The sequence below is a fragment of the Podarcis muralis genome, chromosome 1 (genome assembly GCF_964188315.1).
Source record: "Podarcis muralis chromosome 1, rPodMur119.hap1.1, whole genome shotgun sequence".
Taxonomy (NCBI): Eukaryota; Metazoa; Chordata; class Lepidosauria; order Squamata; family Lacertidae; genus Podarcis; species Podarcis muralis.
Genome location: NC_135655.1, coordinates 42,774,216 through 42,846,304, shown reverse-complemented (window position 1 = coordinate 42,846,304; position 72,089 = coordinate 42,774,216). Strand labels below are relative to the sequence as shown.

The following is a 72,089-nucleotide window of genomic DNA, read 5'->3' as shown; positions in this document are numbered from 1 at the left end:
GGCTGTAAAACAGTTTCACCTTTTATTTTATTTCTTTCGTTATTTATAAAATATTTACATACAGCTTGGAATATGCAGAAACGGTGAAACTTACCAGAAGAATAAGAAATCAAGATTAAAAAAAAATAAAATAAAATAATGGAAATGGTTTATTGAATATTTACAGATAAATTATAAACAGATAAAAACTTTGGCAGGATTATTGTAACAACCTGCAGTTTTATAAGAGTATATATTTAAAGATGAATAAATGAGTAAATTAAGTTAATTTGGATATGCAGAAGATACTTTTTTTTTAAAAAAAAAAAGGGACCACAGAAAGAGGGGGAGGTAAGTCAAGTTTTGAAATGTCAAAATGAATGTAAAATTAATGAAATGTATACACTTGTAAAGTATAAATAAATAAAATGTGGGGGGGGGGGATTACATCCAGCTAGTCATAAAAAAAATAATCAGACGGTTTACAACAATTATACATGAAACCATACTATAGAAGCCATATAAAATATGTATTCTGAATTGCCTGCATAAGCCTCACGGAACAGAAAAGTTTTCAGCAGGCATTCAAAGTTGAACCTTCCCCCTGCTCTGCACATAGACTCCCGTCAAAAAATGAGTAGTCTAGTGCAAATAGGCTGAGAATGTCTGGAGGCAATATCTCTGTTCTTTTAATTGGGAGCATGTGTAATGTTTAGATGGCAGGCAGACTGTGACTCAGAGACCAATTTCATATGTCAGCGGTCATTCCGCTGGTGGTCATTTAGTAGAATCATTCATCTATTTTCAGGTTTCACCTGTTGCTTTTATTGTTGTGTTTTACTGAATTGATCTGTTATTTTCTGCACTATCCTGAAATCTTAATATGGTTGAGGGGAGTATATAAATGTTCAGGGGCAAACCTAGTGGTTGGTTAGGTTGCCACCGCTGCCGCCCCCCTGGGGTACTGGTCGGGGCAGGGTGGATGGCAGCGCAGAAATCTCGCCTCACGCCTCTCCACTTTTTCAGTTTCTGGTCCATGTTCTCACCTGGCTTCAGAGGCGCCACTACAATTCCTGGCCAAGGGTGCAAAGGAGCCTCAGTTCTTCTGTTGAGAAGCAGTTTCCTTTCACTGGCAACTGGGGGGGGGGGGGGCTGGGTATTTAATATTGTGAAGGCTGTGGCGGCTTTGCTCCACACCCAATTCAACGACAACAGCTGACGACTAACCTTTGGGAGACCAGGCAAGGCCTCATCCTGATTAGGGGCTATTGTATATGGCTATCTTCCTGATCTTCAAATTTATTTGCAAGATATGGCAACAGCAGCTTACGGTAATTGCTCTTTCTGCCCTGTGCCTCCTTGTTCCCGGTGCTCACAGAACAGGCTTTACGATCTTCTTTTTGAAATGTGTTTGTTTGTTTTTGACACTCCTCCAAGGACTCAAGGCAGGATACAATGCACCCTTATCTCGTTTTCTTCTTCACACAATAGCAGCCCGAGAGATAGTGACTTATCTAAAGATAGCCAATGAGTTTTCATAGGTAAGCACTTACTTGATCCCTGGTTCCCATGCCCACGCTATGTCCACACTATGCTAAGGTGGCCATCTGCCCTGCTTTACAGAGGAATGGTCCTCTGCTGAAAGGTGCCCTTCGTTTCAAGGGCTGCCCAGTCCAAATCTGGTTTAAAGACTAAAAAAGCCCATCAGAAAGTACAACTGGGGTCTTGGAGCTGCCTTTCAACACTGAAAGCAGCTGGGCAGCAGACATGCAGGTCCTGGTCTTCCCCACTATGGCAAGATGTGTAGAATTTATATTTAAATAATACTAATTAATTTTAAATCTGTAGTATATGCACAGGTTATGTGAATCGTTTTTGTTGTATTTCCTCTTTTTGGTGAGGCATAAGTGGCCACCACCACAAGTGACTATTCACTGCACCTTCGAGGGGCTGCCACAAATTAGGGTGTGCATCAAATTAGAGTCCATAGGGACATTGTCATGAGTTCTGCCTTCCAGGCCCAAGCTGCAATACATGGTTAAACTTAAATTATCTTATTTATGAGCAAGAAAAGGTCTAAGCCACATGGTCAAATCTGATCAGCTATACACCTGAATAAGTTGTCTAAAAAAACCAACAACCCCAAACTAAGGTCTGCTGAATAACAACCTCACTGGAGTTTCCCTCCACAAGCTTCTCAATAGATTTGTCCTTTTTTAAAATGCACTGTCCACTGCCCTTCTGTCAGGGTTAGGCTTCTTCTCTTATGGAAATAATCACGTTTTCCCAGAACCCAAATTATAATGTTTGGAGGCTGTCTGCAGGCAGCACATCTTTGTTGTGTGAACCACACACACAAACACACACATGTAGGCTTGCAACAACAAGGCTAACACTTGTAGGAAATGGCTGCCTTTAGAATACAGTGGTACCTCTGGTTACGAACGCTTCGGGTTACAAACTCCGCTAACCCGGAAGTAGCTGCTCCTGGTTGCAAACTTTGCCCCAGGATGCGAGCAGAAGTTGCGCGCCGGCAGCAGCAGGAGACCCCATTAACGAAAACTCGTCTCAGGATAAGAACGGTTTCAGCTTAATAACAGACCTCCAGAACGAATTAAGTTTGTAACCAGAGGTACCACTGTAACAGATCGTGAGTGGTAAGTGCCATTACCTTCTCCCTGGTAAGTGACCAGAGAGAAGATAATGGCATTCGACAAAGCAAATTTATGTATATATTGTTACTATTCTCAGCACCTCCAACTAATAAGGATTCAGTTTCAATTTGTTGGCCCTCGTCCAGCCCATCACTGACTCTACACACTGGCCTGGCTTCCCTGATTCAGATGCAAGTGAAATACAGAGTGGGTGTCATCTGCATATTGATGAAGCCACACTCCAAACCCCCAGCACCACCCAGCAGTTTCATAGAAGCATTTAATAATACAAGATAGGGACGTGGGTGGCACTGAGGTCTAAACCGCTGAGCCTAATGGGCTTGCCAATCAGAAGGTCAGCGGCTTGAATCCTTGCGATGGGGTGTGCTCCCATTGCTCTGTCCCAGCTCCTGCCAGCCTAGTAGTTTGAAAGCACACCAGTGCAAGTAGATAAATAGGTACCACTGTGATGGGAAGGTAAATGGCATTTCTGTGAGCTCTGACTTCTATCAAAGTGTTCTGTAGTGCCAGAAGCAGTTTAGTCATGCTGGCCACATGACCCAGAAAGCTGTCTGTGGACAAACACCAGCTCACTCGGCCTGACAACGGAGATGAGCACAGCACTCCATAGTCGAATTTGACTGGACTTAACCATCCAGGAGTCCTTTACCAGTGTGGTGTAGTGGTTAAGAGCGGTAGACTCATAATCTGGTGAACTGGGTTCACGTCCCCGCTCCTCCACATGCAGCTGCTGGGTGACCTTGGGCTAGTCACACTTCTCTGAAGTCTCTCAGCCCCACTCACCTCACAGAGAGTTTGTTGTGGGGGAGGAAGGGAAAGGAGATTGTTAGCCGCTTTGAGACTCCTTAGGGTAGTGATAAAGCGGAATATCAAATCCAAACTCCTCCTCCTCCTCCTCCTCCTCCTCCTCCTCTTCTTCTTCTTCTTCTTCTTCTTCTTCTTCTTCTTCAATACAAGATGAAGCCCCACAGTGCACCACAGCATAAATGCTATGAGGCTAAGCAGAAAATCTCCAATGCTATTCTCTGGTAATGGTCCTATTGATAGAAACAGAGCCACCGTAACACAGTGCCCCCAATTCCTACGCCAGGAGGATATTATGGTCAGTGGTATGAAACATAGCCAAGAGGTCCAACAGACTCAAGTGGGTACCATTCTGTCTGTCACTCTCCCAAATATAATCAACCAGGGTGACCAAGGCTGTTTCAATGCTATATTCAAATCTGAAGCCAAGCTGAAATGGGTGCAGATAATCTGCTATATCCAGGGATAGCAGCCACCATACAATCACCCTGCCCAGTAAGTGATTATTGCAACTGGGTGGTAGTTATCTAAAACCTCAGGTTCTGGGGAGACCATCTTCAGGAGGGGATGCACCACTGCGTCCTTTAATGCCGTGGGCATCTTCTCCTCCATAAGTGAGGCATTAAGTGCTCCCTATCCATCTCTGCTTAAACAGCAAAGAGAGAGTGCAATGGGCCTGATCCCTTCCAGGGTCCTGTCCCTCCTCAGGCAGCAACAACTGATCTCACAAACTTCAAGCAGACAGTGCTCTAAGCACCTTCACAGGACTTGCATTAACTGTGACAGCAAGTAAAATGTGGATACGAGCAATTTTGCTGATTGCCGTTAAAGGCTGCTTTACTATGGTTATCTGCTTTCTCTTCAGGGCTGGATTTCAACAGCCCATTCACCACTTGGAAAAGCAACATGGGGCATACAGTGTACAAAAACAGCCCCATGGTTATCATGTCCTGAGGCAGAGCAGAAAATTGGCCCTGACACAGATCTTGGTCCATGTCACAAACAACCTAGAGAGAACCTCTGCTACTTCAGACGCAGGGAGGCTGCGTCAAGAAGTGGGGTGGGTGCTACATCACCAACACCCCAGGCTGCTCTGTAGCTCAGCCCCTCTGGTGCAGATTCTCATATCCAGTTCCCAGACAGGCTTCCTGGTGAGAAATTAGTTTCCCATGCATACAGGTTTAGATCTGAGCTACCGATAACCTGTCATTTCAAGTTAGTTCGTCACTCGGGGTCAGAAATATGCATAAATATTGACCTTCAACCACCAAACTATCCTGTTTAGCCTGCTTCTCCGTTATGCCGAAATTCTTCCATTGCGTATAGGAGGGGCCAATGCAAGGTTTAAACTTAGAGAGACCTACAAAATTGTAGTGATGGGGGAGAAAAGAAGCAAACTTCCTCATACCGAGGTGCTGTGCATTATACGCTTGGCCAAATGCATTTGGATGCGCTGAAATGGGGGGTCACAGTTCTGCACCTTTTCACACTGCCACCACGTACCCTTCTCTCTGTTGCCATAATTTACGAATGAACCCGTGTTCCTCCCAACTTCTTTCTCTTTCCTCTTTCCTGATTCTTTTCCAGTTGGGCTTCACCCAGATAAGGGGACAGAGATAAGCACAGGCAGTTACTTCAGCAGAATGGAGGGCAGTAATAGTTGAGGGACTGTCCTGAAACCACCTAGTCCAGGGTTTATCCCTAACTGATGCCATTCTGGCTGGGGCTGGTAGGAGTTGGATCCCAATAACATCTGGGAGGCCACAGATTCCCCCAAACCTGATGAACAGGGTAGGCTGCAAAGTGATAGAAGCAATAATGCCCCAGTGAGCTTACAGTCTGTATACTATTGGTTCACAGTTCTCACATGAATTTCTGATAAAGTATTTGGGGCAGTATACAACTACCACATCCTGTTGGTGCCTTTATTTCCGCTTGCTCAACAGGACACCCCCCCCCCTACACACGTCCTGCATCCTCCCTCAAACACTGCGCATGCCAGTTATTTATTTCCCAGTTAACCCCCACCCATGGGATTGGCAAATATTTAGAAATGAGACACCAAGAGGGAAATGCTCAGCATCTTGAAGATCAAAGTAGAATCTTTTGATCAGGAACAGGTTTCTCTTCTTTCTCTGTAGTTACGAGCTAACGGGGCTCAGCCATAAGGAAGTGATGTATTTCACACCAGCTCTTCTGATGGCTGAAGAGGCACTCTAGGACCTTGAGCTATCCCTGCCTCTCTCCTTTTTACCTGTTTTTGTGCTCATGTATATTCCATCTGGCACATGGCCCCTTAGAAAGAAACAGGAGGCCAACTCCTGAAGGTGAGACCTAGCTGGAAGGGTTTGTTGCAGAATCCTAGGCCTCATTCTTTTGTAATTCATATATCTATACACACACACAATATATATTAAAGCTTAATTTACCATTAACTCTGTCAGTAATGTGTTCATACATAAACAGCAAAGGGCAAGACATCCACCAGCGTAGTCCTGAGTGGGGAATCTGATGCCCTCCTAACATTGTTGGGCTTCAACTCCCAATACCCCTGACCATTCCAGTGACCCTGCTTTTGTATCTGTTTTGCCACATTGAGCCAACCAAAGTGTTTTGGCTTTCCCTGTGTCTCACTTGCTACCTTTAACACCTTGGCTGCACTTCAAGGAATATCCAAGCCCAGCCCAGTTGACAGCTTGGAGGCCTTCAGTCCCTAGGAGCCTGCCTGGCCGCTGAGGCAGCATGTAATGAAATTACTGCAGTGAAAACTGATGGCTCCTTTCTAATTGTCCCATGCCTAGGAGGAGTTTGTACTCCATTTTTCTTTAATCAAAATCCCCTAACCTACTTATTTAATATTTAAACTACTGTGGGATCTTCAACAGTAACTTTGAATGTATCTTACTGCCTTTCCGTGGTGTAGAATTTTCCACAAATACAGCGGTACCTTGGGTTAAGAACTTAATTCATTCAGGAGGTCCATTCTCAACCTGAAACTGTTCTTAACCTGAGGTACCACTTTAGCTAATGGGGCCTCCTGCTGCCGCGCGATTTCTGTTCTCTTCCTGAAGCAAAATTCTTAACCTGAGGTACTGTTTCTGGGTTAGCGGAGTCTGTAACCTGAAGCGTCTGTAACCTGAGGTACCAGTGTAATGCATTGTGACTGTGGTGTTTTGTTCTCTTTTCTCCGTTTCAGTACGTTTCTGTTTTTCTGCAGTCCCAAAATGCTCCTTGATTCCATAGTCCCAAAACACCTGTTAGTTTATCCTGTAATGCATTTGCAGATCTCTCCTCAAACCTGTGCTTCTGAGAATGGAGATCTCACATTTTCTAAGTGCTCCATGTGCAATATTTTGTAGCTGGAAAAATTAGTGGTCCCCCCCCTCCTCCATTCATGGGAACGGCTATTGCAGAGGTAGCCAAAGTGTCAGTGGGGGTGGTGTCCTCTGTGTACAACCTCCCTCCCCCTCAACACATAAAGTTTTATTTATTTTTAAATTGGACATTTCACCACACTCCCTCTTTCCTGTGTGGGAGTGCACATCTCACCATGGAAAAAAGGGAAAAGAAAGGGCTGAACAAAGGCACCATCTAGTTACTCCATTGTCATTGAGATTTGAGGTGGGGAAGGAGCTGAGACACAGGCGAAAATGTGATCAGGGCACCCTTTGCCCCACTGCACTGAAAGGCCCCAAGGAAGGGAGAGTTATTTTGCTCAGTAGATCAATGTAAATTCTGAAGCGGGGTTGTTTGTGGTCACCTGCTAATGGCATAAAGCCTGAGAAAAGTTTGACCCCGTTTCTCTACAAAATAAAGAACCCATACACACCCCAGCTGAGGAAAGGACACAGTGGCAATATCACTAGTTGGTGCTAAGTATGGGCTATTGTTGCCTTTAGCACAGGATGTCTGCTTCTCTTGATTACACACTCCTGCTAATTATGCATTTTGTCTTGGGTTGTTGTTTTTCTTTATTACCCTGTCTCTACATTCTCTGTAAGCTACCCCCAATATCTATTAATGTTCCAGAGCTCCTGTTGCTCACAGCTTCACTCTGTAACAGTTAAATGCAGCTCAAGGTAGCTGATAAGACTTTAAAAAAAACATTCCTCCATGGTATATTTCCCTTCATCAGTCATTTATTTGCATATTGTCACACACACTCTCTTACATGGTCTCATCTGTGGTGTTATTTGTCTCGTGAAGAGAAGATACAAAACTGTGGCATACTTCCAGTGGGGGCTGGCTCCCATTGGGACTGGTAGGGTGGAAGGCAGAGAGGACAACGGTCCTGGAAGCATAAAATTGCAGAGTTGGAAGGGCTCCTGAGGGGTCATCTAGTCCAACTCCCTGCAATGGAACCTGTACCAGGGTGGGCAGAGAGTTCTCCTTCACGGAAAGTCTTCAAACAGAGGCTAGACCGAGATGCTCTCTAGCTCTGCATTTCTGCACTAACCAGAAAATTGGACAATATTATATACAAGGGCCCCTTCTGCATTATTCTGCAGTGTTTCCATTTGAAAATAGATGTGGGCGGTCCTGGCTATGGAGGGTGTATCTGCATCTGTGCAATGACGTAGTTATACCAAGATAACAATCACCACTTCCTCCTTTCTTTATCTGGGGCATGTGCAGGGAGGGAAAAGGCATGGACAATCAAATCAAGGGCAAGGTTTTCAAATGTGCATCAAGTAACTACATCCACCCATCCTTGTGGATGATCTAGTACTGTATAAACCTAGGTTGAAAACATCATGTTGAGTTTGGACATGAATGATTCCAAACTGAGAAAACTTTGTGTTTGTGCTTCAAATGGGATAGTGTATACGCAGCCTAAGTCACTGGGATTTGTGCACTAGTGGAAGAAAACTGGCCTGCTGCAAAGGGATTGCACGAAACCTGCAAGGGAGAGGCCTTTGTATTGAAATCCAAACTTGCTAGGTTGGTTTGTTGTTTTTTAAAACCATACTGCAATTAGGGAACAGTGTTGTTGCAAACATTGCACAAATAATTCACCGCCAGTACAGTTTCGCTGTTGACAATAAACTACGCTGGCTATTCATGGCTGGTTCCATCCCTTCATTAGTGTAGCAGCAAAAGAAGGGAGTAGCTGGACATATAGAGGAACGCTTGCTTTTCAAATGGCTGCTTTTTGACACTGTGCAGCTCCTCACATTCAAAGAGCTCCTAGGTATATAAACAGGGGATATGTTAGTAGATAGGTATGAAAAATTTCCAGCACTTACCCATTCCCAACCTTCTCTCTCTTTCTGTTTGCAGTGCAGGTCCTGGTAGATGGGGCACCACTTCGTATCCAGCTGTGGGACACTGCAGGACAGGTGAGACTCATAAATTAAAGGAGAATACGGGTTTGAGTTCTGATGGGGTGCCAATAATGTCAGGAAGAAGGTGGTGAAAATCTGGGTCAAATTGAAATTATGAGTGGCATTAATAATTGCTCTTGTACAGCACATTTCAAGTTCTAAAGATGTTTCAGATACATCACCCCTGTAATCCTTACTACAGACTTACTAGGCCAATCTTACCAAATTAAGAAAAAGCCCTGCTGGATCTGGCCAAAGATCCATTTAGTCCAGCATCCTGTTCTCACAGTGGCCAACCAGAGGTCTGTCAGAAGCCTACAAGCAGGACCTAAACGCAACCAAACTCTCCTTACTTGTGATTCGCCGGAACTGGTATTCAGAGACATACTGCCTCAGACAGTGAAACACAGCCTGTACCGCAGCTGAGGGTATGCAGTATTGTCACCTGATGAGTTTGTGTTTGAGGTAACATTAGAACTGAGAGCTCCAGGAATTGAAATCTACTGAAGCCTCCACAGCCAGGGTACTGAAAAATGTGGGGCACCTCTGTATAGAAGTGCAGCCCTTGCTAGAGAAGCTTCCCAAGCGTTAATTGGAACAACTGGCTTTTTTTGCTTGGCCAAGATCCCTCTTTGTAGTGGACCTTAAAGTCTCTCTCTTTTACATGGGCCAAGCTGAGCTCCCTCTTGTTATGAGAGTGGCTGAGCTACCAAGTTGTCTTTGTTTCCCTTTGGTTACACTTGGAAAGCTCAAACTGTATTGTTTTGAGAAGGTTTGCTGGGACAAAGGATGAAAACGTATGCTTTAGAGCAGGGGCCAGCAAGGTTTAGCTTGCCTGGGCTGGATCGGTCCCGCGGAGATCCCTCTGTGGGCTGGATTGCGTGCGCCCGCGATTTTTGACATCTGTGCGTGTGCAGATGTGATTTCTGGCACCACAGAAGCAAGTTCCTGTGCTGGTTTAGCGCAGTGCGTGAGCAGGTAACTCAGTTCGGGGGCAGCTCGGGGGCCAGTCAAATGACCTCCGCAGGCCACTTCCGGCCCATGGGCCTTAGGTTGCTGACCCCTGCTTTAGAGCTTTGTGGAAAAGACAGCATTACTACATTTTATGAGAACCCTCTAGCTTATCAGCCACAGCTAGTTTCTGCCGGTGTGCATCGCAAACCAAATTCAACATCTCCTATTTTTCCTCTGCAGGAAGACTTTGATTGCCTCCGTTCACTCTGTTACGCTGACACAGATGTCTTCCTGGTCTGCTTCAGTGTTGTAAATCCCACATCCTTCCAGAACATTATGGAGAAATGGATCCCTGAAATACGGACACACAATCCCCAGACTCCCGTGGTGCTGGTGGGAACACAGTCAGATCTGCGGGACGACGTCAATGTGTTGATCAATCTGGACCACTATCATGCCGGGCCTGTGCCGAGAACTCAGGCCGAAGGCCTGGCTGAAAAAATCCGAGCTCAGACTTACATCGAGTGCTCTGCTCTGACTCAAAAGAACCTGAAGGAGGTTTTTGACACAGCCATCATCAGCGCAGTTGAGCACAAGGCCCAACAGGAAAAGAAAATGACAGCCAAGGGAATAAAAACTCTCTCCAAGTGCCGGTGGAAGAAGTTCTTCTGTTTTGTCTGAAGCTGGTTTGGGAATGAAGAGGCCTAGAAGTCGGGATTGGACTTTGCACTTTCTGCCACAGAGGGCAAAGTGGCTAACTGAATGAAAAAGTGGCTCCAACAAGGAGCCAAGGAGTCGTGAGCCAAGGGGACCTGGAGCCCCAGGATTTGCTGGGTTGGGATAGAACTTTCCTGGAAGACAGGAAGTGGACTTGTGTAGTAGTGCCAGGATACCAAATGGCTCATGCAATCTCAATAGAACCGGGGTGGTTTGAAGCTTCTTGTACTGAGTTCAGTATTAAAGAAGAGCCAAGCCTGTCATTTTAGATACCCAGACAGCATGAGCAGTTTCCAGAACCTCCTCACAGCATCTTATTTAAACCCAGGAGAAGCCGATGCAGTGGGGTGGTGCCAGGCCGCTGCTCCCCCCCCCCCCACAATGGCATTTCTGCTTATTGGGGCAAGGGCAGGGCTGGAGGGCCAGACTGACAGGAGCACCGGGTGCTGGTGTGCCCTCACAGCCTTGTCCTTCCCACAGCCCTGCCCCATAATTTGAAGTGGTCCCTTTTTCAGCCAAGCAGCAGCCCTCCACCTCACGGGATTAAACCTGAGATATATTCTTGAGGCTGATATCTCCTTTTCAAGGCACAGGCAAGGATAGAGGGATTTCTCCTGGGAGACAACAATGTCAAATAACATGGCCTGCTCAAGGAAAAAGTATTTTTTATACTTTGCTTTCAGTCCTGCTTCAGGAAGCGGAATAAGTTCTCCAGACAGCAGGGGGTTTGTATGAAGGAGTATCAGTTGTGTGGCACATCCTTAAAAGGACAAAGCATTTTTTGCGAAATGACACGGAATGATCCCTATGCTTCCACAAAGCTATTCCAATACAGTACATCATTTTGGACCTCATTGGACTTTTTTTTTTTAAAAAAAAAGGTCCACCAAAAATGTATTTAAGGTTTTTGGTAGGGTAGGGAACCTTCCAGCATCTAAATGTGAATATTTCCCTCTTAAGAAGGACCGGGTGCATTTGAAAGAAAATTTCACTGTTGTGTGAAACAAATATTGTAAAAGTGAGAAGATAAAATAGGAGGGAAATGACAAGAAAGGAGAAGCATGTGACAAGAAGGGCAGAGAGGTGGTAGGGATGAAGGAGAAGAAGAGAGAGAGAGACAGAGGCAGACAGAGATACAGAGGGAGTTTAAGGAAGGTGAAAGGGAGGCGTAAAGGAGCATTTCCCAGTGTAGTGCCCTCCAGATGTTTGAACTTCCAGGTCCCATCAGCACAGCTGGCTGAGGCTGGTGGAAGTTGTACCAGGCTGGCATAGAGAAACCAAGAGACAGGAGAGTATGTCGCCATGGGATTTAGATAATGTTGGCAGAGGGTTGTGTTTTTTTGCACTAAGAAACCCTTCAGTGACCTCACCTCTTGATGGTTAGTCATACCTCAGATTCAAATGAAGGAAGATGCAATAGGGGAATTGTCATGGAAATAAGATCTTTGATGTGCTGTACTAAAAGCAAGGAGAGAGAGTGCCGTTCTTCCTGTATCAGGAAAAAACTGGCTTTGCGACCTATGGGTGGAGCGTGAGAGCCAGAAATTCTGGCAGCCCTGGAGTAGGAGAGATCCCACCTCTGGATAAGGATCCAAATGCAAGCCTGGACCTTTGTATAAGAGGTGAGAGTGCCTGCAAATTGTTCAGCACAGAAAAAGAAGTGGCACTGTGTCACTAAATACACAAGTGTTTTGGAATTCACCAGTTTCTTAAATGCCAGGCTTCGGAAAATGTGAATGAGAAGCAGGAACCTGAGTGGCTTTGCTTATTCAATTGATGTCTCCACAGGCAGAAAACAGCGTCCAGATCAGGGATTGATCATCACATGCGGTAATCATGCGCATTTCCTTTTTGCTACGCGTGGATACACTGGGAAGCTCAGCCATGACTTTCCAGCATTTGTACGCCTTGTGTGATGATCAGCGCACAGTTTGCATGTTGGAAATGTGCTGTGTTTGAAGCAGGTCTTGATCATCGCTATTCTCGAGTTGCACGGCACACTTTTGCTGCACAAGTGGAAAACGTTGCATGTTGGGTCTTTATGCATTTCCATTGTACACGGGGGGAGGTCCTGGAATGAGGTTGGACATCATGGCAGCCCTGTATTGAGGACTGAATCTTAAAGGCAGTGCCAACACCAGGAGTTCAAAGGAAATAGGCATGCTTCCCTTTTCCTGCAGTACTAGGGAAGGATGCATGGGTGTTGTCAGTTCATGTTTGTAGCATTGGAGGGATTCCAAGGAGTTCTTCCTGGGAAAGAAAGGATCCTCAATCCTGTTCCCATTGCCCTAGGGACTGTGTATCATACACCTTTTGTTTTGTTTCCAAATAAAGATGTTTTGTTTAAGTATGAATGCGGTTCTGTGAATTATTTGCATTGGTGGGAAATACCTTCACAGATTAAATGGAAACGAATTCAAGGTAGCGAAAGCCTGGTACAATGAATAAGAGTCACAGAACATTTTCTTCCCACAGAAGTAGCAAGACACAAGTTGCAAAATGTCAGGTGAATTTTGGCAATCCAAATTAAACTGGGCAAATCGGACTCCTCAGCCTTAATCACACGTGTGTGGTTGAATTACTGAAGACCTCATTCTATATAGGTTGCTAAATAAATAAGCCACAAAATATCCCTCAAAAAGGAACATAAACTGTTGGGAGCAGTACAGACACAATTAATAAATACAGATAATACAGGTGCCATCATACACAAAGTAGGCCATTGGGTGGAATTCAGTGTCGTGTTATTATAATAGTTCCATTTGTGCAACCAGTTCGGTTTTCTGCATTATTTCTTTTGGCAATAGGAAAGAGTATCTGTGCTGTAAGGCCATTGCTTTGATAAAATCATTATTTCACAGCAAGCTACTTGGACGCCAGCAAAATAGACATAGACTAAGCACTTTGATCCTGCTGTAACCAACCGTCACTTGACCTGGCCAAGTTGCAGCATGCCTTGCTGCTTGGGCGGCAGCCAGGGGGGAGAGTTTCTGTTTTTGGTGTATTTAATTCTAAAGGAAATCCACAGTGACACAGATTTTAGAGTTGCTGTGTCAGCTGCTACTGCTGCTTTCCAGACTAGCTGATGAGAAGCAATTTGATGGAAACCTATCTGACTGGGAGTGATAGCAAACTGTCAAAGAACCTTTAGAGTAATTCACTGCAAAAAAACCAGACATTATCTTTTGGGAGTACAGCAAGCCTAAGAAAACACTTGAGGTAGGAGATCTAGTTGGTAAGAAGCATTTTTATGGTGTTCCATATAAGAGTAAACTGATACCTTCCTCAGTTCCCCTGTGCTGAACCAAACTTGCTGGTAGACCCAATTATAAAAGCCTTTAGGCCACAGAAAGCTTCTATATTTTTAACAATAATGGTAATTCATGTGGCATTCTTATGTACAAAATCTCTTAAATCTTTATTGCATTCATCTCGCAGAGTTAATATTACTAATTCAAAAAACTCTCTTAAAGTGCCAAATCTCTTACTATCTTTATTACAGACATAAAAGCTGAGAGTTTGTAATAACACAGTGCATTTACAAAGCACACTTCAAAGCGTTTCACATTTGTTTATCTCTATAATCCTTAACAAACTAGGTCAGAATAATTAATTGTCTCCATATTGCAGATGGGAGTGTGGAAACTGAGCAAATAATAATGGCTTGTTAAAAAGGACTTGAATCTATAGATTTCTCAGGTTCATCCCCGTCATGGCAGCCACTCGTCAGCAATACCTCCAGAGAGATCCAGTTTCATGTGTGCGTTTTAAGCTGATTTTCTGCCTGCAGCATAAAGCCACCCATCCATTGACTCTTCTTCAAATCATGCTAAGCCATGCGATGCAGCTGAATCATGGTGCAGAAGGCACAGAGTGAGGGCTACCTAAGGGCCAGTTTCAGTCTGGGCACACTCTTTCCAGATTATACCCGATACTGGCTGCATTCTTTCCACAGCTTTATAGTTAGCAGACCACAGCAGAAACTATGCACCTTAGCTCACTTGAAACCCCTTCTCTTGGCTCCATAAAAAGAGCGGTCTTTATCTATGCTATGAATTTTTTGCTGAAAATCTCCCACAAGTGTGAGACTCATGTGAATGGCAGAATCCTGCAGCTGGCTAAGTAATATTCCTCATAAATCCCAGCTAATTTATTCAGGGATGGCAATCTGCAGGGCTATTCACAGGAGGGTATGGGTTTTACCAACTCTAGCATTTGCAGTGTGGGAAAAACACAGCAAATGCCTTGCTTACCTTAGGCAGTCGCCCATTTGTTTCACTACAAAAGAATGCATCCCTTAAAAGGCTTGGCTTCACCTCATCAGCTTCCTGCTGGGGCAGCTACCCTATTCCCCCTCCTGATCCCAGGCTGCAAATTAAGCCCTGGGACACCAAGTATTGTTCAGTTCAGTGGGGTTCCTCTTCCTAAAGTGGGGTGTGGCCAGGCTTTGAGAACTTCCAAAAGATTCACCCTTCCTGCTGTTTTTCTTCCAAGCCTTATTTACAATGCATGGCGAAATGCAGACGTTGGTTGGTGGTGATGAAGTGAGTCCTTTAGCCAGCCTCTGTCAGTTAAAAATGCTGATGAGACCACAGGCAACTTAACTTAACCGTGCTAATTATGGGGGGCCTTTTAAGATAACATGCAACTGGGATGGTCCTTCACTTCTCCCAGAAGCCTGGGGGGCATTCCCCCCCTTATAAACAAAATTCAAGGAACAGGTAATTATACTATGATGCATTCAAATAATAAAAGATTAGTCTGCTCGTTATCTTACCATTTTTATTTCATGTACCTACACAAAACACTAAGGAACTAACTTGGGTGTTTTCATTTCATCCCAACATCCTTTAATCCCTGGCTCTTTCTTCATTGTTCAATTTGCTTGCTTAACTTCCCGCCTGATGAAAAGTTTTGATGGATTCGGAAGCTTCTTGCTGCTTTGTGATTTTTTAGTGGATTGTGCTTTTGTTACTGTCCATAAGTAACGGCATTACCTGTCTTGTGCTTTTATCTGTGCTTTGTGGCTGGTGTGTGTGTGTGTGTGTGTGTGTGCGCGCGCACGCGCTTTCATAAGCCACCCTGGTAAGATATAAACTATAGAAGCAAGCAAGCCAACAAACTCTTTATTTTTCATAGGTATATGACATGTCATCTATGGGGAAACAGAATGAAGATGATTTCTGGATCTCATTTTTCTTTATTTGTTCATTCAGTTTGCAAGCACATGTACATTCACATTCCCTTTCCACTCAGTCACAAAGTTGCACCTTAAGATTTTCACTAAAGGTGAGTGCCTTGAGTCTCACTTCACACACAACAGCAGAAAAGAAGGGAATTACACAGAGTGAGTCAAGGAACACACGAACCAACTCTTAAGTTAGGCACAGTGACTTGCTTGAGGGAGGGCAGCCACCAAGTCTACCCATTTCACAGGTGGGGACACCTGGGACCTGGTGTTTCAGTACCCCCTCCCTATCAGCTTCATCTGCTTCTTAATTGTCAACGAATATGGCACATTTCAAGTGGTGTGGTGGATCAAGGAGACAGTAGAATCAGGTCTGGGGCAGAATTGATAGCATTTTTAAGATCAGGTGACTGGGCCAGAGGTGGTAACACTGTGATCAGAAGGGGAATGGAGGCAGCCAGTCAGTGTGACTCAGCTTGGTTTAAGACAGGTATCGAAAGCCTGTATGTGGTGTGGGGATGGATGTGGCTCAAATAGGAGGAGGAGGAAGAGTCCAAAGTTCAGTTTATAGCAGGAGAAGGAAGGTGGGTGTTGGTGAAAATCTTTGGCTGAATTGGACTTGAGCTCAGCATTCAATAATCACCCCAGTGGACAGCACTGATTCAGGCCACGGAGTACAGACCGCCTCCTCAAATGTTGCGAGAGGCCCACAGGCAACAAGCTCCTCCTTCTGTACAATTTGTAGCGTGGCTTTGATTCCAGTAAGGATAAGGCCGGAGGCGAGGATGTCGGAAAGCCATCTCATCCTGCTCCCGGGGCCTCCTAAATGAAACCTGCTGAATCATGTAAACTGCAGTCCCTCCTGTGCTAGACAAAAAGTTCCCAGCACAATGATAAGTGCAGTATTGTTTTGCCCTTGTGAAGGTCCATTGTGCAAGCGGGTGAAGAAAGGGGTGGGGGGAGGAGGGAAATGATTCAAGCTCAACCCTGAGACAAGTCTCATCCTTTGCATCATGTGATGCTGGTTCCCAGGCTGACACTGTGCCCTTTGCGCTGTGTGTGAGAGCGCTTGCAATGCTCTAAACTGGTCTAACCAGTCTTGGAAGGGAAAGATCAGCTGCAGGGCCCTGTCTCTTCTTCCACTGACACCACCACCCCACGTGAGGCTGTGTTGTGAACCTGAAGTGCTGCATGAGAGGGTTTTTTTCCCTTTGTCCCTCTGACTGAGGATCATCGGGTGTGTGAAATCTGGCTCCCAAACAAGTTTCGCCACATGTCACCAAGCCAGGCTTTTCTTTCCCATGAGATAATCCTGGGCGGGGCAGGCAATCTATTAAAATCGAAACACAATGAAAATGAAGGGCTTCCCAGGAGTTACTGTAAATCTCCCTTGCTGGGTTTTCTCAAGAAGAACTGGGAATATGAAGGCGATACTGGGGTTTTTGGCAAAGAGGATAAACCTATTAAATGCCTATATCCAATCACATGTTGGGGCATGGTGAAGAACTCCCAAAGTAAGAGCAGTCAGCAGCCCCCTGGTGGGCAGAGCAATCCTAATTCCCCTTATGCTCAGCTAGGGGGAGTTGGATTGAGTAGACGTTTCTCACTGCTCAGCCATCCTCCCATTGGCTGCCAGTTATCTGGGCTTGTGTGCATGCACACTTCTTCAGATACGTGCATGCACATGAAAGCTTATACCAAGAACAAACTTAGTTGGTCTCTAAGGTGCTACTGGACAAGTTTTTTATTTTTTGTATATTTTGACTGCGTCAGACCAACATGGCTACCTACCTGAATCTGTATACGGCAGTTTCCTATATTCCGGTGTTCCTACAGCTATTTCACACATTGCATGGTAGTCAGTTTTGCCACCTGTACACAGGTGTTTAGCCTTAGGTGGTTGTCAATGGGTGCTGTTTGCTAGGTGAAACAATCTGAAGAAGTGTGCATGCACACGAAAGCTCATACCAGTAACAAACTTAGTTGGTCTCTAAGGTGCTACTGGAAGGAATTTTTTTGTTTGTTTGTTTCAACTACGTCAGACCAACACGGCTACCTACCTGTAATCAGCAGCCACTATGTGGTGCACAAGGGAAACAGAATTCCCATCTTTACCTTTTGGGAAAGGAGATATGGAATGCCTCAGTCAGGACCAGGTGGTTTCTGAATGAATAGTTGCCCCCTGGTGTAGGTTGCTAAAGTCTTCAGGGACAATGATGCAAGTTGACAACCATGGTCCTAGAAGAGGAACTGTGAGGCCCTGTCTTCGTTTTTATCCACCAATGTTCCCATCACCTAGTGGTGAATGAAAGGGATCACCACCTTCATCAGATACCACTGGTTTTAACACCCATCCTTATAAAACATGAATGGAGAAACCCATCTGTAAATGCACATTGGACAGACACAAGGTCAGTGAGAAGTTCTCAAGGGTTTAGAGAAGCATACCCTCTCTTCATTTTGTGTGTGCATAGGTGACAATGCAGGTGTTTATGGGCAGCAAATGCAACTACCACACAGAGTGTCGATTGTTCCTCAAACAAAGAATCAAGCAAAACAGGAAGATCTTAAATTTGGGCAGAACATTATAAACTAGAAAGGTGAAGTGACTTCTATGAACATCATTCACCACCAATTGCAAATATATTTAAGATGCCTAACTTCCTTTAAACTCTAGGTAACTTAATCAAAGTTCATATCAGACAGCACCCACAGGAATGCTTCCCTGAGAACACAGAGCAGAAAGCGGTGAGGAAAAAATGAACAAAACAGATATATTTCTATACTTCCTAACCTAATTTAAATAATCATAGCAGTGGCATAGGACATATTTTGGACGGGGTACGAGATACACTGGCTATTCAGTTATCATGGAGTTTCACTTTATTGAAATGGAGAACTTACCATGAGAAATTGTGGAAGAAATATAGCAGGTGAGGCAATACCTAGGGGCATTGCTGGGTTAGTTTGTGGGACAAGTTTAAACTAAAAGTTTCTCCTCCTATGCTCACTGAAAGTCACATCTGGCTGGAGAGGAGTGTGTGTCTGACTGTGTCCCACACTTGAGGAAGAGGCAGGAGCATTTTGCAATCAGAGATTGGAGAACTACAAGCCTAAGTATGGTCAGGAGGACTGTCTGAACTGTGCTTTCACCTTACCACCCGCCACCTCCATGAGTCGACAGGTGCCTCAGGCAGTACAATGACGCACCACACACCTGAGATCATCATTTTCATGGGAATAGACTCCTGAGAGAAGAGAAAGAGTTGGTGAGACTCTCCCAGGGCTTCAGTCACAGTCAGCACTCACAGTGCAGATTTCACATGATACTTCAAAAGCCTTTAATAACCGCAAGGGATCTATGTTTAAAAACCTTCCAGAACTGTGCCAGGAGGAAATGCAGTCAATTAGGGGACAAATGTTTCACACCTCTTAAAATGAATTAACTGCATTCAGAGAGAGAGAGAGAGAGAGAGAGAGAGAGAGGAAATGTTTCTGTAAGACATAAACCAAATAATTCCAGACACTTATTGAAATTCAATACAATTGGATTAGGTACTTAATGCTGTACAGTTGAGGAGGCTATTGTGTTCCATAGGTCTTGGTTAATCATTATGCAAGGTGTATTAGGGTTTCTCAATTTAGGAAGCATTTTGAAGGGAATAAACATGCATACGACCACCTCAATCCTGATGCTCCCAGGCCAATGTACCTGCCAATCAACAACTCCACCCAGCAACTAGATCTGTGCATGGCAAGAATTTCACATGGAGCCTGCAAGAAAAGGTACTTGTTTTTGCATAAGAACCCTTTTGCCTAGTCCACACATGTGTGGCGCACTGAAAATGCAGAACTGTCTCAACAAGGTGCACTTGATGCCAGCATAGTTAACAAACATGGTCAAAAAAACCTATTAGAGGCAAGAATACCTCCTTCAAAGAATGGAAGTCTTGTTCAAATGAAGAGAACTAAAAGGAACACAAGCCTTGGCCGAAAAAGGAAGTGCAGGCAGACAGTAAGGGATGCTTAAAAAAAGAACATGAGAGGCACCATGGGCATAGCCAAGGGGGGCAAGAAGGGGCAGCTGCCCCCCTAAATCAGTAATAACAACAACAACAACAACAACAACAACAACAACAACAACAACAACCCCCCCCTAACAAAAATCCTGGCTACGCCCATGTGAGGCACATGCAATAAACCTCAGGAGGCGAGAGAAGTACTGTGCTCAGGCCTTGCTTGCAAGTTTCCCACAAGCATCTAGTAGACACCATAGGAGCCAACTCCTAGTGACTGAGGTCCCTTCAGCACCCCCAAATAAAATAATTGAGGGGGCTGGGATCCCCAAAGTTGATGGGCATTGCCATTCAAATGGTGTTCATGTGCCGTGTCATGTGATTATGTGGGGCGGGGTTCACCGGCGTCCCCCCAGTATTTTATTCAAGTTGGCACCCCTGTTGACCACTGTGAGAACAGGATGCTGGACTTGATGTGCCCTCATCCAGCAGGCTCTTCTTCTGTGCTTAAATTCTCAGTCTTGATGAATTGACCTCAAAATCACCATGCAGCTGCCTCAGCAGCAAGAAGAGAGTTTAGTCCTGCTGGCCACATGACCTGGAAAGCTGTCTGTGGACAAACGCCGGCTCCCTCGGCCTGAAAGCGAGATGAGTGCCACAACTCCATAGTCACCTTTGACTGGACTTAACCGTCCAGGGGTCCTTTACCTTTTTGCCTTTACTTAAGAATAGTTTTATGAGACTGAGTCATCTTTCATGACTGAAGATTCAGCACTGGGAAGAAGGTTTGACTCAATGTCCCGCACAACATCCCTTCAGACTATGTAAATCTGTGAGTTCATATCTACCTCATTGCTTTACATACTGTATGTATGGTTTCAACAAATGGTTGGCGTATTAGATTTTAACTTGGCAATCACTATGATCTCCATAGTGGACATGTCCAAAAGCACTTTCAGAAATAAGATTTTTGTAATACTTGCTAGCGTGTTGAATTAGCAAGTGGAAGCAAGCTCTCTGCTGATAGCTTTGGTCCCCTCCAATATCTAGCAGGGATTGATACACATGAACAATGTTCAGCATTGGGAGGTGTGTACCAGAGGTGGCAAATGTGTCATCCTTCCTAGTGCCATGAACTACAACTTCCATCATTGCGGTCAATTGGTCATGCCAAGCCAAAAGGAGGGGATTTTTTTGTTCACAATATCATTCTGGAGGGTACCATGTTGGTTGTCCTTGGTGCAAACCACTATGCTGGTAGGAACCCCTACTTGATCACTCCCACTTCTGGTTCTGCAGTAAGATTGCCACTCTAGTTGCTGGGGGAATACAGATGGCAGAGATGGTAGCTTGGACACTTCCAGTTGGGACATCTAGAACCAGCCAAGCCTTAACTTCCACTATCAGCCAGCTACTTCACAGATATACTGTGAGACCGAGTAAGATCATGAGCATTTTACTCTGAGAATCCAGTGATATTAATGAACATGACTAAGATCATTGGACAGTGTTCTCGAAGCTACTAACATGCATGTGACCAAACTGCGGGAGGCAGTGGAAGACAGGAGGGCCTGGCGTGCTCTGGTCCATGGGGTCACGAAGAGTCAGACATGACTAAATGACTAAACAACAACGACAACAACAAGATCATTAATTTCAGTGGGTCCCTTCTGAGTAAAACTTAGTTGAACACCATCCAATTTTTTAAATATGAACTCTGATCAGATTCAAGACAGGTAACAACTTTAGCGAAAAGAGACATGGTGGAATCTTGTATTCTACTGTTTCAAGTGAAAAGGCTCCATGGCTTCAACTACTTGCTTCTCTCTGCTCACAGCAACCCTGAGGCTGCCGCTGCATGAGTCATCAATAGCTGGAAGCTGCTATTGTTACTGTATTTATCCTTAATGGAGCCAAACCAAAAGCAGGCACATTCTATGCACCATTTCCCCCAGGGAGAATGAAAAAAAAAAAGCATTTGAGGAGAAAATTTCCTCTCACAAAGAAGAATGCAGCTCATCTGGTGGGCTTTGGCACATCTCCACTGAAAACAGCAGCATGACGATATTTCTTTTTGACAGAGGTGTATAACAGGAATTCAACACGTGCATCAGCACCTCCAAAAATAACTACACTTGTTGAACGTAATACTTAAATTTAATACTTACATTTATTTGTGTTCTTAGTTGTATTTGTCTTAATTTTATGCTGTGAGCCACCTTGGATCCCATACTGGGAGAAAGGTGCAACATAAATAAAATAAATAAATGCATTATTCATATTTATTAAACTTATTAGTCACTTTTTAAAAGCAAAAGTAACTCACAGCAACTTACAATAATAAATAAATAACACATAGATTAAAACCAGCATAAAAAAACAGAGAAAAATCTAAACCTCAGTTTTTAAAAGGTGGAACTAAAACATCCTACCCACTGAAGAAGGCCACAGATAATTAAAATCCAAAGAAGTGAAAAAAATGCTTTTGCTTGACAGCTCAGGATGAGTAATGATAGCGCTAAGTGAGCCTTCCTGGGGAGAACAAACCACAACCAAGGAGCCACCACTTAAAAGGCCTGTTCTTGTGATGCCACCCTCTGGACCGCCAGGGCAGGGGATACAGAGGAGGACCTCCAGTGACGATGGCCAATCAGCAATCACTTACTAGGGTTTTGTTGCACTGGGTCAGAGCATTACTCAGAAATGAGTAGAGCGAGCTATCAAAGCCATACCTAAGCAGGTAGATGAGATTTAGCCATGTTGTCGTCAGAGCAAGGCAGGGCTTTGAGATGTCAGCTCTCTCCCCTTTTCAGAGGGCTGCTTTGCGGACGGGAATATGGGGCCTCCCTGAAACTTGGCTGTGGGCGGAGGCACACTGCCCACGTCAGTAGCATCCCCGACCGCGTCACGCCCCCGGCCAGCCAATCAGGCTGCTTGGGGGCGTGGCTACCCACAGTTTAAATTGTGGCACAGCTGGGGAGGTGGCCTCCTTTGCTTCCAACTCAGGATCTCCCAGCAAACGCCCTCTTTTCTTGCTTGGTTTGACTATGGCGTTGCTATGACTTATGTCAGTTGCCTGGTTGTCGGGACCGGGTAGGAATTTTTCCACTTGGCATAATTGGCACTAGCCATTTGGTTTCCGCCTACCTAGTAGCAATCATCACAACTTTGTAAGGTTAGGCATTGGGTAAGCCTTATTATGGGAGGGGAGGTTGTTGCCTCTGCCTGCCCCTCCTCGTTAAGGGTATCCCGTTAAAGGGATCCAGAGGTGTGGTTCCTGTCCGAAGCCTGGGCGTGGGCCAGGGCCATGCCACGACCCCAACGGTGACCCGTGGCAGGGGGGGCAGGCTCAATTGATGTACATCATAAGGCTCCCCTCTTCCAGTGGTTGACCCTTAAAGAGACTTCCTGCGGTCTGGCAGGAGTCAAGTTATAGTCTTGCTTCACCCAATTGCCTAAGCCAAACAGCTCACATCTGGAACCAATAAAGTTGTGGCCTTATTTATCCCATTAACCCAATATTATTGTGTTTGTGTATTTATTTCGGGAAGCTGGGGGGGTGCATCCCTGGGGCCTCGCCACACAAAGGCATTCAAGGCTCCACTCAAAGGAATGAACAGGAAGGCCTCCAAACACATCAGGGTGGGCTTACTGCATTTTGAAATGAGTAAAGCAAAGATGGGTCAGGCCAATGACCCATCTAGTGCAGCACCCTGTTCTCAAAGATCTTATTAATATTGTTGTTTGGTACTAAACTTAGCAGGAAGGCAAAAATTTCCTTAGAAGCAGAACCATTTCCAGATTGGATGCCACAATGGGAAACCCAAAAGCAAGACTTGAACTCAACCCACTTGTGATTCGCAGCAACTGGTGTCCAGAATTCCACGGCAGGAGGTAGAACATAACCATCATGGCCAGCAGCCTTATCCTCCACGAATGAGTGTAATCCTCTTTTAAAGCCACCCAGTGCACATCGCCATCTAGAGAGGGGAGCCCCAATACCATTAAGTCCATAATCTAAAATTTCCTAATTGCACCATTCTTTCTACTGCCCTTGAAAACATACATTATTCCAAACGGTTGCATGATATTAGTCAAGTTCTTTCCTTGCTGGCAAAAGTAGGTGGAAAGGGAGACTGAGGTATTAAATGGCAGAGAATGAATGAATGAATGAATGAATGAATGAATAAAATAATTAATCATTTTTTTAAAAAAAAAAAATTATATCCCGCCCTCCCCAGCCAAAGCTGGGCTCAGAGCGGCTAACAACAATAAAAGTAACACAGCATTCTAAAATCAATTCATTTTAAAATAAGTTCAAAATCAAATTAATGGCAACCATTGGGCTAGAGTTCTGTGAGGATTACCAAAGGAGGGGGTCAGACTGTGCCTTGGCCAAAGGCCTGGTGGAACAGCTCTGTCTTGCAGGCCCTGCGGAAAGATGTCAAGTCCCGCAGGACCCTAGTCTCTTGTGTTCCACCAGATCAGGGCCACAGCTGAAAAAGCCCTGGCTCTGGTTGAGGCCAGCCTAACCTCCCTGTGGCCCGAGACCTCCAAAATGTTTTTGTTTGAAGACCGTAAGGTCCTCCGTGGGGCATACCAGGAGAGACAGTCCCATAGTTACAAGGTTCCTAGGCCATATAGGGCTTTAAAGGTTAAAACCAGCACCTTAAACCTGATCCTGTACTCCCCCGGGAGCCAGTGCAGCTGGTATAGCACCGGGTGAATGTGATCCCGCGGTGAGGACCCCGTAAGGAGTCTCACTGTGGCATTCTGCACCTCCTGGAGTTTCTGGGTCAGTCTCAAGGGCAGCCCCACGTAGAGCGAGTTACAATAATCAAGCCTGCAGGTGACCGTTGCGTGGATCGCTGTGGCTAGGTCAGGGCGGGAGAGGTAAGGAGCCAACTGCTTAGCTTGACAGAGATGAAAAAACGCCACCTTTGTTATAGCTGCAATCTGCGCCTCCATGGAAAGGGAGGTGTTGAAGATTACACCCAAACTCTTAACGGATGGTGCTGGCACTAATTGCACCCTCGCAAGAGATGGGAGTTGCCCCCCCCCCAATCCCATGTCATCCTGACCCAGCCAAAGGACCTCTGTCTTCAAAGGATTTAACTTCAGCCGGCTCCCACGTAACCATCCAGCCACAGCTTCCAAACATCTGATCAGTGTGTCTGGGGCCGAGTCAGGATGGCCGTCCATCAACAGATAGATGGGGGAGGGGGGCACAAACAAACGACAGGAAGCGTTTTACTTTGACCAAGTCCAGGCATGTCTTTGGCCCTAGGTGTGGCCATCTTTAAGTCTATACAGACAGTGCAATAAGAACTGGAGTGGCCCAGGATTAGGTTAATGTGCTGAGCTGTGACACTGTCAAGCTGAGCTGGCTAACACAACAGTTGTGATGATGAGCCCATTAATCACCTTGCAGCCCAGGGGACTTGTAGCTGAGGAGTCTGCCCTGGCAACAAACCCAATTAAGAAAAGAACTGTTTGCTCTTCACATCTATGTCACAGCACAGGAGAACTTGAAAAGCCTGGTCATGGGAAGCTGAGAAAGAAAAATGATATTGCTGCATGCAGTTTATGAACACAGGAAGCTGCCTTGTACTAAGGCTGTCTCCAGACTGTCGGTGTTTTGTGGGATTCAATTCAATCACATATTTGAGCTTTAGGCTTGCGCATTGAAAGTGCCCGGTCATTGTAGCAGAGCAAATTTGCTTTAAAGAAGCAACAATACACTTTGCAGGTTGGAAAGTGTCGGGGAAAAGCATTGAAAACCGTGGCATGAACGAATAACTAACAGGAACGACTTGCAAACACTCTTCAAGCAAATCAGGATGAATGTTCCTTGTTGGATAACCTCCTTGCCAACAAATCAGAACAGATGCTCAATAAAATCTGGATGAAATCTAACCTTCGTGCAATATCTGTGTAAGCAAATCAAGATAAATGCTCAATAAATAGGTTATCTGGAGCGGCTCTAAGTCAGAGCATTGGCCATCTAGCTCAGTACTGTCTGACTGGAAGTGGCTCTTTGGGGTTTGGGGCAGAGTTCTAGCTCAGGCATAGGCAAACTTGGCCCTCCAGACGTTTTGGGACTACAATTCCCACCATCCCTGACCACTGGTCCTGTTAGCTGGGGATCATGGGAGTTGTAGTCCCAAAACAGCTGGAGGGCCGAGTTTGCCTATGCCTGTTCTAGTTCAACCTTACTTGAAGATTCCCAGGATTGAACTTGGAACCTCCTCCATGCAAAGCAGATAACTTATCACTGAGCCTGTCTATTCCAAGCAAAGCCCCAAAACAACAACAGTGGAACTGGGAGCTAATTCAGGAAGTGGGTTACAAATACTGTGTTTTTTCTCTCTGTTAGGAACTAAAGTGGTCAGATCAAAATATTATTATAGCAACCTTAACTGAGATTCAGAGTATAAAACTATGTCCCCTTATGAACTGAAGGCTGGAATTAAGGAGGAAAGCCCTTAAAGTAGACAAAAGCCTTAAATCATGCCCCCATTATTTTAAAGCAGAAACTGGATGTTCACCAATCAAGAATGTTGTGGCTTTGACAGGGGGCTGGGCTAGACGGCCTTTGGAATCCCTTCCAACTCTATGATGCTGTGGAAACCTTTCATTGTACAATAGGCTTATACTAAGTCACTTTCAAATTATTTGTGTGCAAACTTGGGATTCATTGATTTCCATGTTACCTTATCTAGCCACTAAGGTTCGGCCCATTTTATCATCCCAAGAAACCCTGTGAGATACTTTAGGCCAGGGATGAGGAACCTCAGGCCTGGGGATTGAATGCAGACCACCAGGTCTCCTTGTCTGGCCCTGTCTCTCTCGAGTCGTTCCCCCCCCCCCTTGCTGCTCCTGCTCCAAACCCTTTTCCTGGCTGGAATGTCCCCTTGACAACAGCGCATCTGCACTATTTGGAGCACTATTTAAAGCACTATTACACCAGTTTGTGGAGAATGTTTGTTAAGGGAAGTGACCCCTTACAGAGCTATAATTCGCAGCATGCTTGATGAATTACAGTTCTTAGAATTCTCCTAGCATGTGACGGGTGGCATTGGGGCTGCTGAAGTGTCTCAACATGGACTCAGCAAAGGGAGCTATCCAGGCCACCCAGTTAACTAGGATGTTCGGACTGGCAGGATTTTGGTCTATGTGGAAGCCATTAAAATGACATGGGAGCGGGGTGGGGGCGGGGAAACAGCCCTGATTACACACACACGGCCATTTAATTGAACACACATATATGCAGTGCTTTTTTTCTTTTGTGAATCTAAGTTTGGCCTCATTGAGGGGCAGTACTTCAATATGAGTAGGAAAATGAGAGTACCCCTAAAAAATTTTTTAGAAAAAACCCCAAACTGTATATATGCCATGCTTTTTATCTTAAAAAAAACAAACTGTCTACCTCTGAAGCATGTAGGAGATGCATAGATCTGCACTGGAATCCCTGATTCAAGCAGAGAGAAAACTTGGAAGAGAAAATAACAGAGCAACTGCTGTTGTCTAATTTAAGCTAATAACTTCCAGAGGGTTCATTGCATTTGTTGAAGAACAGACAAAGAATCACCCAATGATGATGCAGCATATTATGCAATGGATTCTGGTCCATGTTTGCTTATGTCACAATAAATTTGTTTAGTCTTTCAGGCGCTACAAGACTCTACATTTGTTTTCAAAAATATATGCAGCCAAAGCGCACTAGTGCCACCATGTGGTCCATTCAAGAACTTCAGTTCATTGACAAAGGCTGACAATTACGTCTAATAAGTGGGACCTGCGACGCAGTGTTGCAGCATATCTCTTATTTCTTGAGAGAGGTGCTCCTTTTTAGGGCGGCTCCAAATATACTGAAACAGGTAGATAGGTAAAACAAAACAAAATAAAATAAAATAAAATAAAAAATTCCTTCCAGTAGCACTTTAGAGATCAACTAAGTTAGTTATTGGTACGAGCTTTCATGTGCATGCACACTTCTTCAGATACACTGAAACAGAAGTTGCCAGATCCTTCTATATAGTGAGAAGGTGGGGAGGGATATTACTTAGAAGGGTGGTGGGAATGGGTGTTTGCCTGATAGGTGTGGTAAACCTGTTGATGACTGTTAACGACTTTATCATGTATCATGAGATAAGAATCCAATGTCTCTATTCAGACCAGGTCTCTCCATGAAGTTTGGTAATAAGTTGCAATTCAGCAACTTCTCTTTCCAGTCTATTTCTGAAATTCTTTTGTAAGAAGACAGCTACTTTGTAGATAGGTAGATTGAGAATCATGGCACAGCAGCAAAAACAAAATCCATATTGCACCATGCGCGAGGCTTGTTGCAAATGCACCAGTGATTTAGGAACATAGGAGGCTGCCTTTTATACTGCCTGGCAGCAGTTTTCCCTGGTTTCAAATGGGTCTCTCCCGACCCCAACAGAAGATGATGGGCATTGAGCCTAACACCTTTTGCATGCATAGTATTGTTCTCTACCACTAAGCCATTATACTTCTTGTTCCCAATAATTCAGTGTGTCTTAAAAGGGGAACAGACCGTAGTGCCAAGGAGCCGTGCACAGGACCCTTGTAAGGTAGTTCAGGTCTAAAAGGGATGTGTGAAGAAGACACAGAACATATTCACTCCTGGCTTTATCCTGCTGTGCTATGCTACCAGCCTAGAACTTGAGCAAACAATAGTTTGGGATGAGACAAATACAACTCCCTGGGATGGGAGGGCATTCCACATGGAGGGCACCACTACCGAGAAGGCCCTCTGCCAGGTTCCCTGTAACTTGGCTTCTTGCAGTGAGGGAACCAGCAGAAGGCCCTCAGCGCTGGACCTGTGTCCAGGCTGAGCAATGGGGGTGGAGACGCTCCTTCAGGTATACTGGGCCGAGGCCGTTTAGGGCTTTAAAGGTCATCACCAACACTTTGAATTGTGCTTGGAAACGCATTTGAACTTATGTAGCAGGGCTCTTATGTACTTGTGTTGGCAATATAATCTGACAATCTTAGTCATGTTAGCCCCTTGGAATCAAGAAACCATGATCAACTGCAGAGATAGCTCCACAGGATCAGTCAGGCTTCAAAATAGTCAGCCAACTAAGTTAAGGAATGTAGTTAATGGGTTAATTCTCCATCAGTCAGTAGAAGTGACTCATTCCCTACAATGAAGGCATTTTGTCTCTCTCCTATCTGTTACTGGGCAGATTTGGCAAGTAACTCTTGTGTATAAAATGGCTGCAGAAACTGAGTCAAGCGGTTAAGCTCACCCCTTGATCAGGACCCTAGACTTCTGTCAATGCACTTTTAATGTGTATCTGCTGTGTTCTCATGATAATCAGGGTGTTGCAGCTTTGGTGTCATTTTACCTTTATTTTTGTGATTTTATTATTTTACAGGGCCGAGTGCCGCGATTGATGATTGTTTAAAAATTATGTTTTATATATTGACTTGTCTGCTGCCTTGGGCTTTAACAAAGACCAGTCACTCATAAACCACCCCATAGCCATAGGTTACAAGGAGATTTATTTGAGCAAGCAAGAACATGCCCGGTTGCATTTTCTCCTTATTCCAAAGTAGTCTGACTGGTTGAAGGCCCAGTTTGAGGCTACACCTTTTTCCTCAGTCAGTTTTGGGTCCTAACATGCAGGAAGTGACCTCACAGCAGCAACCCTCTGACCTACTTGCTACCTGGCGGAATAGCTGGGCTGGATCTACCATTATAGTGACTAACGAAGTTGCTGCTGTCTTATGAAATGCCCGACTGCCTCTTCCTTTCCCTGAAGCATTTTGACAACAGCGACTCCTGAGTCCTTCTCAAGTCAACCACAGCAAAATAACTTTCCAAGCAAGTAAGTTGCTACAAACAAAATATTTTATTAAAATTTACATCTACTGAGGGAGAGAAATCCAGAATTTAAGGGCTCAGGAAGCAGAGGTTTGCAGAAAGGGAACAAGGGGGGAAGGGACAGATGGAAGGAGGGCAGAACTAGCAGATATAAAATATATTTTAAAAAGGTGGAGTAACCTGCCAACCACAGAAAATAATGAATTATCTCCTGTCCCATTCCTTCACGGCACATTGGTGACCCTCACCATCATCTTCTCAATCTCATTCTGCCACTTCGCTGAGCATTAAGAAATCTGGCTCTTAGAAAGAGCTGCTCCCTTCTCTCAGAGAATTATTTTTGCTGGTGCCTGTTGGCTTCAGCAAAAAGTCCTTCTACACACACACACACACACACACACACACACACACACACACACACACACTCTAACACCACAAAATGAAGACACAAATATTCTCTGCTCGCTCTCTCAACTTCATAGCAGAGGGCATTCCCAAAGCAGCAGACAGAGCTATATACATTTCCGTTCCCAGTACAGAACTGTACCAAATTCATTTCAGACAGCAGCCCACCCTCCCATCACACAGAGAGGGTATTTTGCCCTGGTTCTTAAAGCAACATTTGGCTGGAATCTTAGTAGGGCGAAAATGGCTGATTAGCTAGAATGGGCCCATCTACTTAACCCAAACATTTGCAAGGGCTTCTGTGCCTGAAAGTGTCAGGGAGTCACATGGAAACTCTCAATGATAGCTGCTCCAGGCTCACCATACAGCTTACCTCATCACATGAATCCTTTTCACAAGCATCCTCCATACCTAGGGGAATGTATGCATGGGGGAGTAGTGTGGCCCCCACCGAGGTCCCATTCACATGGCATGCCTACACACAAGCAGCTGTTATATGGAGGGCAGGGGGGACAACACGGTGCATGATACTGAGGAGGGCATTGCAAAAATGTAGGGAAACGCATGGAAGATGGATCTTGTTCAAGCGTCGAACAATCAATTCAATACTCAGGACTGATGAGGGGTAGCCAACATGGTGCCCTCTGAATGTTGCTGGACTCCCAACTCCTACATCAGAATTGAGCGGGGGGGGGGGGGAATCTGTTATACTGAACAATGGTGAACAGCAGCAAAAGGACAATAGCTTGCCTTGTCATCAGCAACTTCAAAACAGTAAATTGCAATTGGATTTATATATTATATGCTTTGACAGCTAAGACAGGTGATAAATGAGAAACCGGAACATACATGTCCTTCATTTCTGTTCACTTTGGGGCAGAAGCTGCTTCTCTCTCTCTCTCTCTCTCTCTCTCTCTCTCTCTCTCTCTCTCTCTCTCCTCTCTCTCCTCTCTCTCTATATATATTACTGTAGTCCACCAAAAAGCAGTGTCTCCCAGCTTCCACAGTGCTCCTTCTGAAGCTCTTGTGAAAGCATGTAATGGGAAATCAGTAAGTGGTACTAGCTTGCAAAAAAAAAAATTAGAATTCCCTATAATTGGGGCCATGAGGGCGGGGGAATAGTTTCTGCTCCACAAGAGTCACTATGTACTTGGGAGACCAGCTAGTTAACATCTTTCTAGTCACATTTTGATTCTATAAAAATAAATACAGGTGCAATATTCAAACTCAAGAACTAGTCTTTTAACATTAAAAGCAGAAATGGCAACCTTGGGAGGTAGGAACTGGTGGGAAAATGTCAAGGAGAATGAATGCAGACCCTGATTCTCAGTCTTTTAGGAACAATTCAGCAACACTTCTTAATATGTTCAAATTACGTTTAAAACTGATGGTCATACTATATATTTTATGTTACGTGCACTGCATCATGCCTAGCAATTAACATGCAACAAGGGCTACAATATATTTGGGAAGAGGCCAGATTCACTCCAGTGGTGTATCAAGCTTCTTTTTGATATCGTCTTGCTAGAAAGACCGCCATGTGCAACCCTGAGTTCACAATGATCAGGTATGAGAACCTGCTCAGGACTCTCAGAAGTATCATGAGGTTTGAACTACTTAGACCCTTAGCACAGAGAGGGTGGCTCTAAGATGGCAGGACTTTCAAAAGAAAGAAAAAGGAACTAGGCAGAAGTTCTAACACACACACACACACACACGAAATGTAGATTTGAGCAGGCTTGTGAAGGGATGAAATCCATACCAAAAATCAAACCACGACTCCTTCAATAGGTACAGTAAGCCCTCAGTGACAGCTTCCTCTGACAGCAACAGTGAGCCACTGTTGTCATTACAAAAGAGGGGTAGGATACTGTCCTTCCTCTTCCTCAGAAGCTGTCACATAGTCAGAACAATCGCTAGGGGCAGTAAGATGGCTGGAATTGGACAGTCTAAGGAAGGAAGCATGGAGGAAGAGGGACATCCTTCAGCCGCAGGCTTTAGTTTCAGAAGTATCATCAGTCAATGCAACTGTCCCACTCCCAGAAGTGGAGGGCAGCTCTTCCGGATCAAATAGGCTTCGTAGTACTGTTGTAGACGAGGTGCTCCGTGTCCTCGGTGGTGGAGAGCACAGAGGAGAGAGTGGAGTTGGCGGCAGTAGCTGGCTGGCGCCGTCGCCGGTACGTCTTTCTGTTCTTCAGGAAAAAGTAGCCAAGGATTGCCAACACTATCATTATGCATACAGCAAGGAGAACTGCAATGGCCGTTTCGAAAGAACCTGTGAGATATTTGAGGGAGGGAGGGGAAGAATCAGGGTTAACCAAAGCTGCTATTTGGGCCTTAACAAGCGTGAAGAAGGAGGTGCTCTTAACGTATTTACAGTAAAGGCTGGAGCAGTCCAAGATTCAAGGCACCCCTGGTTATTTTGCTGCTTGCCATTCCACACTCAAAATGGCACCTGTCCTCTTTTTTGCGGTGTTCATCCAGTGAACCGCTTCTGACTTGGGTAGGTGTCCTAGGCTGAAGGCACTGATCTTGAGATGCACTCACTTTTAATGTGAGGTGCCTAGCCATCTCAAAAACAATAAGCAAAAGGTGATTGTGGGTCTCTTCCCAGAGCCCTCTGCAACAAGGACTTCCTGACAGAAGCACAGTGGTAACTCGGGTTACATACGCTTCAGGTTACAGACTCTGCAAACCCAGAAATATTACCTCGGGTTAAGAACTTTACCTCAGGATGAGAACAGAAATCGTGCTCTGGCGGAGTGGCAGCAGCGGAAGGCCCCATTAGCTAAAATGGTACCTCAGGTTAAGAACAGTTTCAGGTTAAGAATGGACCTCCAGAACGAATTAAGTACTTAACCCGAAGGTACCACTGTACTCCATGGTGCGATTGCCTCACCAAGGTATGTAACATGCAGATACCTGGAGGCGCAGAATCCCAAGGTACCGTCTTTTTCCGTGTATAACATGCCCCCATGTATAAGACGACCCCTATTTTTTTTGGAACGCAACAAAAAAAATTGAGGAGAGATTGCTCAGAGTTGTTAAGCTTTTTTTTGGGGGGGGGGGGGAGCAACCATGCCTCACCGCTATTGTAAATAACCCGCCCAACTGCCACAGCAACCATCCACACACCCAATCACCACTGCCAATCTCCTGCTGGCTGCTGCCACCAATTGCCCATCCCACCTCTGCTATCCGTGTATAAGATGACACACAATTTTTGCCTATTACTTTTAAGGAAAAAATATTGTCTTATACATGGAAAAATATGGTAAGTGTGTGCAGACTTTGTAGTCTAAGGCTACAATCCTATACATACTTACAACAGATCAATCCCATTGAACTCAACAGGACTCAACTCTGAATAGATGTGCCTATGATAGCATGTCAAATACATGTTATTTCTAGAGCACTCGCTTGAAAAACCTTTGGTTTTAAATTTCACTGTTGTGATTTGTAGTCATAAGCTGTGTGACTAATTGTCAGCCGCCTAGGTCTTTTACTGAATAAGTGGCATATACTTTTTGCTAACTAAAAACATAAATTACTTTTAAGAATCAATGCAGTGGGATGAATATGTAACACACATAAGTGATGGTGACATGTGTCATCACTTTCTTTGTACAGAAGTATCAGGATTCTTGCCATGCCTCCTCCCAGTTATCATATTTTGTAAAATACATAGCAGCTTACAGCCGAAGCAAAAGAGACAGGCAGCAGAGACTGAGGAGCAAAGAAATAAGTGTGCTACTAGAGCACTGTAGAGTTCAGTTTACATACTTAAACCTGCCTGCCGGGCCTCATAGGTGCTCCATCTCTGGCCAATCAGATCTTCCTCTGTGGAGGAGAGAAAGACAGGGTTGTATAATGATGCTTGGAATAATGGCAGATGCTCCTTCCCTGGGGCAGTTTCATACAGTGCACTTTTAATATTAAAACTCTCCCAAAACTTTCCCTTTAAGTCATATCATATTTTCACCCCAACAGTTCAATCATATGTTCATTTATTATTTTTATTTTACTTCTTAGATTTATATACCGCCTTCCTCTGCTTTCCAACAGCTGGATTAACAATTAAAAAAGAAACAGGAAACCAGAAAGAAAAAGTAAGGAGTGTGGGAGGTAAAAGAAGATGGTGACAATGAAATAGGCCATGGGTAGGCAACCTAAGGACCGGGGGCCAGACCCAGCCCAATCGCCTTCTTAATCTGGCCCATGGACAGTCCAGGAATCAGCGTGTTTTTACATGAGTAGAATGTGTGCTTTTATTTAAAATGCATCTCTGGGTTATTTGTGGGGCATAGGAATTCGTTCATCCCTCCCCCCCAAATATAGTCCTGCCCCCCCCACATGGTCTGAGGGATGGTGAACTGGCCCACAGCTGAAAAAGGTTGCTGACCCCTTAAATAGGCTTATGAGGCCAACAGTTCTTTCGGGGATGCAAAGATATTCACAGGCAATGATCATGCAATAAGCCAAACTTTGTGGCTTATTGTGGTATATTTATTTGATTGTTTATTAAATTTGTATACTGCCCTTCATCCAAAGATCACAGGAAGAAGTGGTTGATTGCTCCCACTTTGCTTCCCCCCTGGTGCAAGTGGAATAAACAAACTAGGAAGCTGGGTTTCTGTTACACCTGAACCAGGGATCAGGGTTAAATGCTTCCTACCAAGCCACGATTGGGAGGCCAGCAACAAACGAGATTCTTCCAGGGACCAGAACCAGCACTTTCTGCCAGCCAGCAGTCTCAGACAGCTTCTCACAAGAATACAGAAATGCTACATTGGGTCAAATCAAGAGCATTTAAGCATTCTGTCTTTTAATAGCAACCAGATAGATGCAACAGAGAAAGTCATGATAAGCACCATTCTTTGTTAGTTCCCACCATCTAGTACTGAGAGGTATAAATATGTGAACCTCTGGCTGCTAAACAACTAGCCTTTCATGCTAGTACAGACACAACAGGAGAAGGGCCTGTGACTCCATATTCTGCTGACCTCTGGTCTGCATGGTGCCAAGAATGTACTCAGAAAACATTTACTAAGGAAAAGATGCCCCACATCTCCTGCCCACCTCTTTAGGTCCTTTTTCTACTTACTTGTGACACCTTCGCAAGATTTCATACACACTTCCTCCTCCTCAAAATTATTCTTGTTGCCTTCACAGCCTCCATAGGTGAAGCGACGGCATTTCTGAGCAAACGGGTTGTAATACCAGCGAGGGATGCTATCGTCACATCTCCCAGTATCTGGCATATCCACACAGTGACCTGCCAAAAAATATTATTGAAATGGTTTTGTATCAGGACATCAGTTAATACCTGATCATCTGATAATAATTATCTAAATTGGGCTACTGCTTTCTTAGCGCAACTGCCTTCAAAAACTGACTTTCCCCATAACTGCTTGTTGCTTCACTTTATTTCTGTTCTAACTTTTTTTGGCAACTGTAGCCCAGTTTTCCTTAGCCTGACCCCCTCCAGATATTAAGCTACATATCTCATCATGGCTGACAGTTGGCCACGCTAGCTGGGGCCAATGTGTGTTGCAGTAATGTAACTGTATCTGAAGGGCACTAGGTTGGGCAAGGCTGGCCCAGGTATTTGAGGATAAAAAAACAAAATGAACTCGTTCAGTGAATGATTCACATTTATAGAATCCTTACCTCACATTGTTAAAAGTTACAATTAAAAGGTAAAGGTACCCCTGCCCGTACGGGCCAGTCTTGACAGACTCTAGGGTTGTGCGCCCATCTCACTTAAGAGGCCAGGGGCCAGCGCTGTCCGAAGACACTTCCGGGTCACGTGGCCAGCGTGACAAAGCTGCATCTGGCGAGTCAGCGCAGCACACGGAACACCGTTTACCTTCCCGCCAGAGCAGTCCCTATTTATCTACTTGCACCCGGGGGTGCTTTCGAACTGCTAGGTTGGCAGGCGCTGGGACCGAGCAACGGGAGCTCACCCCACTGCGGGGATTCGAACTGCCGACCATGCGATCGGCAAGTCCTAGGCGCTGAGGCTTTTACCCACAGCGCCACCCGCGTCCCTAAAAGTTACAATTACATTTTTGCAAAAGTTTCATTGTTTCACAGTAACCAAGAGCTGTAGTCAACTAAGTCCTGCTCAGTGTTAGACCTATTGAAATTAATGAGCCTAAATTAGTCATGCCCATTAATTTCAGTGGGTCTACCCTGTGCAGAGCTAGCATTGGACAAAACATGGGTGCGGTCATACTTTATATGCCAGAATAAATTTGTTACTCTTTAAGGTGTCATATAACTTTTGCTGGTTTTTCAAACCAGTTGAAGATTAAGATATATTTTTGTTCTTTGAATAAAAATCAATGCATTTAAAATACTTGAACACTACTTGACCAGTGAACTGACCACATCTTCTTTGACTGGGAAAATGCCTAACTTTAGTGTTCATCAAAATGAGGCATATACTAAGGAGCTGAGAAGTGCTACTGTTCCTTTGCAGGAAAGCCTTTGGTACAGTTTATTCTTTTAATTTGAGCAAGGTAACTGCAATCCATCTCCAGTCCTTCTGGAACAGTCACCCTTTCCAACCCCAATTACACTTGGAGAGATGCAAATGTAAGTAATCAAACTGGTTATTAGCACATTCATCCAAAGTAGAGCCCACTCCACAGGCATTCAGGATATACTTACTTTGGCTGGTGGTAACATTGATATTACGTAATCGATTGAACCCTTGCACATCTGCAAGAAACACAAAAGGGGAGGGGATAGTTCACATAATGGTTCTTTCGGTGTGATGACAGTGCAAAGAATCAGCATAAAGTCAGAAACTCCCTGACCTCTTATTTAAATAGCTTCTCCCTGTTGTTTTGTTAGTAGTTCTCTGATCTTCCCCATTCACCTCCGTATTTGTTTCTGTTATCAGTTTTAGACATACTAGACCAGGGGTAGGCAACCTAAAGCCCGGGGGCCGGATGCGGCCCAATCGCCTTCTCAATCCGACCCACGTGTTTTTACATGAGTAGAATGTGTGCTTTTATTTAACATGCATCTCTGAGTTATTTGTGGGGCATAGGAATTCGTTCATTATTGTTATTATTTTTCAAAATATAGTCAGGCCCACCACATGGTCTGAGGGATGGTGGACCGGCCCATGGCTGAAAAAGGCTGCTGACCCCTGTACTAGACAGTAATAAGTAGACCTGTATGTATGGCCTACTTTAAAAACAAAACACCACGATAACATTTTTGCATCTATTTAACTGAAAAGCAAGAAAAGCTGAAATAAAACTAATTCTGGGAAATGGAGCAGATTTGGATGTTCTCATTTTGCAAAATGAATCTGGCAATTTTTAAAGTATTAAACATGTTGTCTGGAAGGTTTCCTTTCTGGTTTCTGAGATTTTAGTAGATGTTGCCCACATACTTTTCAACAGCAACTGTGAGTGCTGTTGCTTCTGTAGCCCAAACAGTACCACCCACAAGAGGGAGGTATCAGCAAACTTAGGGAAAAACCCAAGGTTTGCAAGACATGTGGTTAAACAAAACAGAACACTACACAAAAAGTGTGTGTGTGTGTGTGTGTGTGTGTGTGTGTGAGAGAGAGAGAGAGAGAGAGAGAGAGAGAGAGAGAGAGAGAGAGAGAGAGAATGAGAATATAACAATTCAATAAAGACTGGGTATTCTCCGTGGCCACAGATTGCTGATTGATTGTTGGGGTGTGTACATGCGCAGAATACAGAAAACTGGAGCACAGGAAAACTAAATGGAATGGCTGGAATCCTGAACAGTGTACTCTACACAGCAACATTTTCCTTTAGTTTCCCCCCCCCCCCCATCAATGAAAGCTGGTATTATTCTTATATTTGTTAGCTGCCCTTTATTACCTAAAAAATACAAGAAATAAAAACACCCCCACCTCCAAATGCAAAACATGTTCTCAATAAGCAACATTTTGAAGTCCTGTGAAATTGCAACCGACACTTTGAACAGAAATACAAACAAGAGCAATGGGAACATTCGCAAAGGGAAATGCAGGACATTGCCATTAAAAGCTAGTTCACACATGCCAGCTGGCTGCTTCTAGTGTGCACACATGTGCACACACATGCATACTGGCTCATCATAAAATCTCTCCCCACTCAATCCAAATACAGAGTCCTGCGGTACAACATCAGCGCGAACAAGGCAATACACTGATACAAGCAGTAGTCTGCAATGATGCTGGCAATTGCAATGGGTGGAAATATATTGATGGTGCCTCTGTATTCAGTCCTGCTTGCTTATATTTCTCCACCCAAGATCCTGGACTCAATAAGAGAGAGAGGAGGGTTCATGTAAAAGTGTGTGGAGGAGAGAGAAATGCCTGATCTACACAAGTGAACCTGTCCTTATGCATTTTTAGATTTCAGAGGGGACTGTGAAATCTGCATGGGACTGATTAAAATGAAGTAAGGCATGATCCATCTTTGGTGATGAAAGAGAGGGAGAGAGAAGACTACCATCCTGCCCTTTCCAGCTTCAGTTCTGTGAACTTGTGGAAATTGTTCTAGCAGAAGAGATAGTAGATTTGATAGTACAGTGGTACCTTGGGTTACATACGCTTCAGGTTACAGACTCCGCTAACCCAGAAATAGTGCTTCAGGTTAAGAACTTTGCTTCAGGATGAGAACAGAAATCGTGCTCTGGTGGCGTGGCGGCAGCAGGAGGCCCCACTTAGCTAAAGTGGTACCTCAGGTTAAGAACAGTTTCAAGGTTAAGTACAGACCCCCGGAACGAATTAAGTACTTAACTCGAGGTACCGCTGTAGCTTCAGTGGTCTGTCCCAAAATTGTACAAACACATAAAATGAGAAGAGAATATGACTTCCTCTCCTGGGGTGGGGAGAGAAAAGGACCATGTTTGCCATCAGAGGGTGGCTGCTTCCGCCTGCCATGGCCCACCCTTAGGTATCTCTCTAAGGGAGGAAGTGCCAGGAAAACTAGAGCTAGAGTGTTTCTGGCCTTTTGACTCCAGATATAAAAGTTACCAGAGGTGAGGAGGGGGGCAAGAGGATGCTACTTCTGGACTGTTGAATAGCCGTGGCCCTCCATAATCTTGGGCAGATGTTTTTCAAGGCACTTTATTCCTTTCCCTGGAGATGCCAAGGCCTGGGTTCTTCTGCATGTGTGGTATGATTATGCCCATTTTCAAAGACGTCACAGCAACACCTACTTACACAAATCACATAACTTCTCGTCTGACCCATCTGAACAATCTGCAGTTTCATCACATTCCAGGAAGCTGTCAATACAGCAGCCATCGTCACATTTGAAAGAGTAGGGCAGGCAGTTTTCATTGCACACTATAGGGGAAATATAAACCAGACCTTTTGGTTCTCAGCAAAGACAGTGCCCCCTTCCGGATGGGGACATTTGCTTCAGATCAATCACCCAGACCAGGACTAATGATTGTGCCAGTGAGAGCAGTAAAGACAAGAGCTTCACCATGCCAAGAAAGCTACCTCTTTGCAACGCGGCAAGCACAGAGGCAAGAGACCAGTCACCAGTATTTGCCATTGAGGCTCAAGTCAGCAAGAAAGTGAGAAAGGGTGGAGTCATGTAGATATACAGGCAGAACCCGCAAAGCCAAACCTTGGCTTAGGGAGAGGGCACAAAAGTGTTGCAATGTGCTGTGCCGGGCCACGGTTTGGCTTAATGTATTGTCAAAATCTGGGCTCGTGGTTAAGTTCTCTCCTCGCTAACCATGAACTGTAACCAAGGCGTGTTACTGCTCACAGCTCATGGTTAGTGAGGAGAGAACTTGACTCAGGGACAGACTGTGGTTTTTCAAATTTCAGCGACGTCCTGCGCAAGGTGAAATTTCAGCACCCCCAGCTTGTCTCTCGCCTTCCGTACTGCTCAATTTATGACGTCGTAGTTGTGACGCTCTGTGGCGCCTCCTAGTCCCAGCACCCAGTGTGGCAGAACCAGTCCGCTGCCCTAAATCCACCTCTGCTTAACTGCGAGCCCACCTGCAGGCAGAATGTTAAGCCAATCCTTGGCTCAGCTGAGTACAGCACGGCAACAGAAAGCACCAGGGAAGAGCAGAGTGGCTACAGGTTCCACTCTAGGAATCTGCACATGTTGGCCATCTCCTAAGCCCAGACTTGGCTTAGTGCTCTGGACAAACCAGGCCACTGAAATGCTTACCTGGCTCATTTCGCTTTTCAACAGCACCTAGAGAGAAAGAAAGAGAGATTAGGAGGGGGAGAGATTGCTGTTTTTCAGAAAATTACTTGAAAGTCATTGGATCTCATCTAAAAATTCAGACAAAACAATAATACTTTATCTGTTAAAACATTTCCCCTCCTTTTAAATGCTGGCATGCACACAATTCATTTCCAGCTACACTACTGTGTTGGAGGGGCCACAGGAGAGAAAGAGGTTTTTTTGATGTGGTTTCCCAACAACACTCTTCTAGAATTAGTGAAACAGCTGTCAGTCCTTCCCGATTCCAAAACCTAGCTAGCTTTTAGCAAAGTACAAAAAGTCACAGGTTCAGAGACTCAGTGAACTCACTGTATTTAAAGCTATTAAGATTCAGCTCTGCCAAATGCCAGGGGGCAGAAGTATGGGAAAGAACATGACTTGTGTGTTGCAAAACTCAGCATTCCGAGGTTACGTCCTGAAAGGATTGCAGGCAGTTTGACCACAAAATTGAAGGTGAATTTCCCCAAGGAAGTGATTTACAGAGAGCTGGCTTCAGGTACCAGGCCTGTTGGCAGACCAACTCTCTGTTATTGGCCTCTACAGCCATAGCAGGCACTGTAACTCTCCAGCAGTTTGCCACAATTTATGATCAGTTCAGCATTAAAGATGTTGGAACAAGTCCCCGGCTAATTATTTCTTCCAAATTTATGGAGATTAAAAAACAGCCCCTCAAAAAGCCTGAGCACATCACATCGAGACTTGGTAGACAGGTTCTTCCTCCACCCTTTTCAAAAATTAATTCTCAGCGGCATCTATCAAATGACAAATGTTTCCTCACTTGAATCTCTGAAATCCAGAAAGGAGGGATTTTCTCAAAGGACAGACCAACCTTGGACATTCTTGCAGGCAAGTTTACATTCTTCTTCTCGTATGTAATTGTTCTTGTTGGGTTTGCAACCCCCAAAGGTGAATTCCTGACACTGCTGAGTTTCTGGATTGTAGTACCAGCGAGGAAAGCTAGCCCGGCAGCGTCCCACCTTATAAGGAGCCAAGCAGTGCTCTAGAAGAAACACACACAGTAAGTATCAGAGAAGACACTGGTTAGAAAGCACTGGTTACGTTTAGGTTTAGCTTATTCCCCTGATCTTACAATATTACTAGTTGGAAGGTCCCAGCATGTGACACTGTGCCCCAGTGTGTCCCTAAGACTAGTATCAGCCGCGGTTCCAGTTCTAGACTCTACCTTTGAAAGGTACAGTACCCACCTACAGTCTGCTCAGCATTTAGCACAGTGACGGTGATGTTGGTAGAGCCCTTCTGTCCAGAAGTATCCGTCACAGTCAGCTGGAAGATGTAAGTCCCTTCTTGCAGGTTGGTGAGCACCACATGATCTGTCTCTTTCTGAAGATGCAAAATGTAAAGAAGGGAGGTCCTTTCAGAAGGCATGATAACATAAGCTATAACAAGAGTTTCAGCATTCTCTGGTGGGTGTTTTTCAGAGTTGCCACAGAACTTCACCTAAAGCAGGCATCCCCAAATTCGGCCCTCCAGCTGTTTTGGGACTACAACTCCCACCATCCCTAGCTAACAGGACCAGTGGTTAGGGATGATGGGAGCTGTAGTCCCAAAACAGCTGGAGGGCCGAGTTTGGGGATGCCTGACCTAAAGTCAGGATTGAGAACTTGTCCACAACCACCACACCAGTGCTGCTGGACTACAACTCCCATAATCCCTGGTCAATGGCTATGTTCTGGAAATGAAGGGAGCTGGAGTCCAGCATCATCTCGAGATGCCATGGGTTCCACAGCCATGACCTAAAGCATCAAGACAAATTTGGAGGTTCCCTACTCTGGCAGATCACCGTAGGAATTTTGAGGGACGTTTTTCAATGTCCCTACACTGATACACTGAGAGCCAAGGACAACTGGGACTGCCCCACAGGACATTTCAAACAATGGATCCCAGCACTGGAGATATTTTAGTAGACCAGTCTTGCAGAAAGACCACAACAAAATGTTACAGAACACACAGTATTATTAGGATAACTGAGATAGTTGTAATAAAGCCTTTGAAAAAGTCACAAGGACCTCCAATCAAAGCTGTCCCTTCCTGATGACATCAACTAGAAGGACCAAAGACTAAAACTTTCTATTACAAAAAGTAGAAGGAAGTCATGTTGGCTGTAAGAAAAAATCTGAAAGCCATATTAGGGCAATACCTTTATTACGCCAACCAAAATGCCACACAGTGATACAGTGAGTGGCCTAAGGAGAAAGAGACAGAACTTTGTAAAAGCTATTTGTACTTGCAGAGATGGGGCATCTGCTATTATGTGTTTTTCGCTCCTAGGAAGAAAGGCCACACTTGCCAGACGTAGACACAGGTGGCTTTGAACATTAGCAAACTCTCCTGCCTCCCCATCCCTCACCTTTTTTTAAAAAAAAAATGTAACCTGATGAAGAGTTCAAGGCAACCTTGCAAAAGCTTTTCAAAATTGTGTTTAGAAGCCATACATTGGTTTTGAAAAAACACACACCAAGCCTTAAACACTGCAAGATATGAACACAGACTCAGATACCATGATGGCACTGTAACCTGGCACCTCACATTTGTCCAACATAAAATGAGTGCTTTATATTCACTCTTGCGTCATGAAGTAGACAGTAACAATTTATGGGGCATGTAGATGGCATGGCATTATACAACAATTTAGAGCAGGAAGCAAAGGCACTGGACATAATAAGGTTGCCAGACTAGTCCCATAAGCTAGAATTTACATTTGACCTCAGGTGACCCACAAGGGAAGCTAGCAACCTCTGGGATCAGGTTTCTCCCTTTCCCATCTCCCATCATCTCCCCTGAAGCAGAAAACTCAAATTTCCTTGTCCTGTTTGAAATCTGCATCTTCTTGTTTTGTTTGAATCCATTTTTGTAGCCAAGACTCCATTTTCCTGGTAGCTTGTGGCCTAGCAAAACCATGAAATCTCACTATCCCTGCCTAATTTTAAAAAACCACACACACACACACACACACACACACACACACACACACACCATTTTTAGATTGGAAGTGTGAAAAACCTGTACCTTGGTATACTGAAAGAATGCACCATTAATCTCTGAAGACAAGTACCATAAGCAATGATTGAAGGAAGTTGGCTAGGTGGAACAACTGTCTAAATTTAATATTGAAGTCAGTAGAAGAATGAAAATATTAATCATAAATAAATAAAAGAGGATGCTGGTGGATAGCTAACGAACAGAATAATTAGTCAAAGGTTAATAACGAAAGACAGAGCAGAATAGCTATACGTAATTACATATTTTAATGAGAAGGCTGGGAGGGCTAGTCAAAGGAGCGAAAGGATTCCCAATTGGTTTAGAGTGATGAAAGTGGGTTATAGGAAATTTATTGCAATCATATGATTGGTTAATAGTAATCATGTGTGTAATACGGAAGTGTATAAAAGCTCTATGCCAGGCATGGCCAAACTTTCCCTCCAGCTGTTTTGGAACTACAACTCCCATCATCCCTAGCTAACAGGACCAGTGGTCAGGGATGATGGGAATTGTAGTCCCAAAACAGCTGGAGGGCCAAGTTTGGCCATGCCTGCTCTATGCAATTATACCATGTTACAGTCCTTCACTGATTTTTCATGAAGGCTGCCCCTGAATATGCTTGTACCACATAAAGGCCTAGTTTCACTTGAAGCCTGTTTTTTGAGCGGCATTTTTCTTGGGACACCCCACCCCCAGCCACAGACCCCTCCCTTTCCTTCAAAGCAATAGTGATGTGTCCCTGTGACTGGTCCTCCCACTTTGTCTCCCTCTCACATGCAACTGAGGTGGCAACTGCCAGGTCTGATGTGGCTATTGTATACCTCCCCGCCAGTGGAAAGTACTTACAGTGCCCATTACGAGCAAGTGATGCTGTCAGCCCCCCCCTTCCCCCCATGAAGGATAGAGCGGCAATTCTTGGATCCAAGCCCACCTCAAATGCTACCACCTGCCTTGTCTCAAAGTCAGCTTGAACACCACCGCATTCTAGGATTGAGGAACACGAGGGTATTCACCCAGTCACAATCCCCAAGACTCTCCCTTGCCCTGGGAAAAAGGTAGTTTGCTGTCCATCTCCTTGGGCCAGAAAAGACAAATGATCTGACCCAGCACTCACAGTGGCAAAGGACCTGCCTCTTGTTTTGAACTCATTAAAGATTGCTGAAAGGCAGAATGTCAAACTGCTGGAGCCCTGCCTCCCTTGTAGTCATTACTGGAATCTGCCTAAACTGGATTTACTTACTCAGTAGCAAGCAAGGGATTGTATGTAGCACACATCTAGAATACGCAAACCCAGGACAGGTTCAAGCTTTGAACTGAGGCATGCCTTACATAATCAAACTTACACTACATACAGCTTACAGATCTGGCTTTCAGGCAGTCTCCTAATCCAGACACTGACCAGGCTCAGACCTGCTTTGATCTTACGTATAATGTAAAAAAACCATATGCCCTTAGACGATTTTCTGGGATTAATAGTACTGAATGCTAATCTCATTGTCTTTTATCTTTGTGCAAAGTTCAACAATGCCATATCATTAAATATTTAAAAAATGCATTAACCCATCTATTAAGGATTTCAAGGATATAAAAAGGTCATTTGGTAGGAGAGGAAAGCAAAGGTGTTAGAGGGAGAAGGGAGTAAATGAATATCAGATGCAAAGCTGATGGCTATTCTCACAGAGCCAGTTTCTTTGCATAACATCTCCAGTAATTTGCTTAAAGAAAGGAGGCGTATGCTGAGTAACAACTTAATTGAACCATACTGCTGACATCATGACAAAATGATTCACTGGCTCAATTCAGATGATCATATGTTGACTTAATAAGCCAAGACATAAATCACCTTTTTGCCACAGCATGCAGCCCCTTCGCTCCTCTCTTAATAGGAGCCACAATTAAATCGGGGAATCCCTGAATCAACCATAGTTTCCCATTTCATCCGTACCAAGAAACTATGGTTAGTAGTTTCAGAATCAAGGTATGATATTCAACCATAGGCCATAGTTTAAGATTCAGGCTTGTTCTAAAGCTTTTAATCAATCTTAAACTATGGCCTATGGTTGAATATCATACCTTGATTCTGAAACGACTAACCATAGTTTCTTGGGTCGAATGAAATGAAAAACAATGTTTACAAAGAGATTCCCTTGTTTAATCATGGCTGACACAGAGGAAGGAGAGAAGGGGTTTCATGTGCAGGCAGTTCATTCTGTCTCAGCTTATTAAGCAGAGATATGATCACCTGAATGTTGATAAGTGTAGATTGGCAAGCTATTGTGGAAGCAAACCTAAGCCAAATATTTGGCCTTCCTTACCTCCATCACCAGAGAGTCATCGCCAGAGAGAAGAGTCCATTCATAATTCACAATACCATGGTCATCAAAACTTTCTGAACCCCTCAGTGTCACCGGCTCGTTAGGCTGCACTTTCATCTCCATCCATGCACGGGCCACAGGCGGACGATCATCTGAGAAGGGGGAGAAGCAACAACATTTTTATGTATTAATTCAAAATATATCTTGCCAATCTACATACAGCACCATGCGCAGCTAACCAATAATAATATAAACTGAATAAAATCATTTTTAAAAAAATCAACAAAGGACGACAGAATGCCTGGATCCAACTCTGAAAAATGAAGCAAACACACACATGACTAAAATGACATGACAGTGACAAATGCACCCCACAACCTGCAGGAGATTTTTAAAAAATGGATGTCCAAGGACAGGTATCGCTGGTGGTTAAAAGGCTACATTAGCAGTTTATTTAGTTTTTTAAAAAAAATATTAGACATTTTTTCAAAGTGGTGGAAGACAAGTAGCTTTAAGGACAGTAAGGGATGAGGTCAAGTAGCACTTTTGTAGCGTATTGTTGGCTCAGTGGCTGTTGCCGCCATCTTGTCTGCTTCCTTGCCTGTGCCCATTCTTATATGCAAATAGAAGAATAAACAGGGGAGGCTCATCCAGCAGGGCAAGTGGAAAACTGCCCCACTAACCTCAGTCTGCCTTTACCCAGCCCCCACCTGCCTGTCTTCTTACTTTATAAAGCCCATTGATGGCATTTTTCTGTCCTCCTTCCTCTCAGTGTTGCCACTGTACAACTCAGCACAGTGGAGGATGAGGGCAAAATCAGAATCCGTCGGCTCTACCTCTCATTGGTTCTGGCTCCACCTGTCACAGGTGTCCATCCAACCTCTACTTAACCTCCAGTGAAAGAGTGATATTACTACTTGATCCTACTAACTCAACAAACAGGCCCTTGAGACAGTTGCCGAAGAAGCCAGACTAATCTTTTACCCCTGAAAGTTCACTCCAGCTTTCCTTTCCAATTTATCTTTAGCAATAAGGGCTGTTCATCTGGTGGGAAAGGGCCAAATCTAGTAAGCTGCAGGCAAAGACATTTGACGTCAAATGGAAATGTACTGGGAAGTTTCCAGTGACCTTAAACTAGACTGAAGTGCAGCCAGTTATGCCAGAGTTTTCAATCAGCTACCTAAACGTCATTACCGAAAGTGGCCGGAACAGCAAAACTTTTTAACAACAGGCAAAGACCAGCAAATGCTCAGGACACACCCAAATGATTACAGTAGGTTATACCCACACAAGCACACTGTTCCCATCATTTCCCCAAGGATTGCCAGTGCTTAGGAAACTGGCAGTGGCTCTCCAAGATCTCAGGCAGTTAAAGGTTTTTCATAGCTTCTGCTACCTGACCCTTTTAACTGGAGATGCAAGGAACTGAATGGATAGAGAGTACCTGCATGGGGTCTCCTCCTAAAACACAGGCATTGCTTCCACGGAATCCTCTGGTAAGCCAATGGAAGAAAACTCTCCATTTTATAGCAGGGGATTCTGATGCACGCAGCCATCCACACCCATCCTGTTTCAACAACAATATGCATGATGCTGAACAGGTACACTGTGGATGTGCATTCAGACATATATATATGACAGATCAGACACATGCCTCAGATGTTTTCAAATTAGAGCATACATGACTTAATAAATGAATAGCCCCCTGAGTATGTTTATTATGCCACTTCTTCCTCCCTGAAACTCATTAGGTCAGTTTCTCCATAGCGACAGGCTCTTCTCATGTCACAAAGGGAGACAATCTAACATAAAGGTGCTTTACACAGAGGTTCAAACAACATAAGAATCTGGAAGATCAATTATAAAACTCCCCAGCATTTTTCTTCATGTATTTCCCTTACCCTGTGAAAAGCAATAGGGGTGGGGCGCTAATCACAAAAATAGCCTGCAGGGAAATGATAACTACCTCCTTCTGCAGTGATATATGTATTTATATATTACACAGCATTTAAACACAAAACATCCCTTACAAAATAGAAATAGCACATAACAAAAAATAAAAAGTTAAATTCTGAAAGTATTTCTATATACTGTATCTGATTTATGTTTATTTATAAAAGCATCACTTGATATAACCCCCCCCCCCCACCAGTGGACCACAAAGCCCCTTCATGTATATCAGAAACAGTTGCTGTGGGCCTATTTAGGCATTAATTGGTTATTTATATGATTTTGTTTGCTTGTTACTATGTTATACATATTTTATGTGTGTTTTTATATTGCCTCAGCTCAAATTACTTATTTGTGAAAACCAACCTGCATGATGCATGAAGTGTTATGAAATAAGGTGATCATTAGCTCCCTATGACCCAGGCCCTTCCAGGCATGTCCAAAGTCCGTTTTGGGGGCCTTATTTGGCCCGCCAGTCAGTTTAATCCGGCCCCTGTGGCAGTTTTTTTCCTGGGGTAAAATCCTAAAAAAACCTCAACAACAGCTTTGGTCGGCCCATACGGCCCTTCACTTCATCAAATCTGGCCCTCTTTGAAAAAAAGTTTGGACACCAGTTTAGGCAGTATGGTTAGGATCACATCAAAGTCCTCATAGGGTTTTACTAGGATATCACCATGACAAGTGCACTTACTTGGCATCTGATTACATAAACCGTATGTCTCACAGTGAAGTACTCCTTCCAGAAACACCCCAGAAAGGTTTATAATTGCGCCAGGGAGTACTTCACTGCAAAACAAGTGTGAGCATACTTCCTAATCTCCAGTGCTATTTTTCTAGAAAAAGAGGTGCCAGAACTCACCATGAAAACTTCCCTCGTTCTCTTAGGATAGCTATGGCGCCCACCTGAGACATGTCAGAACCTAGTTCCAGTGATTTACACCTGGGGGGGGGGGGAGCCCTGCTAATCTCCACACTAAAACCAGGGCTAGAAAATATATCTATCCAAGCTCTAGATAGGCTGTGTGCTGAAGCAATTGCCTGACGTGGGACGTGATGGTGAGACCTTGTCTCTTTCAGAGCACCACTGCTACATGCCCAGGCTGGAAGCCATCATTCATTTGTATCACTGACGTTATGCCTCTCTAGTTCATGCACATTGCACATAGTTGCTCTGGGTGAGCTTTTGGGAACTGTCGCTGGGTCAGTTTCATTTACAGTAGTACTTCAACCTTCCTCCAAGGTGTTTAAAATAAAATTTTATTCTTGTACTGTTAACAGCACCTGGGCCCTCCAGCTGAAGTCCCCAACTGCACCTTGCCCTGACCCCGGGAAGAAGGTGTTGTGCCAACTCTACCTAGGCCAGGAGGCTGCTCAGGCCAAGCAATTAAAACAGGAAATCTGTTTTTGTTTTCAAATATCTTGAAGGTTCTTTCCTTTTATCGAAATATGGAAAAAAATAAAGATCAATATCGGATATATTTTTATCAAGACTAAAACACTAATCTAAATAAAAATGCAGAGCAGAAACAGAAGAAAAAATGAATGGGGTAAAAGAAAAAGAGGGAAATGGAGAGAAATAGAAAAGAGAACTTCTGATTCTTTATCTGTCAGCTATTTAGAGAGAATTGTTCAACACATGCACTCCAAGACAACACTCAACAAATCCACCTTTTATAAACTAACTAACATTATCTTCAATCCTCAAACCGAGATATCATAAGTATGGTACATTTCTTTTTCATGCAAAAAACCCATAGAAAGTTTCCAATCTTTAGTAAATGTTGACAATGGTTTTTCTCTGATTAAACATGTCAATTTCACTATCTCAGCCAAGTCCAGTAATTTTAACAACCATTCCTCCACTGTAGACAATGATGAATTTTTCCTTCTTTGTGCATGTAAAAGTCTTGATGCTGTGATCATATATTGAAATAGAGTTCCACAGCCTTTTTTTAATCATATACCCGTAAATCTTAGAGAGAGTCAACCCAGACCATGGCATAACCCCCAAAACAGCTATGGCTGAGCATGCTTAGTGGCCATGAAATGCTTGCAGTCTGAGTGTTGGAAGGGGGGGGGGAATGGGAAACTGGGAGGAGAAGAGGGGAATGGGGAAAAAAGGAATTTTGACCAGCAAGGAGGACTCCTGTAGGCCTCATCTGCAGCTCAGTTTCAAAACTCCGCAAGCCCTGCTGCACATTGTATTGTGTTGCAGCCATCCCTGGAATCTGCCTCAACAGGACTTGCCTACTTTATTCCAGACAAAAGATTTCACTCAAGGTACACATGAAGAAAAACAAACAAAACTCATACCAATAAAATTCCTATTTGAAAAGAGAAGGCAGATTCTAAAGGTGAGTCTGGTCTTTAAGAGATTAAAGCATTCAAGCCTGAGCCATTCACCTTTATAGAGAAAGACAACAAGCACACGCAACACACACAAAAACACTTGGACCTTTGTTCGACCTGGAACTTCCCCCCCCCCCCAACACGGAAATTAAATGAACTGAAGGACATAATTGTACTACTGTACAAGCTTAGATCAATATTTTGGTAGTTGTATAAGTCCAGGGAGGAGTATGTAGAGTCAGTCAGTGGAAATAATAAATGTTATTAGGACCAGTTAATGTCCAAAACACAAAGCAGTTGTTGCTTTTGTAGCAAGAATCAGTTTCTGGTTTGAACCCAGAACTATAATTCCCAAGTTTGTGTTGGGGAAAGGATCCAAAACAGTTAGACTGGGTAAAATCTGTAGCCAAGACGCCACCGGCAAACCCCTTTACAGACGAGAACATTTGAACCACCTTGGTTTTTGCTCTGAGACCCAGCAATATTCTAAAGTCTCTGCCTTTTGCAGTTCTGCTATCCAAGATCCTTTTAGCTGGAGATTCAAATTGGGCCTTCTGCATCAACATGTACTCTGCCCCTGGAGATGCAGCCTCTTTCAACACCAGAGTTTCAAAGAAGTCCTTTCTCTCTTTATCATGACCTACACTATACAAAAACTAACCTCGCCTAGATACATAATCCTGGTCTAACTTCCTTTATCTGCGAACTTTGATTCAAGTAAGCATTTGCCTATCATAAACACAGATCAAAGTTCAGCATCGTCCAGTTGTTCGTACTTTCTTTAGCACTGTATACATGACAAATACCTTCCGACTCTAAGCACTGCAACTCTTTTTAGTCTGTACCACTTTGGATTTTCAGGGGTTTCGCTTCCCTTGTTTTAAGGCAAACAGTATCAACATTCTCTTCAGCAAATCCAAAGAAATCCAGCGGCCACATGACACTGAATTTTTTTTGACTGCTGTGAAAGTGATGTTGGCCAGTATGAGTTCTGTGCCATCGCAATGAGTGGCTTTCAGCTTTCCTGCAAAAACACTGGCAAAGGTATCAGAACACTTCGTATTAATCTAAAGCAGCAGCCAACTATGTCACGGTGAGTGTTGGGGCTGGGCGATATCAGCTTTGCAGCATCGCAGTATATCACCAGCCAAACGTCGTGGTCTGGCGATATACCGCGATATTGAACAAACAAGCTGCACTGGCTGCGAGGCACCGGGTGAAATTGCCGCAGCTCTCACCGCAGGAGCTGAGACATTTTCACCCCAGCGCCTAGCGGGCTGGGACAAGGCAGCTTGTTTGTACGGCTCAGCTGGGGCACGGGAGGGCTCCCCATCACCAGTTGAGCCATCCCCAGTGCTCCCCCAGCTTGCGGATGAGCGGGGAGAGCAGCAGGGATCCCTTGCCTGGAGCCAGTGCCAGGCTGGGGGACTCTGAGGGGGGCAGCAACTGCACACTCCTCAGCTAAGCAGTTAAAAAATGCAGTGGGGGGGAACAAGCTGCATGGGCACTTCGCCGGTGTAGCTTTTTTCTCCCTCTGGACAGTATGAGGGTAGAGCAGGGGTCAGCAACCTAAGGCCCATGGGCCACAAGCAGCCCATGGTGGTCGTTTAACCAGCCGATGGACCCCAGAACCCGCTCAGGGAACCCCGTTTTCTGCTTGGTCAGCTCCTGTGCACCGCGCTAATCTGGTGCACAGCAGAGCGGGGACCGCCTTCCATGACGCTGGCCAGCTTCCCATTGGCTGCAGGAAGCTTCCGCAGCCAATGGGAAGCTGTGCACGCCTCCTCCGCCCCAGAAGGAGCATTTGTGCATGCATGCGCACACACACTCCGGCCCACTGCAGCATCTGTGAGACCGTGAACCGGCCCAAGCCACAAAAACTTTGCAGGCCCCTGGGGTAGAGCAACACTCGCTAGAGGAAGTCGCTAGCAGAGGGACTCAGGAGCGGTGGTGGTTTCACCAGCGATATACCGCTGAGTGAAGCCGACATCACAGTCTGCTCCTCATATTGGTCCTGGGCTATATACTGATATATCGCCCAGGCCTAGTGTGTGTTGCTAAATCAAAATTAAATCCAGACCAATCCAGGATTCACACTTTTGTCCAGCAACGTTCACACCTGCTACTAACGGGTGCAAGCAATCAAAAGGAAAGAGGAATTTCTGTGTCCCACCATTTATTCTTCTGGTAAATGTGAAGGGGCTAAAGTACTTTACAACAACCCTGCAAGGTAGGTTAGGCTGGATGGCAAAGTCTGTTGGGAAAACAAACGGCAAATTGCTGGGCTCCACTGCAAAAACACCTTGGAAGGAAAGCCCCATCTCTCTCAATAAAAGCCACTTCCCTGCATGCAAGTGCCTAGGATCAAAGTCCAAAAGTCACCAGCAGTTGCTTCTGGGGTGGTGACAGTTCTGGAGACACTTCTTCCCACCCAATAAACTGAAAAACTGGAGGCAGGCTGCGTTTGCAAGTATTTCGCAGTATTAGGAGTAGTTGCTGTTCTAAACATAGGCAAAAGTTTGAGGAGGTTATTATTCCACTCCCACTGAACTGGTTTGCCTAGACCCAGAATAAACCTATGAAGTCATAACTTAAATAGCAGGCTCTAGATTGTTGCCAGTAAACATTTTTGGGTCCTGCCCTTCCACACAAGGACAACACAGGATTCCCATTTTATGGAGAAAACAGAACGAGCACAGCAGCATCAGTAAAGAGTCAAACAGCAGGCACCCAAGAATACAGTTTATGATGAGCAGCATTATTCCTTAATTCTTAGCAGCCAAAAGAATCCTTAACAAAAACAATCCTTAACAGCCAAAACAAGTGGCAAGAGCTGAGGGGACGCCAGAATTGCTCAAGAATTACAAACAAGGAGAAGAGTCTTTGGCATATTATTCCATCTAAAGATTCCAGACGAAGTGCTTTTATTTCAATTCTTGCTCAGCTTCAGCACAATCATGTATCATCTTCTTCTGACTATTTTTTTTAAAGCGGTCAGCAAACAAGTAAATACCCATCTATTCCTAAACGCAGTTTTCTCATTTGAGCAGAAAGTGTTTAGGCACATAGAATCATAGATTTGTAGAGTCGGAAGGGACCCCAAGGATCATCTAGTCCAACCCTCTACAATGCAGGAATATGCAGTTGTCCCATACAGGGATCAAACATGCAACCTTGCCATTATCAGCACCATGCTCTAACTACCAACTGAGCTAATGCCTCCCCTCCGCACACACCTTTTTACACCCCAGAGCTGTTTTTGCACATCTGAGCTTATATTCCATTTTTATTCTGGTATATAAAATCTTATGTGTGCTGATCAAAAGAATCCCCATATGGAAGAAGGCTAATCTCAGCGAAGGAAGCAAATCTATTTCAGTAGGGAAGGGGAGCCTATGGGCTTTCCAGAGGATGTTGGATTCCAACTCCCATCAGCCCCAGCCAGAATGGTGATGAGGGATGAAGGGAGTTCTAGTCCGACAATCTCTGGAGGGGCCACAGGTTCCTCACTCTGTTCTGTGGGATGGAACAGAGCTTCTACAGAAATTAACAGGCCACCCATGCGAGCCAAGGCACATATCGAGCTTGGGCTGTTGGATAAGGAAGAGCATGGCAATGTTACGTTGCAACCTCACTTGTGTTTGCTGTGGTTGAATTTGACAGCTAAAAAATAAAAACCAATGTGACCGTATTGGCAGTGCTTGGTGAGCTGATCATCACGAGGCTGTACAAGAGGAAGGTTGCCAACATAACTGGGCAAGGCTCTGGGGAAATCATACTGGAATTATACTGGACATACCAGTTGGGGCATTTGGCCTACAGGAAGAGGAAGTAGCATGGCCCAACTGCCCATCCTTATTTTGACATTATGGAATTTGCCCATTATTACCCTTAATGTTTTGCCAGACTAACACTTTGGGAAGTGGAATGTACCAATTCTTAGAAATTATCTCTAAGGTACTCTTTAGGGTTCCAAATGCTTTGCAGTCATGATCAAATTTATCCTAGCAGCAGCCCTGATCCCATTTGCAACTGAGGATGCAAGGAAGGAACCCTGCCCTGATGCATTTCTGAAGTCAGCTCCCACAGGTCTAAATCCAATCCAGCACAGAGAAGAGGACCCGTGGCCCTCCAGATGTTGGACACCAGCCCCCATCACCAGCAGCAGCCAACATGGCCAATGGTCATGGATGATGACTATTGCAGCATCTAGAGGGCTACAGGTTTCCATCCCTACTCTGGGAGCACAGCCGTCGTCTTCTTTGGCGATCACTCGTAGCCGAGTAAGATTGTCTTCCATAAACACAGTTTTAACAGTGAGTCTGTAAGTGACTGTGGACGCCAATTCTGGACCCACACGTCCTTCCACAGGGGGGACATTGGTTCCCTGCAACATGACCAATGGTCATGGATGGTGACTATTGCAGCATCTAGAGGGCTACACATTTCCACCCCTACTCTAGGAGCAGAGTACCATCTGGAGAACACATAAAAACAGAGAATCGTAGAGTTGGAAGGGACCCAAGCGTCATCTAGTCCAACCCCCTGCAATACAGCAATCTCTTGGCCAACGTGGGGCTTGAACCCATGACTCTGGGATTAAGAGTCTCGTGCTCTACTGACTGGGCTATCCTTCAGGTCATGATTGATTTATATTCTGGCCTAGCCTCCTCCATTACCCATGTAGCTTATTTACTACTGCAATTCTGACTGCTATATTGCTCTTTGGGCCAATAACGCGAGAGCTAAGCACACATTACTTATGCACTGCATGCTGCAGGGGTGCAAAGCTGCTAAACCAGTGTTTCTCAAACTGAGGTCTCCAGTTGTTGTTGGACTACAACTCCCATCATCCTTGACCACTGGTCTTGCTAGCTAGGGATTATGGGAATTGGAAACTATGGAGACCCAAGTTTGAGAAACACTGTGCTAAACTGTACTATTTGAACAGTCAACTCTCCTACATTTTTGCTGTCTCCTCTCCCTTTTTGACTCTACATATCCCTTCACATTTACAATAACCTAAACACATCCAGAGAAAAAGCTTGGAGAACTGATCAAGTGGAGTGGACAACATGTATACCTGACCTATTCCTCTTGAGACTGCATGCAGTGTTCATTATGACCGGGATGCTATTCTACACATTCTTGGCGATCTCTGTTCCTTACTCTTTGGGTGGGGTCATATGCATTGCCTAAGTCAGACAACCACACAGCCTTGCCTGCCAAAACTAAGTTTTAATGATATGCACAGACTGGAGGCAAACTTCTGTGTTTTGTCTCTTAAATTCCCTCCAGCGCAGCAGAAGTCTCAGGCAGGTCATGGAGAGAAAGTGACGTAAACGAAAAAGTATCTGCCAGGTAGGTAAGTCACCTCACTGCTCAGGGGCTTTGTTAATCCGGTCTCCTAGAAACACACCTATAGTAACCTCACTCTTCCCAGGCACCCAACGGAAATGATGCACTCACTTGTCCTGTTCAAACAAGCCTTCCATTCCCCACGGGATTCCCCACCTCCTGACCTAGTTCATATGTCATAGCTACAGAATACATTTGTTTTCTGGCTCAGATCCCACCACCATTCCTTGTCAGCGGCTTCAATTGTATTTCATTTTCAAATATCTCAATCCCACAAATCAGCCCCCAGCAAACATAAACATGCGGAGATTTTTAAAGCCACACACAAAAACAAAGCGGGAAAGAAGCAAATTAAAGCTGGAGTAGACAAAAGAATAAGCCTTTAGCTTATCTCCAAAAGCCCATCTGGATAGAATTTACAATCCTGGGTCAAAATGAAGAACAGGCACCAAGCAAACCTTCCCGGAAAGGCATTCCATAAGCTGGAAAGACCAGCAAGCGTCTATGATAGTCATTCAGAGAAGGCGCTTCAGAATATGCCCTCAACACAAGGGGAAGTTTATACAAGAGAAAGTCAAATTGGTATTACTGCGTACAGTCTCCAACTCATTCAATTTTTGTGAGCTAGTTTATTGTTCACCAATCTTCCCATCTCCTGACTTGGAACAGTTTTTCAGCTCCCTTATAATAATTGGGTGGTGGAGGTTAAGCTTCAATAACGTCAAACTTTTTCCTAACACACACACACATATATATGTTTCAGTATACTGACAGGGTCTATTTACACAAACATCTACCTTCCTTACTTTTTTTGGAACTGCCCTCACTAACAGATATAGCATTACATTTGCTTTGGTTACTATTGAGAAATCCTGCAGCAATTTTGAACAGGGAAACGTCTAATGAGTGCAGGGCAAATTGCTCTCACAGCCTTCAAAACCATCCATGTCCATGTATTTGCCATGCCTAGCATAAAGTATAGAAAGTAGGAAACTAGTGTTTTCATATACTGTACATATATCATCCACTACATCAGCTACATTTAAAAAAAATGTGGTGGATTGTTCAGGAACATCAGAAGAGAGTGCTGGATCAGGCCACCTAGTCTGACATCCTGTTCTCACAGCAGATAACAAGATGCCTATGAAAAGCCCACAAACAAGACCTGTTATTGATGGCATCATGCACACACGACAAAACCTTTCAAAAGTACCCAATATCACTATCGTGTTAACCTCCTCCTCTTTCCAGTAACAGAAAAGCATGAAACATTCTGAACAGAAGAGAAAGCAAAAATAAAAGGTCTTCCTGGCTGTGCCAAGACCTCCTTTATTAATGTTTTATTTATGCTTTTACAGTAAATTGGTACATCCAACTGGTAAATTGGAGCTGTGACCTCCTATACAAACATAGGAAGTTGCTTTACATCAGATCAAACCCATTGATCTTTGATCACCTTCATGCTATATATTTAAAGACGGAGCTGTTCCGCCAGGCCTTTGGGCAGGATGCAGTTTGACTTACTTTCCTTTGTATAAAACAAGCCCAAAGGAGGCCCCAACCCACTCACAGGTCCTTGTATGACCAGTGGAAACAGTTGGTCCTGGCAAGTACTCAATTCCAACCTAATAATTGCCACCTGCCCAGATTTTAACTTGTCTGAATTAATTTTAAGATGTATTTTAATTAACTGATGTCTGTTTTTATGTATATTGTCTTGTTTTTATGATGTTAGCCACTCTGAGCCCGGCCTTGGCCAGGATACAAATAAAATATTATTATTATTATTATTGTTGTTGTTGTTGTTGTTGTTGTTGTTGCACTGTTATGCCACTTTAACACTCATGAGGAATCCTGGGAACTGTAATTCTGTGTAGGTCAGCACCCAAAACAAACGACAGTCCCCAGGATTCTCCATGACTGTCAAAATAATATAACGGTGCTTTAAATGTATGTTGTGGATGCGACCTTTGGCAGTGGCTCTCCAGAGCTTCATGCAGAGGGTTTCTCACACCACCTGCTGCCTGAGCCTTCTTAAACTCGAGATGCCAGGAAGCTGCAGTTCCACCTCCAAATACAGGACCTTGCACTGTATTCTTCTCCTCCATTAAAGCATTCCTGGTTCAGCATGAGGCAATTAGGTTCCAGGAAGGCTCAGACCTAATCCCCATGAGACTCCTTGCCCTAGGTTTAGATTTCTTTGAAGACTTTGATACTTCTGTTGCCAGGCTGCAAATAGTTAGAGAACAGAAATGGAAAAAATGCTTCATGGAAGGCACATCTTTCCGTGCAATTAAATGCTTAAAGCGGCACTTTTAAAACGTTTGGACCCGCAAAGATATTTTGATAGGTGCACAATGAGCTTTTACTCAAAGCTCTCTTAGGTAATAATCCAAGATCTGAAACTCCCATTTCTCTCCCACAAGTCTCTGGACATTCAGGAGTCAAAGCACATTTAGGCCAAAGGAAAAAAATAATAGACTATGGGCATGGATGGGTACATCACATTCCCTTGACCCTTCAGCATTGTATCTGCAGACGACTTGAGTAAGGTCTAGGGTTGTGCATATTCAAAATGTTCCCTATGGCCTGGCACCATGCTTCTGTCCTCAGTGAAATGTGGTAGAAGCCCTTCTTACAGACTCTACTAGAGTAGTGCAGGACTTTGCATGGCATTTCCATGACTGTGCATGTGCTGTTCTTATTTGTTGATATACTCCTTAATATTCCGCCAGAAGTTCATGTCTGCAGTCAACGGGGCTAAAAGGTTTATCACTACAACAAGGAACCTGAGTAGGGATTAGAAACAAAGTTTCCCTGGTCCAAATCCTGCACAAGTCCAAGTCATGTCCTCATTGGGAATGTCCAACCAGTCATGACACAGGGCATTCCTACAGCCTTGGTTGAGTGTAAGAAGTACAGCATCACATCATGGGTTGTTGCAGGGGAAATATTCTTGTTGGGTAAGTCAGAGATTTTCAACCTTTTTGAGTCCACGGCTCCCTTAAGCAACTACCTTCTTTCTGCGGCACCCCTGTGGGGCTCAGGAGCCCAGTTAGGTCACCCCTTGACCACAGAGCTGGCAGCCTCTCACCCCTTTTCGAACATCCTCCTCTGTGGAGTGTTCCCTCAGCCTCCTCTTCTCCTGCCGCCGCTGTTCTGGCTGCCCCCCACCCTACCCCAAAGAGAGGTGCCTTCCAGAGGCACCATTCACCTGCACAGTTTATAGCCAGGGCTGCTGCAATAAACAGCCGTGCAAGCCTTTGGGAGGCAGAGACATGAGAGGGCATCAAAGGAAGGGAGGGAAAGAAAGAGGGACAGAGGCTAGTGTTGCCCATGGCACCCCGACCATCATTCAAGGCACCCCAGGGTGCCACGGCACACTGGTTGAAAACCACTGGGGTAAGTGATAGTCAAGCTGGTATGCAGGCTGGTTAGTTAGTGACAACTGATAAAATTACATCACTGACTATACCCAGGAGTTACCCATAACACAACCTGAAGCTAATCACAACAACCATAGATGCACTGTTGTGGAGTGGGATGTAGTTTCCTAGGCACGTAAGGAAATAGAGGAATCAAATAGTACAAGCAGATCATCTTTACTTGTAAATCTGGCAATACTCACCTGCATGCCTAATACTGCATTGTTTGTGTGTTTGCGGGCAGGAGCTATTTGCAGGAATGTTTATAAGACCAGTAACACTCAAATGGTATGTGCTTGACCAATGATGATCAGATACATTTGTGCAAATTTACTGAATTGAGTAATAATGATAAATCACAGATGCAAATTTTGAAGCAAGCTATAAAATGAATTTTTAAAGACTCAAGTTACTAAAAAATTGAACAAGGCATTCTTTGCTAGAGTTAGTATGCAGCCAAAGGCCACCTTGGCTGCAAAGTACTATAAAATATAACATTTAGTGAGTGGAAAATGCAATCACCCTGAAACAAAAGCCCAGTCTTGAGGAAGGATACACAGGCAGCACACAAATAATGGGCAGCACATGTACATTTGCAGTGTTAGAGATCAACGTGTGCAGAAAGGCCTTTAGTGGCATTTCCCCATGAGTTTACCATTCTTTTTGTTAAAGGGCTACTCTGCGTCATAATCCATGTTGCATGGGGATGTGGGATAGATGTTTTACACAGTCACAATTTGCATACGCACACAAGAAGCCATAATATGGAAAAGTTCCATAGTTAAAGTAAACTGGAACATTCCTGTAATATTGCACTTTTCCAGGAAAAGGTACAGAACTATGTTATTGATGAAGAGCCTCACTGCCTGCCACTCCTCATATTAGTTTTGTTAGAAACTGCTGCATGTATTTTGAAAGATCTTTATATAGCCATTCTACTGGAAGGCTGCCATTATAGAGAAGCAATAACAACAAACTACAGACCCTTGCCCTTCACCCCTATAACACGTCCAGTGGTAAATTATTCAGCTGAGCATCTTTTTCTCACAATTAAATCCCACTAAATTCAATGGGATTTACACCCTGGTGGGTTTTTCCAATGAGATTTCCTCCCTGTGCTTAGATTTCAGCCTTTGTAATATATGTACTTTCCCTTCCTCCTGTTAAAGATCCTGGATTTATGAATTTTCAAAACAATGCTTGGCCAGAGTCTCTCTCACAAAAGCATATTAACTTTTTCCAGATCAGACCAAGGTCAACTGGTTCCACTGTTCAGTTTCCAGGGGCAGCAGATGCCTCTGGTTACTCATGATCAAGGCGTGAAGGTGGTCGCTTTCTCCTGCCATTTGTGCCCAAGAGGTATAAACTGCTCCTGGACATGGGGGCTCAACTCAGTAGTTAAAACTGCTTTGATAGACCTACACTCCATTCACTTGCCTAATCCCTGGGTGTCCAATGTAGCACCTCTTGGCACACATGCGCCCTTGACACCCACAGGGTGCCTGCTCCTCCCACTGCAGAAATTAGGCTTGAAGGAAGCATTTAGCTGTAGCCAACTGAACAGGTTGTGGTGTGTACTTGGTTGTGAGGGTGGCAGCAGCTGTATAAACACATTAAACTTAAAGAGCAAAAAAGAAAGAAACCTGGGTTCGCTTCTACATACTTTCATCCTTAATTCAGACTTTGTGATATATCGGTATATTGCAATGCTCAGCTGGTAACGTATCACAATGTTGAAAACTAGACATCACCCTGTCTTACAGGGAACTGCAGTTTGTGCTGAGAACTGAACCCGAGAGGGGTGAACTACAGTTCCCAGGAATTTTTTTTTGGGGGGGGGGTGCTGTGTGTGTTGTGTTACCTACCACATTTCCTCCAGTTTGTGAATAAACTCAAGGCCCCTAAATGTTGGCGACGCCTGGCCTAATCCTTTTTTTCAAAAACCAGCTCCTAACTCCAGTAGAAGTCGTACTTTTCCTTGCCAGCCCTGACCCGCCTAGCAGTCAGCTTTGTTTGGGTCTCTCTGGAATTCTACTATTTTGGGGGGGGGAATAATACTTCTCTCCAGTCCACAGTAGGGCAAATATGGACACGTCCCACAAGTCACCCCAACCACAACACACACACACACACACACACACACACACACACACACACACACAATCTCCTTACCCCGATGGCCTTTCTCCCGCATGGCCACATAGGCCTCGTACACGTCCTTCTTGACATAGTTGAGGAAGCCATCCTTCCGGGCAAACTTGCAGACGAAGGCCTGCTCGTAGAGGCAGTCGAGGAGGAAGCAGCTGTGGATGCCGTCTTCCCCGTCCCCCCCGGGGACCTTCTCCACCAGAGCCAGGTTGCACTGCGGGTGCTTGCAGCAGGCCCGCACGCAGTCGCGGCCCCTCTCCACCGACGGCGAGGACAGGAAGGTGGCTCCGTTTTCCACCGAGGCGTCCGTGTCCAGGACGAACTCGGGCAAGCCGGCCGTGAAATGGGCCTGGCACCTGTCTCCGAAGGAGACTCCTTCCGCCGCCTCTTCCTGCCCGACGGCTACCAAGGCAGCCGCGACGAGCTGAAGCAGCAGCCCAGCCTGGACGTGAATCCGACGGGGGAGCATCGTGACGCAGGCGGAGCCCCTTCTGCCGCGCAGGCGGTGGATCTCCGCAGCCGAGCGAGGGCGGTGCGCTTCGAGGAGCGGAAAGCAGGCAAAGCGCAGACGGGCTCGCCAAGGAGAGTCGACCGCGCCGTCGACTAGGAAAGCTGAAAGGCAGTTGTTTCCCCTCTCCTCTACTTGTGGCTCTTTAGCCCAAAGAGCATTTCTTTAAACAACTTTCCCCCCAAGATTTTTTTCTTCTTTTTTAAACTCTGGCTCGCCTGTTCCCAAAAAGTCCCACTGCCGATGCGCGACGGCGACTCTTCCTTTCGGTTCCTCCTCGGAGAAATTGCGGGCGGCGGGCGCGTGTCCGGGGATCGGAAGAGTGAGGCTCCCTGGGCGCCGTCCCTTCGGTTTTGTGCGACGACTTCCTCCCTCGGACCTCTGCGATCTGTTTCCCTTTTCGGGTTTTTTCCCCCACTACCTGCCGACTGGTTTCAGGTGAAACTGACTCACGGGCTACGCTGCAGCCCAAGAGGGGTGTTTCCCTTCCGCGGATCGCCGATTAACTCCTTCCCCGCCGCCTGAACTTCAAGGTGCGCCCTTTAGCAAGAGCTCAGGGAGAGACAAAAGACTCCAGGTGACAGGAAGTGAAATTCAACGCCTGGACACCCAGCCCTTCCTATTTACTTTGAGCAGGCAAGAGGGAAGGGAAAGGGGAGGATGCTTAGAGGCGCGCCTTTCCCCCCAGCCGCCTCCTGTGAAAGGGAAGAGGACGGGCAGATCTGAAAGTATTTGGAAGCCCTTTCAGGCCAGGGGGAGAAGGTGAAATGGAAATACTGCCCATTTCTTAGTGCCCGCTTTTCCCTGTGGAAAACGCCAGGCGAAAACAGCAGCCTTTGGCTGATTGACAACCGATGTTCTAGGAAAGGGATTATGGGTTTGTTGTTCTTAATTTTATAATATATATTTTATATTGTATTTTTATGTTGTGAACCTCCCTGAGATATATCGATGAGGGGTGGGATACAATCAAAAATAAAAATAAGATGTTCCAACTGTGGTTCCCTCCCCCATTGATTTCAAATCTAAACATGACTTACATGGGGCATTTCATCTGTGAATCTTCAAATATCCCCACACAGTGAAATGTGTGACATTGAGCAAACATATTTATTATTTATTTACTTATGACCTGCCAAGGAGCTTTAGGAGGCGTACATGATTCTCTCCCATCATGTACCTCACAACAACCCTATGAGGTAGGTTTGGCTGAGAGACTATAATGGGCCCTACATCACCCAGTGAGCTTCAGGGCTGAGTGGGGATTTGAACTCTGATCTCCTGGATCCTAGTCCAGCATTCAACCACTGCACCACACTGGTTGTACTGCACAATATTATACACTGTATAATTATTTATTTTGTCTAGTTATGTAATACATTTTTAAAACAAACAAATTTAATTAAAGATTTTCTTAGGTTACAAAAGTATGTGCATGGTCTCTTTTTTTCCAGGTCTTGATGTCTTTTCTACAGATCAGTTACATTCAGTGTGAGACTGGGAGAGGCTCCCCGCTCACCCAGCAATATGCCAGAAATAGTGCCACTGTGCAATCCAAGTTAACAACCCAAATCCTGAGCATAGAGGTGCCTAAAAGCTTTCCATAATGGCACGTCAGATGTGTTTCCCTGGGGAGGGCTGTAATTCCTTTTTCTAAAAAAAAAGAAAGAAAGAAAGGCAAGATCACATGAAAAGCATATTCTTTGTTCCATGTATAAATCCTTTAAGGAGCTAGATGTGTGCTGCAGAACAGCGGACATCAGATCAGACATGAGGAATCTTCGTCCCACCAGATGTTGCTGAACTACAAAACCCATCAGCTCCAGTGGCCAGGCATGATGGGAGTTGTAGTCCAGCAACATCCAAAAAGGCAAAGGTTCGTCACACCTGCCTTATCCTTCTCTTTGCTGTGATAAAGTCAACTTTGGATCATGTCTGTGATTCAGAAAGGCGGGTGGGGAGAATAAAATTCCCCCTGCCTCTTCATCTGTAGGGCCTGCCCTGCTGAAGTATGGGGAAACCCCTAGATTCATTGCCAACATAACTAAACTGTAGGTTCACATGCAGAGTCAGAATTCCATTGAACAGCATTTGGAGTGAGTCAACAGAGGGGGAAGGGCCTCTTATCCTCATGTCCTGTTTCTATGGGCTTTCCAAGGGCATCTGGTTAGCTACTGCAAGAAACAGAATCCTAGACTAGATGAAACTTATCTTGATCCAGTTTTTTTTGATGCTGGGAGACCAAAGCTCGCTTTTCTCTCCATTGCTTTAGCTTAACAATGGGAAAAATCAGAGTTGATGCATCCTAGCAGGTGGGAGCCTGCAAGGCAGATATGAGCCACCCTGGCAAAACCTTCCATCCTCTGCCATGCACTGCCATGCTACTTGGCGCTCCCCACCCTCAGCTGAATGGCAGTGTGGTAGCAGGAGAATTGCAGTCCCCAGATTGTGAGTGTGATGCAGCAGAAGATTCAAGGCATTGCCCATCCCCTTACCAATAGCCCCAGGCTCTTATAACAGGAAAATGATGTCAACAGCTTCTGCAGATTTTGTCTCGAGACATTATTTGGATTCGATGTAGAAGTGATTTAAAACAAAGCAAAACTGCACAGTTTGGCTGGTTGAAAGTGATGAAGGACACTTCTGCATTATGCTTCCTCAATAGCTGCCACAGTGCTTATTTCCCCTCCTTCCACCCACCAAAAAATAAATAAATTGAAGAACCTCTTAAAAACCACTTTAGGATGGTCACATAAAAATCAACATTGTTTGAAAAGTCAGGGAAGAGAAGACTCTGGCTTTTGTCACCCGACAAGCAGCCTATGTACAAAGGGTGATTTAAAGGGGTACCTGGGTAGCGTGTGGCGTTGTGGTTTAAACCAATGAGCCTCTTGGGCTTGCCAATTATTTTTTCCTGCCCTTAACCCTGAGGTCCCAGCAATGGGTTACAACAATTAAAGCACAATGTTAAAAGCTGTTTGCAACAACTTACAATCACAGAAATAAGCTGGGTCCTAAAAATATACATCCCAAAGGTCAAAAGACAGGACAAAGAGGGGCATCTTCAGCATTCACTGTGAGTTGTATGGTGAAGGTGGCAGGTGCACCTTTGTGGGGAGGGAATTTTGCGGCTTAAGTCTAGCCATGGAGAATGTTCTCTTCTGGAGCACCACCGCCCTGAGTTTCTGAGGCTGGTGGAACAACCAAAAGGGCCCCCTCTGCAGATCTGAACACCTGAGAAGGACTATGTGGTAGGAGGGGGTCTTTCAGATATTTGGGGCCTGGGTCATTTAAACACTAATGTGAGCACCTTGAATTGGGCACGAGACAGCTGCCAATCTCTTTCGGTACATAATAGGCGAAACCTTACAGGTGAAACTTTACCTCAGCATCAAGATCTAGTAATGCAGAGGAGGCCTGTTACATTTGAATCTCTGCTTCTTGTGAAGTTGTTAGTGTCACTGGAGCCCTGCCAGAAAAGGGTGGTTACCTATTCAGAAGAACCAGTACGTATTGCTTTCCAATGCCAGAATGTGTGAAAACAGGAATGACTGTGTTTTTTATTTTTCCTACTGCAGCTAGGTCAACCACTACACAATTAGCCTTAATAAGGATAAGGAGAAAGGTTGCATTTTATTAACACTCTTCCGTGAGAGGGCAGGAACAAAACCCATTTTGAATAAATCTGCTACACAGTAACCTTCTGAGAAAATACCAGAGTATTTCGATTATTGGAGTAATCGTCTTTGCTTACCTTCCTCCAACAACAACCATTTCCAAATTCACAAGGCCAGTAAAATCTATTTGTCTCCCTGCTCTAATGTGGAGAACCTGTGGCCCTCTAGATACTATAGGACTCCCACTCCCAGCAGCCCCCAACAGCATAGTCAATGGTCAGAGTCATAGATGATGGGAGTTCTAGTCCAGCAACAGGATATCCTGCACAAATGGATACTCAGAAATCTCTGTCAAGCTTGTCAGCAGTTAAAGACATGTGCAGGCAAACATTCATGCGTGTGTAATATTTGCATGCCTGTATTTTATTTAAACATGCCTTTTATTCTAGTAGAACAATGTACTAAGAACCACCAAACATAAATCAAAAGATTAATTGCTAACTCAGCCTTGTATTTATTAGCTCACCTGGTTGACATAAGTGACAAGGAATTCCATGCAGGTGAGTGAGCAGGCTGGTAAACTAGGGACCTATTTTCTCCATCCTTCCTCTGTCAGCTTTCCTTTTTTTTTTTAAATGATATTTATTAGAAGTTTAATAGTTACAGAAAAAAGAAAAAAGAGACAATAAAAAGTTACAATACATCAAAAAGAAAAAGAAAAAACAATACAGCAAAACAATAAGAAAAACAAAAACATTTAAAAACAAAAACATTTAAAAACACATCCAGTATTTCCATATCTTTGTCTTTCATTTACTTGTTTCATCGACCTCCTCACACCTCCCTTTTTTGTATTCTAATTCAATTAGCTATTTCAGCAAATCCTTTCCATCTTTCTCAATTTTTGTTCTATAATTTATCTTAACACAATCTGACCTTAAATTTTACACTTTGGCCCATTAACAATCTATTTTTACTTAGTTCTTTATAACATTTCTGCTAAAACCATGTAACTTCATTCCAGCATCCTTCTAGCATTCATTAATTTTACAATATTTCTGTAAATATACTTTGAATTTTTTCCAATCTTCTTCCACCGACTCTTCTCCCTGGTCTCGGATTCTGCCAGTCATTTCCGCCAATTCCATGTAGTCCATCAGCTTCATCTGCCATTCTTCCCGTGTGGGTAGATATTGTGTCTTCCAGTGCTTTGCGATGAGTATTCTTGCTGCTGTTGTAGCATACATAAAAAAAGTTCTATCCTTCTTTGGCACCAATTGGCCGACCATGCCCAGGAGAAAGGCCTCTGGTTTCTTCAGGAAGGTATATTTAAATACCTTTTTCATTTCATTATAAATCATCTCCCAGAAGTTCTTAATCCTTGGGCATGTCCACCAAAGGTGAAAGAATGTACCTTCAGTCTCCTTACATTTCCAACATTTGTTATCAGGCAAATGGTAGATTTTTGCAAGCTTGACTGGTGTTATGTACCACCTATAGATCATTTTCATTACATTCTCTCTTAAGGCAATACACGCCGTAAACTTCATACCTGTGCTCCATAACTGTTCCCAGTCAGCCATCATAATGTTATGTCCAACATCTTGTGCCCATTTAATCACAGCAAACCTCTGCCAGCCTTCCACATTGCTATGCTACCTAGCTATGGGGCCATGCCAGAGAGCACCTCCTCCTCCTCCTCTGTTCCAAGCATGGAAACATAGTGGGCTGGTGGGGAAAAGTTTTTGCAAACAGTTGCATGGCATTGTTTTAACTGAGACTGGAAGAGCTGAAACTAGGACCCAGAATTGTTGCCAGCACTTGCTGCAATTGGCACCTGTCAGTTGTGATGAGACGGATCCTCTCACATTCAGCATTTTTGAAACTCTATTCACAGTTTTAGAGAAACAGATAGAATTAGTTAAAGGACGGGTGCATATTCAAGTATATACACAAGTAACTCTTTAAAAGGAAAAAATCAGTGCAATGCTACCTTTTCCATTTAGCAGTGCCCTGCGGAAAACTTACTTTTCAATTTATAAAGCATTTTGCTTAGTGGTGAAATTTATAGTCTCTAAACGCTGCTTACAATGTGGTCAATTTCATTATCCCATTGACTTGTATAAGACAATTGCAACTCAGACAGTGGGTTGAACAGTTTTCTTCCCTGAGGCAAAGGGAAAGAAAGATTGCAAAAAGAAAGTTTGTTCAATTAATTTTTTTGTCTTGTTCTTTCCTAGGTGAGCACTGGATGGAGTGCATAATTCTCTCCTCCCTTTTTATCATCACAATAATCTCATGATGTAGGTTAGATTGACAGACAGAGCCCAAGGTTATTATTGCTTTAAAAATTGCTTATAGTGCACAGTTAAAACATTTTCATGCCATTGAAATGCACATCTGTAAAAACAACAACAACAACAACAACAGGTTTATTCAGCTATTATCTCATTAGAAAATAGTGACATAAGACACCTGATAGCTTAGGGAGTGCATCAGAATTACGCTCGTACATTGTAATCAACATCCTAATCTAACAGACAGGACAAAGCTAGCCAGCAAAAGCATATTTTGAGATATATAGATAGATGACAGATAGATAGATATTGTGTTATTTAAATGTATTTCTAATTGAGCTGTTTGATATGCTGAAAACTGCATAGTACTGATGCAATAAAGGACGGTCTATGAAATATAATGAATACATATTAAACATTCTAAATAATAAAAAATAAAAGGTGGTTTCTTCTAAAATACCACTGTTGGTACCAGTGGGGCACTAAGAAAAACATACTGACACAGAATCCAAAATATAAATATAGGCAGCTTCAGAATGTCTAGTATGCTGGCTTATCTAAGGTCAACTAATTTGTGTGTTGTCTTTTTCTCTTAACTCTTTATTTGTTTGCAGTTTCCACATAAGGTCACAAATTCTTATCAAGAATAAATACTGGGCCTATTACATTGCATGACTTTCCATGGAAACTGTCTGCCCAGAGCAGACAAAAACGCTGCCTTTCTCATATTGATCTCTGTCCTTCAGACAGGCATTGTTTTGCCTAGTGGTTAGAAAACAGAGTAACTGTTTTATTTCATAGAATCAGAGAAACAAGGAATTGTAGAGTTGGAAGAGTCCCTGATGGCCATCTAATCCAACACCCTGCAATTCAAAAATATATTGCCTGTTGGGCTCAAACCCACAACCCTGAGATTAAGAGTCTCATGTTCTACTGACTGAGCTATTCCTCTCATCCTATTGCCATATACTGTATTTTTCGCTCTATAAGACACACTTTTCCCCTCCTAAAAAGTAAGGGGAAATGTGTGTGCGTCTTATGGACCGAATGCAGGCTGCACAGCTATCCCAGAAGCTAGAACAGCAAGAGGGATCGCTGTGCAGGCAGCACTCCTTTTCGCTGTTCTAGCTTCTGGCTTCGCCGTGCGAAGCCTCTTCAGGGCAGGGGGAGCCTTCATCGCGCTGCCCTGAGGAGGCTTCGCGCAGCTATCCCAGAAGCCAGAACAGCAATCCCTCTTGCTGTTCTGACTTTTGGGATTCAGAATATTTTTTTATTTGTTTTCTTCCTCCAAAAACTAGGTGCGTTTTATGGTCTGGTACGTCTTACAGAGCGAAAAATACGGTAGTAGTTTTCTTTTAACTATCAGCTATTGATATATCTGAGAAGTAGGATTCACATTTTGCAGTCTCAGTTTCTCTATATCACTGACAAGAATGTTTGGTGTCACATAGTCAGAAGGCCATTAAGCATCACTTTTGAAAAAGAGTATCCATTTATGCTGTGTGGAAATGTGAATACAGGACGTTAGGCTCCATCTAAATCCAGATGTTCTAGAATGATATGGACCACCCTGACCAGGCCGACTCAGCCCACCATCCCCCCCCCACCGTCAGCCGCCTTACCTTTGCAAAAGGGACATGCAGGGCAAAGATGCTTCACCTCACACGTCCCTGGCAGAGATTGTCATGGGCCAGGAGTTGGCTTCACCTGCTGAGCAATAGCCTCAAGGAGCAGAAGGTGAAATGACTCCAACTGCTGCTGATCAGAGAGCCAGTGTGATGTAGTGGTTAAGAGCGGTAGTCTCGTAATCTGGGGAACCGGGTTCGCGTCTCCGCTCCTCCACATGCAGCTGCTGGGTGACCTTGGGCCAGTCACACTTCTCTGAAGTCTCTCAGCCCCACTCACCTCACAGAGTGTTTGTTGTGGGGAAGGAAGGGAAAGGAGAATGTTAGCCGCTTTGAGACTCCTTAAGGGGAGTGATAAAGTGGGATATCAAATCCAAACTCTTCTTCTTGCTCCTGATGAGAACCAGCTGGCTCCAGCTTTCTTAAGCAGGGTTTCCAGCCTCAGTCAGTTGCTGGAAACAACATTTGTCGTTCCTGGTCAGACCTTGCTGCTTCTCGTTTCTCGTGACCTTGGACCCTCAGGTTTCATGCCCCCTGGATCATCTGACTACATGAACTGAGATGCTCGTGACCTTTGGATTGGACTGAATCTTGTATATGGAGTCTGCCTCCAGGCAAGTACCCCACTGAGATTCGGCTGGTTGGCTGGCTTCTCCCTCCACTGAACTCTGCCATGGCTGGAAGCACAGGACTACGACAAAGATCACAGGAACTCCTTGCCGCATTCCTGATGGCGATCACCAGCGTGCCTCCCCAAAAGGCACTCTGGCAACCACCAAAGGGAAGTGTGGGACGAAGCTTTATCCTGCCGCGTCCCTGGCCATCCTAAGGACGTGGCATCTTCATCCTGGTGTATCCTTTTGAGGATCAATGTGGAATTTTGGGTGGCTACCCCTTTCTTGAACATATTGGGGGGCTCCCCCTGCCCCCTCATAGATGACACCCTGTTTGGAAACTAGTGGAGGTTTGTACACACTGGGAAATAGATCAGATGGTGCTATGCATACAGAAGATTGACACAACCCTTCACACAAGGACCTTAAATGTACCAACTCTGTTTTCTAGGTGGTAAAATGTGATCATTTTCAAGTTAAGTTTTTCATATTTCTTTTATGGAGCACGCAAACCACCAGACTCCCCAAAAGTAGCTTATTTGTACCAGTATAAATAGATTGACATAATAACAAAGTAGGACAGTATGAGCTACAATACTGTGGAGCCCTGTCCTAAGGACTCTTGAATGCCTACTCATTGCATGGAGACAAGGCAGTGTGAATCAGTCCTTTGTATAATCCCAGTATGACCTATTTTTGCAACTGCAAAAAAACCACTTTAAAGTAAGAATTTGATAATGGAAATAGGCTACACTCTCATATATTGTGGTCTCATGAAGTGATAACCAATGCCAGCCTCCAAAGCAGGCCTGCCCCCCAGAATGGCATGCAGGTTTGCCACTAACCATGTAGTGACTGACTTCATGTCAAAATTCTTGGGGCTTTGCTTCTATGACTTTATTCCCTTAAAGGAACTACAAATCACTCACCACAAATTAATCTGATGCTGTTATTTTGCGTACAAAAGATTCTACTAGGGAGAGAGCTATATTTTTTCAGAGCTCCTAACAGAAAGAGTTGTCATTCATAGTTCAGGATCTGTCGCTTTTCAGATAAGGCTAAAATAAATCAGACTATGGCACATTCCATTCTGCTCATACATTTGGGTGATAGGAGATTATTGCCAAGCGTAATGTCTAAATGTGATTCTGGCATTATACATTGACTGAGCATGTTTGTGAAACATCTTTGGCCTCAGCAGAAATGTCTGCTTTTGGATCTATAGTGCTAAAATGATCAATTAGTCTGCATGGATGGATTGATCTGACGTGTGTCTAGTACAATAATAGTTATTAAACAAATATGGCATGCCACATGCAGCAGGTTACATCAGAACTGATTTCTTAACTATGACTCAGAGCTAAGCTAGCCCACATGAAGTTTATGTGCAGCAATCTGTTTATATTCTTTTCTTCTAAATTAAAATTTAAGGGCAGAATCCAGGTTAGGCTCACAGAAAGGCTTTTATGTATCCACTAATGGAAGAAAAGAGGAGCCGAGGTTTGCTCCCCCAGTGCCCCTGAAAATAGGCTACAGACCTGAGTAAGTCTTCTCACCAGTCAGAAAAGCGGAGTGGTTTTGTTTTGGATCATTTCTTCACTTTGGTTTGACATCTCTTCCCATTATTCCAGTTGTCTAAAAACAAGGCATGGTAGAGACAACAATAGGATGGAAGGATGCTCAAGTTGCAGGAAACATTTGCAGCCAAAGGCAACCTGACCTTTCACATAAAACTTAAAGAGGTCAGCGAGTGCCTTTTGGATCAAACTGTAAAACACCCACTCCTTTGACAACAAAAATGATGCTGACAGGTTGCCTAGATATGCCAGATGTCTCTGGGCAACCTGTCAACATCACTCCTGTTGTTCAGGGCATGCTTTATGGTCCGCTGCAGCAGGCAATCTCTGGCCTGCAATCTCTTATCTAATAATTTTTGGCTCCGATTGCTCTCTGCAAACTCTCACCTTGTTCCATCTAGCTGTTGACTGCCTTGTTTCTAAACAGCTTTTAAGAGGCAGCTGAAAAAGGATTGGCTTGTTTGTCCTTTGGTTCCTCCATCTCCACCCACCAGTTTAATTGCCTTAGATGTTGTTGGGTGTCAAATTTCCAAGGCAAGAGGAAGAGGTGTGGACCTAAGGGAAGACAGAGAGGTGGCGCAGGAAAGGGAGACTTAGGGAAGGTTTCCAGAGTTCGGCAGTTCATGACTAACAGTCAAGTTAAGCTGTGGTGTGAAATAGAGCAGAAAAATGAATGACAGGCCTCTGAGTCCACAAGGAAATACACAACTGCAGCGTTTTGCAATGTGTTTCTCTGATTTGCCCCCTAGATAAGCTTTCAGATGAGCAACTGAAGGCTCATCAACCCCATATACTTGGGGTTTATCTGGTTATAGTGAGTGAGGAGGGACATACTAGGGCTTTGCAGAACCCTTGTTTACTGTCAGCAGAAAGCCCAACATTCCACGCCAGAAACTGTTTGGATGCCCAACACTTTCTTCTTTGTGGTTCCTCTTGCAGTAGCATGTTCAGCTGTAGTGCTTTGCACCTTTATTGGAAAGTAAATTCCATTGGGCTCAGTAGAACTTACTTCTGAACAAGCACACTTGGGATTGTGCTCTCAGTATGTTACCAGAATTCATTCCTGTTGTATTTGTTCATTCCTTTTGTTATTTAAAACATTTTTCAACCACTTAATATATATTTTTTAAAATACCTATCTAGGCAATATACA

The 72,089-nt window shown here is 44.3% G+C and overlaps 2 protein-coding genes across 4 annotated transcripts in view; one reads left to right on the top strand and one right to left on the bottom strand.

The window, feature by feature from the left end:
- Nucleotides 1-12,807, top strand: part of RHOV (ras homolog family member V) — an 18,181-nt gene extending 5,374 nt beyond the window's left edge. Inside the window, exons 2-3 of one of the 2 annotated variants that reach the window (XM_028723015.2) lie at nt 8,744-8,797; nt 9,977-12,807. In XM_028723015.2, coding sequence (XP_028578848.1) covers nt 8,744-8,797; nt 9,977-10,417 — 495 coding nt within the window. In that variant the 3' untranslated portion in view covers nt 10,418-12,807. Of the gene's footprint in view, nt 1-8,738; nt 8,798-9,976 lie in introns of both variants that reach the window. The other variant, XM_077926971.1, reaches the window with a different exon arrangement.
- A 16,711-nt stretch (nt 12,808-29,518) lies between these two features.
- Nucleotides 29,519-61,780, bottom strand: SPINT1 (serine peptidase inhibitor, Kunitz type 1). 2 transcript variants are annotated; one of them, XM_028722991.2, is made up of 10 exons: nt 60,723-61,777; nt 45,469-45,620; nt 41,359-41,494; nt 40,983-41,153; nt 40,094-40,120; nt 39,121-39,246; nt 36,594-36,644; nt 35,023-35,193; nt 33,702-33,758; nt 29,519-32,193 (listed from the first exon to the last, which is right to left on the bottom strand). In XM_028722991.2, exons 1-10 carry the CDS (start codon nt 61,165-61,167, stop codon nt 31,985-31,987), a joined length of 1,545 nt encoding a protein of 514 aa, XP_028578824.2. In that variant the 5' UTR covers nt 61,168-61,777; the 3' UTR covers nt 29,519-31,984. The 2 variants fall into 2 exon arrangements, with proteins under 2 accessions (XP_028578824.2, XP_028578816.1); XM_028722983.2 differs by lacking the exon at nt 39,121-39,246 and having other exon boundaries at nt 60,723-61,780.
- Nucleotides 61,781-72,089: the final 10,309 nt, after the last annotated feature.

What these genes read in the sequence shown, in the direction of transcription:
- SPINT1 (XM_028722991.2), bottom strand. Translation starts at nt 61,167, where the DNA reads ATGCTCCCCCGTCGGATTCACGTCCAGGCTGGGCTGCTGCTTCAGCTC. An exon ending in TGCCTGCAAGAATGTCCAAG is followed by an intron (nt 40,121 to 40,982) that starts GTTGGTCTGTCC and finishes CTTTCTCTCTAG; the next exon opens with GTGCTGTTGAAAAGCGAAAT. An exon ending in GGCCCGGCAGGCAGGTTTAA is followed by an intron (nt 32,194 to 33,701) that starts GTATGTAAACTG and finishes AATATCTCACAG; the next exon opens with GTTCTTTCGAAACGGCCATT.